At 41.3% G+C, this 72,089-nt stretch overlaps 1 protein-coding gene across 1 annotated transcript; it reads right to left on the bottom strand.

Moving 5' to 3' along the window:
- Nucleotides 1–16,444: 16,444 nt before the first annotated feature.
- On the bottom strand, nt 16,445–61,044 carry LOC126397905 (receptor activity-modifying protein 3-like). Its single transcript, XM_050056978.1, has 4 exons — nt 60,708–61,044; nt 31,729–31,758; nt 31,133–31,292; nt 16,445–18,260 (listed from the first exon to the last, which is right to left on the bottom strand). Exons 1-4 carry the CDS (start codon nt 60,757–60,759, stop codon nt 18,005–18,007), a joined length of 498 nt encoding a protein of 165 aa, XP_049912935.1. The 5' UTR covers nt 60,760–61,044; the 3' UTR covers nt 16,445–18,004.
- Between the last annotated feature and the right edge of the window lie 11,045 nt (nt 61,045–72,089).

Genomic DNA, 72,089 nt, shown 5'->3' with positions numbered 1-72,089 from the left:
AATAACTTTCATGGAGTTTTTAAATGCAAACACTTCCTCACTCACTTACACAACTCTGAGCATTTATTCCTTGAGGTTTCAGTCTGAAAGTAGTCAAACACAGCCTTTGTATATAAATCAATTCATAAAAGGAGGAATCAATTTGACACCGCTTCATAAAAGCTTTTATAGATGTTCTAAAGGGCACGATGTCAGGTTGAGTCTTTTCAGGGAAGGATCATGCCATGAAAAAAGAGATGTATTTTACATTTCCAGCAGCAGTTTGTTGGAATGAATACAAGTCCTTGATAATTTCAGACGCATGAACAGTTTCACCATTACTGCAGAGACAACTCCTACACTATAGCGAATGGAAATTTTATCAAAAAAAATTCCAAGGACGACAAAAAGAAAGACATTTTCTCTACTAATTGTCATGCTGGCAGATTGGCTCTATTCAACACTTTGGTCCAGACTGAAATATCTCAAAAACTATTGGATGGAGTGGCCATGAATTTTTATAGGGGAGAGGCAGGACAAAAGTATCAGGGACAAAGTTTCAACCACCACATTCTCACTCTGACCTCGTTGTCGTTTGGTTATGGACTTTCCATGTCCAGATATGACGTGCAAGGTACCCTGGGTGCGTTGGTTGTTGACGTTCTGGGACACCGTGTGAAGTTCTGCCTGTTACATGCATTGTCTTCTTTCAAAACACACTTCTGTTTTCACAAGAAATCTATCGTTTGCATACAGTCTCACTCAAAATACGTTTGCGTTTTGCTGCCTTAATTTTCGTTATTGTACCGTCTTGTTTCCCCCGGACGCCGCCGGGTGCTGTTGAAAAATAACGGCGACTGGCTGCGTATCATGCCGACGTGAGAGGATGGCTTTTTTTAGTTGAAAATCACTGACCAAGCACTGGATTTCGACGACTTCGGAGTGAGACCAGGTTGTTTGCTTTTGTAACACAAAAGTCAGGCACTTGCTGAGAATTCCATGGGAGGTACACCCCACTATTGAGTACGCAGCCATATCAGCTTGATTCAGTGATTTGAGTGCACATGATGGGTAAGGATTTGTGGCAGTTTAAACATCTTATTCCAACGCAATGTTATTCATAACCGAAAATGGTGTTTATACACAAAGATGAGTTTCATTGGAGCAGTTTCTCTCAGTTGGGACATTAAACATGATAAACTGATTTGATAGTAACATGGTCATTATCTTGGAGGACTAACTGAAGCATATTGACCTTTATATGCCCTAAGTATCTAGTAGCCTCTTACTTGTTTTGTGGTTGATTCCCAACAGAGAGGGGCAAAAGTAGTAATGCACAACATCGGACTCATTTATCTTAAATAATTCCTAAAAACAGTTGGTAGCAGGCGTGTATGTTGTTCACAATAAAATGCATCTCTGTGCAACACTCTATGGTTATACATTAATCTCACCCTCCCCTACCAAAATTTATGGTTGCCAGAGGATCGGGCCTACTGACTTTTTGTGTTTCCCTGCTGACAGTCAGCCTCAGCTCTACTTTATGTTTCATGATAAATTAGCAAAGTTAGCATGCTAAAATGCTAAACTAATATGGTGTTAGCAGTAGCATGTTAACACTGTCATTGTGAAAATGTTAGCCTGCTGACATTTGGCTCAAAGCATCGCTGTGCCTAAATACAACCTCATAGCACTGCTAGCGTCTTTTTTGAAATGAAACAGGAAAACACACTGTAAAGCTGGACATACACTGTATAATTTGAGCCTGTTTCTGACTCTACTTTTGAGCTGCACAAGATATTTAAGAGTGGAATTCAGGCTTCGTTAACTGTGCAGTGTACAGGGGGGAGCTAGAACTGATCATGGACCCAATCAACTGCTCCTGACTGGCTATAAGACGTTCCTCATGGCCAATGCCTTTTCTCTCACTTGGTCAATCGTACAGTGTAGTGTAGCAAGTAATTTGTTTGTGCTGCTAACTTGCAAATGTTTGTCAGTGTGTTTTGTGTGTGCATGTGTATGTGAGCAAGAGGAAGAGAGAGAGAGAGAGAGAGAGAGAGAGAGAGAGAGAGAGAGAGAGAAAACACCCCTAACAATGGATACTGAGCTGAACTTGGCCAATTCCCCCTTCTAATTAAGATACAAAAAAGAGCAATCAAATTCTATAAACACCTAAAAACAAGTGACCCCAACCCCTACCATTACAAGGCTCTTCTTTGCCAAGAGGAAAACACAGAGAGGAGTCCTCTCAGCCAGCTGGTCCTGAGGCTCACACCCTCTAACAGCACAAGGCCTCAGAACAACCCTCACACAATCCAGCCCAACCAAATTATTGCTAAATACAAAGAAAACTACATCAACTATTGGACGTCTACCACAAAAACTCAACACAAACTTCAGTGCTATTTGACCCTAAACAGACAGTACACAATAGCAAACTATCAGTCCACTGTGACAGGTTAAAAACTGAGAAAGACACTAACTATGTATAGACTCAGTGATGAGAGACTGGCAGACACAGGCAGAGCTGGCTGCCGAGAGAAGACACTTTAAGGATCTTTTTGGAACCTCTGTTTCTGCATTATTGTGACCCGTACCTTCGCTAGCAAACAAACTTCTACCTGTCTGCAATTGTCAACAGTCAGAATGGTCTGCAGGGGCTGACAGACTGATGCATTGCCGATTTTACACATACAGTGTGAGCACTTGGGTCATGGGTTAGGGATCAGACCCCACAGTGTGAGCACGGAGCATTGGCTTAACATCGCAAACAATTACTTATACTAAGTAAATAAGATTTCTAAAGCAGACTCTAACTGCACACTCTATACCCAGCTTAACAATGACAGAACAAATGCAAAAAAGATGATGTATAACATTTTAATCTATGTAAGAAACTGACAGCAAGTAAAAGTAGTACACAACAGAATCCCTTTGGAAAGATATTTTTTCTTTCTGTCTTGCGATGCCTTTTTTCTTTCCTCTCCTGCCAAGACAATCTGATGAAACTGTCTTTGTGTTGTAAAAGGAAATGAAAGCATCGACAGAAATGTTAAAAAGGAATCTCGAGGGTTTTTAGTCTCAGCCTGTCTCTGTTTTTATTGTTACCATTTCAACCCAACCCTTCACCGTGACGTTGCATAACAAAGAGCGAAGCCACCTTCTCAAAGCTGACTTTCCTCCTCAAAAAGAAAAGAAAAAAAAACTCCTTACAGCTTCAAGCAACTTCCTTTTGTGGTGTGGTGGGATCATTTTTTTTTGGGTCCAGCGTGACTCATCTAAATCCTTGTCCTCCCTCTGAGACTATTTCTGTCTCCCGCTTCTGATCCAGTCTGTCCCGGAGCCAGACGAGCCTGTGTGTCTGCAGAAAGGTAAGTGTGTGAAGTGAATGAATGGCCCTTTTAGTGGCACGCTGATAAATCAAACCAGCCCTGCATGCCACAGCAAGTTTCATTCTTTGTCTGGATGTAAATAAAAGAGGCTTCATACAACATGGGATGCAAGGGCTGATGATGTCATGGGAAATCCTGTTTAGAGACAGTTCAGCTGGCTTACTGGTGCATTGTGGGAGGTCACACAGTAGACAAAAACATGAGGGCGACCATAATAATAGTTTGCAGCGTGAAATAGTTGCATAAATACAGAGTAATAAATCTGCCCGGGTGTGTTTGTATTAGCATGCGGCTGTTAGCGATATGCATATTGTATGAATGCAAGTCGTCAAGTACAGGTTTCAAACTGATGATTAACATATACGTGTGTATTTGTGCATGTGTGTGTAGGTGAACATTTTTAAGTGTGAGAATGGGTGTAAACAGGAAGACAGATCTGGAGGGAACTCTGCTTTTAGAAAAAGGTTTCTTTGAATCCACTTTTGTACTCACAGCAGCAGGATGCAACACCCAGAATACAACAAGGCACAAACACGTCACCGGAAAAGTGAAACTGACTTCTGAGGTTACAAATACCTCAGAGATGCACTTATGCCTCTCCATAAAAAACATAAAACACTTCCTACTGACAAATTTTATGTCATCCATGAACTTCTGCAGATAGTGCTTGCAGTGATATTGTTTTGGCTTTATAACTAAGAACAAAGAGCATAATCCCTGGAAGATTTAAGGAAGTAGTCAACATTTTGGTAATACTGTATCAACAACCGTAGATCAAAATGCCTCTGGATGCAACTAGATAGATGTTCAACCAATCAGAGCAACAAAATGTGATGTAGCAGTAGTGATGTAGTAGTGACAGAGAGAGTAAACAGACTACAGTGTGCAGAGATGAGCTGTGACAGTGTAGTATCAACATGGCTGTGAATGTGAATTAAAGTAGTACTTTAATAGAGAGTTCCACATCAGCTGCAGCCATTTTTTGGAAAATGCCTCAACGGTGCTCCTCTCTGAGCTTAAATTTATGCTTGCGAAATGTCCCATACATACGAAAGAGGATTAGGGCCAGATGGCATAACCCAGATGTGTTGATCACTGGGACGAGGAACAAAAAACGCCTGGGGTCCAGCTCTTTGTCCCGGCTGCTTTCATGCAGCCTTAGGATGCAAAGCTGAATGGGATACATTGTGGGTGCATTAATATAAACACACTGAACACAATAAAAGGACAGTGCAGCATGACCCATGAAGCGCGATCACCAGCGGCACCCCTCTATAATGTTCTCTGTATATGACACAACAACCCTCAGAGGATATTTTTTCTGGTGGCGCAGTGGCAGAAGTGGAGCAGCATGGATCAGGATGGATGGATGAAAATGATATCACTAAACAGTTTCTGGGTGGTAACGTGTTAAGTGACTTTGTAAATGTGATAATATCACCTGAAATCCTGTTGGTAATGCAATATGATATGTCAGTATTGCTAAACGTATATTACTATCACCCCCAACACTGTTTGCACACACTGTCGCTTTTTATACCATGTTACCCAACTCTCTGTTCTTAATCTGTGACTTTTTTCTCTCAAAATTATGAGTTTAATCTTGTAATATTTCAACTTTATTCTCATAGATTTCCGACTTTATTCTTGAAATCTACTATGTTTTTCCTTTAACATGTTTAGCGTCAAGTGTGAAAGCTCTGCAAGTTATCAGTCATCGCATTAATCATGCCCCATATTAGATAAACAGTTGCAATTAGTCTGAAGCGGGCCAGCTCGGCTGAAACGGACCGAATGTTTTTGCCAGAGAAATTAAGAGTTTGTCAATCTGTCTGGTTGGCAGGCTAGCACATTGTGGTTATCTGCTGAGCTACTTGTTGGCAAAGTGACTTCCTGGAATATTGTCATCACTGTGAGTTTTTGCAGGGATTAAACAAACCAGACATGTTAATGAGTGACCTTTAGAGATGCAGGTAGGTGGATTATGTTACCTTCAGAAAGAGCTAGGCCAGGTTTTTCCTCAATCCCAGTCTTTATGCTAAGTTAAGCTAATCAGCTGCTGGGTGTAGTTTCACATTTAGTGCACAGACATGAGAGTGGTACTGATCATCTCATATAACTCTTGGCAGGAGAGCAATTAATTGTATTTTCATTAAACTATTGCTGTATGTGTTTCATCTGTAACATATAAAATAATGTAACGGAATAAGTCTAATACTGAAAAAAGTTTACTGCCAAGTGACAAATCCCTATTGTCGTCTCTGAAAGCTGGTCTCCCTGCATAAAGACAGAAGGCAGTAAATTTAATAATGAATGGTAACAATGCACACTGGGGCATCTGCTATGTAAATTCACAGTCATGTGATGAGACCCCAGTGCACATTTGCTCTAATTTCCTATCATTCACATGCACTGGGGGATTTGCTCTACTAAAGACATACCCAGCAGGATCTATAAAAGCTTCCACTGAGGAGATATACTGCCAGCAGAATGATTACTGAGTTACATCAACATGGCAAAGAAGTGGCAAGATGCACACTTTTTCACGCTTGTGAAAAATGCAAACATCTGGCAGCCTGTAAATCTGTCAGAAAGAGAACTTAATAAGATTTCTGTCAAACTGACAGGAAGTCAGCATTAGCCCGAATCTTCATCTTCAATGTACTCTCTCTACAGTATACGCACCCCATTCTCTCTGCAGCAATGACCCAGTTTTCAAACGGGAATCATTAAAATTTCATCTTTTATCTCATCTCATCTTGTGGAGTTTTACAGATTTAGATTCAGGAATTTAGCTTCTAAGACTACATGTGGGTTTAGCCAACAGTGATATTGGATTGTTAAAAAAAGAAGAAACTTCTGCACTCAAAAAGAAAACTTTTTATAAGCTATTGCAGAGTAGAGAAGGACGGTACGTGTTACAGTGTCAAACAAATTCCTCCATCAGCATTTTTTCAGTGAGAATAATAGAAAAATAACCTTGCAACAACAGAACAACTGACATTAAAACCTGTCAAACACAGTTTCTGCACAGTAGAAAAATGTTACAGCCTCAAAGGAAAGATGTTGCAAAAATAAATAAAACCTTCAGCAGAGCCAGGAGTCCCGAGACAATGTTACTGAAATGCTGTTATTGGAAAAATGATGCAAGATGTGTCAACAGTTTGAATGACTTCCAAAAGTGTCTGCAGCCAGTGGACACTCACAAACATGCTGTTGCAAACTTGTCTGTGCTTATGACATGCCACACATTAATTTAGTAATACCCTTTGGATTGGGTTATTCTGTTTCAGCCAAATGTGCGTATGTGTGTGTGTGTGTGTGCGTGTGTGTGTGTGTGTGTGTGTGTGTACATGCTACATAGTGAGGACCACAAAATATATTTTAGCAACATAGTGAGGACATTTTTGCAAAGTGAGGACATTTTGTCTGGTCCTCACTTTTTCAAAGGCTTGTTTGAGGGTTAAGACTTGGTTTTAGGGTTCAGGTTAGAATTAGGTTTGTGTTAGGGTTAGGGTTAGGGGCCAGGGAATGCATATATTGATGAGGGTCCTCACAATGACAAAAGTACAAGAATGTGTGTGTGTGAGTGTGTGTGACAGAGTCCAGCTGTGTGGTGATCTTGCCAGAAACAGGGGGAGTCAGACAGAGGAGAGCAAAGGGGTCACTGGGGAAAAGGAGAGGGGAGGAGGAGGAGAAAAATATGAGAAAGGTGAAAGCAGGAAAGAGGATTAGAGAGACACAGAGAAAATGTCAACATCAGGCGATAAGGAACAAGCGCTGGGGATGGTGAAATAATGATGGAGGGAGGAGGATGTAACAGCCTAAAACACTGGAGCACAGGACGCAAACCCTGGCTGCTTCGTACACTCACCCTGACCACCTGTTCATGTCTGTCCTCTCCTATACAGCATAAAGAACGTCACACTTCCTGGATTGAAAAAAGAAAATGTTTCCAGTGAACATTACTCAAGCAGCAGTTGCGTAAAAGCCTATTTGTCATTTCCCCAGGAGACAGTCAGTGAGGTAAACCGAAGGTTGACAGAGAGACGGCACGCTGACATTTCCCTCAAAACTCATTTTCACGAAGCTCGAGGAGATTCAAGACTTCTCAAGAAAACAGGGTTATTTCTGTAATATTTTTCATGGTGGTGTATTGCATCAATCAGTTTCTTTGTTCTCTGCTAGCAAAATCTGTTCTACCAATCGCCAGCCACCACAGCCCCAAAGGACATGAAGAGCAGTGGGAAGGATGTCACAAGGAGGGGGAACTTCTGTATTAGCTAATCCGTGCAGGATAATTGCTGCTGAGGTGATGTTATGAAAGCATGAGTGGGCTCATTCAACATTCACTGTAATAGAAGAAAAACCTTAAAACCGGGAAAGAGTGGTTTATGGGGGTGGAGGGGCAGAGTGGGAACTAAAGAGGGTGAAAGATTGAGAGGATGTCCTGTTTGGGTCATGTGCTTCAGAGAGTTTTACTGTGGGAAAGTGTGTGTTTGTGTGGTCTGGCTTAGCAACTTGTGAGAACTGACTTTTGAGGGCCCACAGGTCTTGTAAGGACAGTTTGGATGGGCGTCATGATTTTAAGTCAATGGTTGAGGCTGTGGGTGGAGTTGGGCATTGTTTATTGTTCATTCAAGGATACCCATTAGAAGCACATGGTTGTGCCTCTCGTCTTCCTGGGATCCTGGACATAGAAATAGAGTACAGACATAAAATGAAAGCACACACAACTTCAACAATCAGCCAGACAAATGAAAGAAATTAAGGCACATATTAACAGATATGAAGTGATACCGAGGAAAGCAGATGGAATAAAAGAAAATCGACATTTGGTCAAGACTTTCCATATCCAGATATAACATGCAAGGTACCCTGGGTGTGTTGGTTGTTGATCTTCTGGGACACTGTGTCAAGTTCTGCCATGCATTGTCTTCTTTCAAAATGTACCTCTGTTTTTACAGGAAGTTTAACATTTACATACAGTCTCTTTCAAAATAAACGCACTACGTCAGTACAACACCCTGAATTGACGGTATTTTTCCTTCAATAACTAACAGGTTGGGTTTAGGCAACAAAAGTATGTGGTTGGCTTAAGGAAAAAGAACAGGGTTTGGCTTTATAATCTTACAGGACGTGTGCACCTCTCTCCCAGGTGAAAGTCGGTGTTTGTCAGACCCATCCACTAACCCTGCCACCCGCCCCACTTGGACTTTCACCACCTTAATTTTTGTTCATGTCCTGCCGCGTTTCCCCCTGACCTTGCAGAGTTCTCCTCTTCTCCATAACAAATGGACCAGGTGATTCAAACTGGTAAAACACTTACTAAATCAGTTTCACGTTGCAAGTCAGTGTTTCTACAAAGCTATTTGGCATGTTGGAGACAGACTGCTAGCCTCGCTCCTGCTAATGTGTGCTCACCTTTTCTCTGTACTCTGTTTTTACCAGGAGCCGAATTATCCGCAGAGGTCCCTTCCTCTCCAAAACAAATGGACTGGGTGATTTAAACCAATGAAACACTGAATAAAGCAGTTCCACATTAAATAATGCGTCTTTTTTTTAATGCTCTCGTCGTGGAGCAGCTGCTAACTACGGTAGCTTCAGCAAAAACTTGAATGACCCGATCTAGAGCCTGTGTTTGGTTTGTCCATTCTGGGCTACTGTAGAAACATTATTAGATGTTATTCCATTTCTGCCAATTTATCCCCCTAAATCCTACACACTGCACCTTTAAGCCCCATCGAATTAATACATGTCAAAACAATGTGCACACAAAGTAGAAGAACATGTATGTATGTGTGTTTTGTGTGTGTGTAAAAGAGTTCCTCTCCCAACTCTTGGGCCCCTACACACACAAACACAAGAATTTTACCATTAATTCTAAAATGAAAACATACCACTTGATCCCTGTAGTAATCAGTCACAGTGTGTACAGTACATTTAAAATAGAACCATCTGAATCATGCCTGTGTGTGTGCACGCTGGGATCAAGACAACAGCACAGAGCTACAGGGAAAAAACAGCAGCAGCCTTTAAAACATATATAAGAGTGCATGTTTTCTCCGTACATTACATCTTACTGAGACAGAACATTGTGTTTAATGTTTCACTTTAATATATTTATGACAAATTATAAGTGACAGGGTCCAGGTGTGATCTGTTATTAGCCTCCATCATGCCAAAACAAACACTGATTTAAAAAAAATACAGTTTATGAATAAAAAGAATATCTATATTGATTCTCTAGAGTCGATTCTATTCTCAAATTCTTTATGTTATTTAACACTGGTCCTTTTCACACCAGACATTTTGACTTGTCACAGCAGTGGAAAAGTTTTTCAAGTGTCCCGTTTAAGCTGCACTCAGATTGGATTTTGTCATTTAAAATTGATTTGCGTGGATTGACAAAAGACGTGCACTTCAGAAGCTTTGGCTGAAAGAGCAGTTTTAAAATTTTAAATTAAACACTTAATTAACCTCATAAGTCACGTCGGTGCAGCCCTTGCTTCTAGAAATTACATTTATAAACCATGACTTCGAAACAGCAAATGCATATTTGAGGGAAACAAAATGCCAAGCTAATTATGTCTACTATTAAAATAACAAGGAAATGTGGCTAATTAACGTAGCTGGCAAGTAGCAAAAAGTTTGCGTCGCTCACTGCAGCTGCTCCTCTGTCCAGCTGGCATGCTGTGGAGAGGGTGGTTGACATTATCCACTATGGCTTGCAGCTTATTCCATGATGTGCGCCCCTCCACCACAGTTCCCAGTGAGTCCAGTCTGCTGCCCAGCACCGAGTTGACCTTTTTAATCAGCCTGTCCAGACGTCTGCTGCTTTTGTTTGTCGTGCTGCTTCCCCAACAGACTGCAGCATAAAAGAGGGCACTCGCCACCACAGTCTGATAAAACATGAACAGCAAATCCCTGCAGACATCAAAAGATCGGAGCCTCCTGAGGAAGAGGAGGCGGCTCTGCCCCTTCTTGTACAGAGCATCCGCAGACCAGTCCAGCTTGCTGTCCAGGAGCACACCCAAGTATTTATAGGTATGCACAACCTCAGTGGCCTCCGCCCTTATGCAGACTGGCTGGCAGGGTGGCTTTAATCGTCTGAAGTCCACCACCATCACCATGTTGTAACACCATTGTTTTTTTTTATTATTACCTTTTTTTACAATTCACATTTAATGAAAAGCACGACCTCTCCCTCACATTAACCAAGGTATTTTTGTTGCCTACACAGACAGTAGTCAGGACACAAACTCTGTGTTTCAATTAATTTAAGAACAAATAGTTTATTTTAGCATTGCATCTGACGGCAGATGTTGATGACAACTTATGCTTTCATCGGGGGCCATTATTTTTTTGTTAGAGGCTAAGGCCCAGGAGTCACACTGCTCTACATCCACACTATGGAGACGCATCAAACAGGTATACAGATGCATTTAAAATGAGACATGCAGGTGCAAGACATGAAATGTTAGCATATCTGTGCGCTGAATTGTGTCAGTGTGCATTCGAAGGTAAAACTGACAATCATTTTGTGATACATAGAGCTGATATTTCACGTTAAATGCTACATGCAGCACTTGAATCAGATTTCATGTAACAGGAATGGGAAACCATTGAAGGTCGACAGTCTGTCAGTTTTTACCAACTGATATCACTGATCTCTTTCAGGTGGAGGGGAGGAAGTCATCAGAATGAATCCCTGCAGACTGTTGGCCCTTTGTGGCACCTAGTTCAATTTTCCTGCTATTTAAACATGTGTGTGTTTGAAAAAACATTAAAGCAGGAATTGAATAGCTTCAGTATTACAACGCTGGCAGAAAACATCTATATTAAAATTCCAGAAATGAATATCAACCGTGAAAAGCCACAGTTGAGCCACAGTGCTCTGTGCCTTGCCAGCAGTTCACCGATCACAACAGTGCAGCCCTGCATGGAGGCATGGCACTCTCGCACTTCCTGCACTGCTTTTGGTCGAAACCGCTGGGTCAACCCACTTCCCTGTATTCTTCTGTCAACTCTGGGAAAAAGCTTTAATATCCTTCCTGCCTCCAAGATGCTGGCCATGGAGGCGGCCATCCTTGAGGGCAGCTACACTACGATGTGTCCCCTCACCGCAGAGTGAACTATTGTCTCCTCTGTTTGTATGTCTAAACCCTGTTGTTTAGCCTCACAGAAGGAACAAAAAACTCTTGTTTCACTTCCTGGACAGTTACAGATAGAATAAATATTGCCTGATATCTTGCCGTTTGTTTGTTTAGCCAGAGTCTGTAATGATACTGTGATTGTTTTGTGGTCATTGAGTTTGCCCTTCCGGCTCTTTACCTCACGGTCCAGACTCGACAGCAATGTCAACATCATTGACCATCACCCACTGTCAGTGATGACTGCATTGTTTGACTCCGGGTTTATTTACATGATGCAATGATAAGATTTGAAACTGCACGGCTGGGTTTTCTTTGTATTGTTTCGGGGGTTTATACAGACACACAGCAAATCAGTCATGGATTCAACTGTCTTGGTTGAGATAATACTGTTGTCTTAGTAAAAGAATAACGTCTCAGTCTGAACGCACGCACACACGCCTGCCCACATAAACTCTCCCAGGGCCTCAGTCTTCTGAGGAGCCGTGACTGAACAAAGTCGATGCATTTTCCAAAATCACCTTTTCTCTGGAGAGTGAGAGAAGTCGTATATTCTGTTTTCCACCGCATCTATGAAAGGCGAAAAGCAAGAGACAGCATTTAGAGTGACAGAAACAGAATCAGTCAGAGTATGAAACAAGTTTAAAGTGATGGATTCTACAAAGGTTACAGACACCAAACAGCATTATCGACGCTGTAAAGGCCCTACATGCCTACATATGGTGTTCACTTGTCACTATTAGGCCTCTTGTTCAGGCTTTGATGGCAGTCAACACAAGACTGTTATATTACAAAGTTGGCAATGTGAGAATTAAAACTAATGTCCTTTAACAAATAACCACACTAGCAGAATTATTTGACGCATGATATCCATGTTTTGTTTGATTCTCAGAGACTTTCTGTATGATCGAACATCATCGATATTTTACATGAGTTAAAAACAATCAGAAAATAGAACACATACAGTAAAATACACACATCATTCACATATTAAAAGCCGTTTTGAAAAGATGAGTTTTGATGAGTGATTTGAACTGGAAGAGGTCGGTGCAGTCTCGAATGTGTTGGGGGAGAGAGTTCCAGGAGGGGAGAATGCACTGTCGCTCCAGGTCCGGCGCTTGGTCCTGAGTGGTGGAGTCAAGAGGCTGGCATCAAACGAGCGGAGACTGTGGGAAGGAGTGTGGCGGTAAAGCAGGTCAGTGAGGTAGGAGGGGGCCCGGTTATGGAGGGCTTTGTGAGTGAGGATAAGAGAGCCAGTGGGGGTTCTGGAGGACAGGGGTGATGTGATTGCTGGAGTAGGAATGGTTGAGCAGACGGGCAGCAGACTTCTGAATAAAAGGGGAGTCTTTTTCTGTTGTACTTGAAGTTTAAATTTTGACTCTATTCTCTATGAACAAGTTGGAAACTTGTGTTGAGTTACACATGCACAGCACCGATCTGGGCATGAGGTAGGGACTGGTATAGCGAGACCACCAATCATATCTTTTAAAAGTCAATGTTTTCCAATGTGACGAGTTCCAGCCATGCTTAGTAGCTTTTCAAAATATCTGGCCAACAGCCTAATATTAAATGATGAAAAAAAAGCTACGTCCTGTGGCTTTTCCTGAACACTTTCCCTTGACCTTGGTGGAAAACGTCATGAAGTGAGGTGTGTGTGTGTGTGTGTGTGTGTAATGGGGGTTGGAGAGGGAAAGAGTGTAAATAGTTGTGTTGAGCTCATTACTCTAAAAGTGTAATATATTACTCATTACTTGTTCCTCTTTTCAATACTAATAACATCACCTATTACTCCCTGTCAATAAAACTCAGATGTGTGCCTCTGTGTGAATGTCAGCGTAATGGCCAGTAAGTGTAGCTAAGGATAGATAGTGTGCAAACAGTTTTTACCTGGGGGTCTTTAGTTGCTTGTGACCAGAATTTTCCAAAGGCTTGAGTCATTCATGGAGCAACATTTCATCCACCACATATCCACTCACAATCTTCATTACCTCTTACAGCTGCCCATGAGTTAAATCCAGTTTAGGTTGTTTAGCCAGTGTAGAGCTACAGCCGACTTCTGCGGCAGAGGAGGGCTCACCTTTGGTGCGGTGTATTTCCTGGAGCTTCACGTTGTTGTGCTGTTGGTTGTAGTAGCCAAGATGTTTCAGACCGGAGGTTTGAGGACGTGTTTTTTGCAGTGGAAAGAGTTTTGGTTTGACTTCCTGCAGCAACAGTGTCCTTGTCATCTTTCCACTTGACAGAATCAAAGTAATTGGAATATTCCAGCTGCTAAGGTAAGTGTACCCATCTTCAGAACTAGCTTGCTGCTTTGTGACGTGCCTGAGCAGTGCAACAAATATGAAAAGAAAGTCATTCCAAGTAAGAAGTGATGTGGCAAAAGTAGCCTTGTAAAGAGTTGTTAAGTTTTGGGGTAACTGTAATATTATTACTGAAATTTTATTTGCAAGTAGTTTCACTACTCGTTGCTGGGAAAAGTAATACTGGTTATTGGTTATTGTTATTGCCACATGTTATGGTTCTGTGTGTTGAGACACTGACAGCTCATTTTTGTTTCTGCATTATGTGATGCACCTGGGTCAGATATGTGACCTTTTTTAAACTTATTTCAAAAGTGAAACGATAAATATTGCTATTTTTTTTATTACATTCAGTTGTATTTGTTTAAAATTTGTCATTACAAAAAGCTAAAAAAAAAATAAAAAAAAAAGGGCTTTGAATAGGCTGCTGAACATGTCTTGCTCATCCACATTTCCAAGTCAAAATCTGGCCCAGTTGAATTTGTGATTGAACAGCCTGATTTAAGACTTTATAAAGTTCAGAAAAAGCTTAATTTCACGCTCCTACGGCACAGTGTAGACTGGATAGATCAGAGATTGGATGTGTCAGCAGTTTTGAATATTCATGCCAGATTTTCTGTCATATAGTCTGTTCTCCAGATCAAAAACTAAACTGGGGCAGCGAGCATACTTCTATCTTGGATTAGAGTGTAATTGTGATCTTAATTGGCATCTACAGTAAATAATTCAACAGGAAGATATTCAAATGATAAAATAAACTGCTGATGCTGATGCAAGCTGGTAATGATTGTACTTCCTTCTGACAGCGATGGATGTCCTAGTCCGACACAAACACACGTTTACACTCAGATGACACATGACATGAACTAAAAAAACAAGAATTAGATAACCAGGCGGGTTTGATTTGTATGCAGGGACTGCACAGGGGGGTGGAGCAGCGGACAAGTCAAGGCGGGTTTTTCATGGAGGAAACACCTGTAGACCTTGTGATGAATCATGACACTCACTGAATGTGAAGCATGTGAGTGTTTGTGTGAGATGACTTTGAGAGGGTTTTGAATCATGCTTGATGCACCCTGTGACCCATGTGCTGAACTGAAACTCTTCTAATAGCAGGTTACACAAAAACAATGCTACTATAAAACTCCCTGGAGAGTCAAGTCTAAAAGGAGTCTTTCGTTGAAAACTAAAGGAAGGCAGTTTGACACCGTCTGACATCGACACACATAAGGACGGAAACAGAGGGCTCGGCGGGGACAGAGCAACTGCTGCAACAAGCGAACACGCCGTCTGTGGTCATTTTGACTCAACCAGCAGACTTCAGACTGTCTAAAACAAGCCGCCAGCGATTTGCCCAGCGAAGTTGAGTTGAGTTCAGACAGCCAGTTCACGCCGCTGCAACTTTTCTCTGCAACATTGTATAATGGTTTTGTCTCATCGTGAATCATTGGTTTGAACTGGGCTTTTCTATTTCATATCCTGAGATCACTACAATAAAATAAGGGTGCTTTCAGACCTAGAATTGTCTTGCTTTGGTCCGAATTCCAAAGTTGTATAATTGCCTAGAGTTGGTTCGTGTTCTCACGGCAGCATTTACAAGCGGACCAGATAAAATGTCACAATGGAGGGACAACTACGCAGGTTGATTTTAGCGCTGCTCATCGTGGACTATATTGCTGTCATTGTTCATTTTAGTCAAACCATACAGTTTGAAAACGAGGCGCGGCTCCAACTAGAAAACAATGTTTTGATGCATTGGATGTGCTGAATGTGCATATTAAGGCAGTACAGGAGGAGGTGCACATTAATAATCCTCCAGGACTGTAACATGCTCATGTTTAACCCAAACAATGTGTCATGTGACTGCAGTTGGTCGAACCGCACCAGAGTTCATTTGTAACCAGAGTGAGACGACCTCTTCAAGAAGGTCCTGGTCCAGTTGTTTTGGTGTGCACCCATGTGTGATTGCTGTGTTCACACCTGCCCAAACGAACCGCACTTAGGGGGCAAACGAACCTGAGTTCGACTGAACCTAATCAAACCAGGCAGGTGTGAAAGCACCCTAAAACTCATCTGGGTATAAAAATGAACAGAAACTCTTCTGTGGGTCCACAAAATCAGGCTACTATCCATTGTCTATGGAGCAGCTCCAGACTTTGTACTTGATGACTCAGTTCTCTTGTCTCTGGCTTTGAGAGAGAGAAGCTCATATTCACAAATATTGATTGAACTTTCCAAGGCCGTTGAAAACAAACATATTGGAACGTTTAATTTAGGTGGTGTTCCCATTTAATTCTTCAGCACTGTGTAATTTTAAAATGATACAGAGAACACCTGAATAAATAATTTCAAGAGGTTTCAAGCTCTCTGACATACTGTCTGTTTTTCACTGGCATCTGAGGGAATAAGTGTTAGGCAAGGCTTTTTTTTCAGTCTAAGAAATACACTTTTTTAGCTGGATCATAAAAATAACGGAGAAGATGCCTCTGGCTATGCAGAAACACTCATAAACATCAATTCACAGATGTAAGCTCCGACGCATTGCGTCACAATAACTGAGTTAGAAAATGTTTGTTTTCTTTGTACTTGCTTTGTTCATCTAAAGAAGGAGGCCACCCAGGTACTTTGAAGAGAGATTTAATCAGTTTCCATAGACAAAAGTGTGCAGGTGAGGGCTGACAAACAGAGATCGATGCCTTATGCTTTGGAAGAAAATTAAAAAAGCAGTGCTTGGTTTAGTTTGCCTCGTAGCTGTTGAGGACTGTGGTTCAAAGAACCAATGAAGTGCGTACGTTAAATCAAGCCTTTCCCCAGAGGAGTTCACTTCAAAGCATCAGTGTGTGTTTCTCACTGGTCTGAGTAAGACTTGAGGGGCAATGCGGATACAGTAGACAGCACGGACACAGAGCATAACTATACAGTACGAGGTCTCAATGTCAGTTCATAGTTCTTTGTCTCCATTGAGGACCTCTCTTTGTGAGTATTAACAGTATTTCATTCAACAGTATTTGATAAGTTACACTGCTATTAAACAGTCCTTTGATGCTCAGGTAGTCACACAAGAAATTTAAGTCCCAAAATATATGAATCATAGTGTTGCCTCATCTTTGGGTAGCGTGCCAGTGTATCCTTTCCAGTGGTGACAGTCCATTCAGTAACTCAACAGTAAGATAAAAACAATTGAGTCAATTGAATCAGTATTGGGTCCAGATTTGGCTTCTTTTTCATCCAAGCCATCATACAGTATCATGTTAAAATATTTAACAAATGGTGTCCTCTGGGAGTCTCATTTCCCACCGATTTAGACTTCTGTTACTGCCTCTGATGCTTGGTGGATACTTTGGCCTTCAGCAACGGTTCAGTGCTCTGACAAGAATCTCCGACGTCAAAGGTCCGGTTCCATGAGCTTTAAAGAATGCGCCAAGATTTGGTCGATTGTCCCACTGGTCAGTTTACCCAACAAGCGATGTCGACGCCAAATGACTAAACTCCTCTGTGTGTTGAAGGAATAGTTTCACATTTAAGGAAATATGCTTATTTGCTCTCTTGTCAACAGTTAAATGAGAAGATTGAAACCACTCTGGTGGTAAACATGATGCTACATTCAGGTGCTGGTTAGCTTAGCTTAAGGCTGGAAACAAGGGGAAAGTGCTCACAAGGCTTCATCCAATGTAACAAAAATCTGAAGCTCACTAATAAACACTTTTTATCTTTGTATTACCCGTAAAATAAAAAAATAATAAATGTAAGAGCAAGTCATGATTTTACAGAGGGATTATGTTCACCATGTTTCTAGTCTTTATGCTAAGCTAAGCTAACAAGCAACTGGCTGCAGCTACTAATTTACAGTGCAAGAAAGCCAATAAGCGTACTTCCCAAAAATTCTAAATTCTGTTCCGCATTAAGACATCTGTTGAGCAATGTCAGAACTGTGAAAAATCACAAATAATGTATCAAACTATTAAAGAAAATACTACTTCATATTACCAGGTGCTTTCTCCCTCATTTCCACAGGAAGTTCAGGTGGTTTGCAGCACCACTTATGGGGTAAATTGACCAACTGAGACAATTTCCCAAAACCTCTGTGCACTCCCTTGTACAGTATTGTTCTAGTGAAGAGGTGGGGACCTTGAACTCCGTCCTTCTCCCGGTTTTCTCCATCCTCTTCCATCCTCCTCTCCTCCTAAGCCAGGATATCACTCCTCTTGCTGCACCAGACCACCAGCGCGATCATGGCCAGCGTGAGGAAAACAGGGATGAGGATGAGGATGGTTAGCGTGTCGTCCGGCGGGTCCACCCATACCACCTGCTCCATGGTGCAGTTGGAGAAAAATAGCTTGTGTATGCGGATGATGTAGCCCTCCACCAGCGGATTGGGCCAGTAGCAGTTGACCATGTGGGACTTTGTCTCCGTGCAGAGGGTGAAGAGGTGGTACTCACTGTGGAGAAAAATGGATGGAAGAGAGGGGAAGGATTAGAAGATAATCACTACTAGCTTCTGGTTTAGCAGAGGTATTCCTGAAGGTCACATGTGTGAATTTATGACTTTACATCTTCTTAGCTTTTTACTTTTAGAATACTTAACACAAATAGGCACAGTTCAAGAGATGAAATTACATGTATATCATATTGGAGGTGGTCAGTTACCCATCTATTAGGCCTTGAAATGATCTCCCTTATTATTTTATTAGTTCTCTGAAGGGCACACAATCATTTAAAACCCTACTGTGGTTTAGCTAGTTTTAATCTAAGCATTGGAAGTTCAGTCAGTAATCCATCATTGTCACTGGGGGGGTATAGGCTACTGCCTTTCACTGTTTTGGTCCACGACTCTCCTCTATTTCAACAGACGTTCAGGGCCATTCAGAGCCTTCACGGAGCTTTCCAGGCTTAGAGCTCTGCTTTGATGAATCCATTCAGCCAGCCCTAATCCCTCTTTCTCCATTCTGATTTCTCAATCCTCCAGGTCCAGATTTGTTTCCCATGACATCCAGGAGCCATTGGTATTCTCGCCAGCAGAACAGTGAATTGAGCAACAGTGATATTGTCTCCATGTACGCCCACACCGGCTCATACACTGGAGATGAAACGTCTTTACATTATTTGGACTCAAAGCTTTAGACTGTGATATTCTGTAAAGGCACAGCTGGTAAAATTATACCACTGCTCTGCTCTACAAAGCTGGGTTAGGACCAGAATCTGACTTTCTGACATGTTTCACCGTATAAGAATTATTCTAGGAAGGAACTGTACTTTATTTATCAGTTTAGGGGGGTTGCTGAGGGGGGTAACTTTTTATCTTGACTCTCCCCGGAGCTACAAATATTTTTCCCTGAGCCTCCCTGAATGCCTGGGGAAAAATGCATGATCCTCCCTCCTACATAAATAACATATTTTTGTATATTCACACCAAATACAGATATCGGAGCAAATGTTAGGAGCAAACAGCACTGAGGGAGGTATTATCAAAACAACTCATTTCTGAAGCAAAATGCAAATCCTCCTGAAAAATTGCATCATCGCACAAACTGTGTGGACTTCATACACCAGGGACGATGAGACAACAAGGGAGGCTGAACTTCCCCTAAAATTTCATAGAAGAAATGGTCAAATATGCACTTTTGAATCTACATTAAAATAAGTCATACATGTCATACATTCTCGTGTCAGCACTGTGGATGTGGAGCCTCCAAGCATTTTTATGAGACAGCGCTGAGCAGGTTTTTTTCATGCAGCAAAGCGAGACGGTCATTGGATAAATGTGACAAAATCGTCACTTCCAGGGAGGCTCAGCTTCCCTGGGACCTAATGGAGCGGTAGGAGGGAGAGGACGCTTGGTGTATGCATGCTGATTGGAGGAATTGTCTAAAAGGCGGAATCCCTTTGTGATTGACAGCGCTTTGGAAATTGAAATTGGCATCGTCACATTTGGAGCTCAGTTTGCGAGTTGAGTATTCTGACAGAGTGCCGTCCGGAGTTCCTTATTTCCATAAGCGATATAGCTCATTTTCATAGTTTGTACAGTACAGTTCAGGTGTTTAAACCCATCTGAAAATCTTTGAGGTTTGTTTTACTGTGGTTCTATGGCATGAGTGTGGTTGAAAAACAGCTTCAATTAAATGTTCCCTTTATAAGACACTGCCTCGCTACGAGCTTCCCCTGTTTGAAAGACCCACAGCCACCACTGTCATACACACATCACAGCATGCACACAGATGGCATTAGCAACATGTGCACATAATGACCGTTTTGCTAAATTAACCATAACATAAACAACAGTGGCAGCAGCGGCCTGAATGCCAATAACTTGGCACGGCAGCCATGATTAGATATTAAAAAAAATACCATTTCATGATTTAAAGTCAAAGGTCAAAATTAAATTCTGAAGGTGCATCACTATTGTATGGATGCAGAAGCGCAGAAGTCAATGTTTTTACAGGATGGGATTAGTGCATAGGTTTACTTTTGGTGACATTTTAAATAAGGCATAGTATAAAGTGATTCTGATGAAATATCACTATTTTGTTGATGGAAGCGTTCGTCACACATGATGTGTCCAAGGACCGTCAGAACTTTTAAATATCCGATCTGTTTTCACAGTTTCTGACTATGATAAAATGTATTATTTGTTGCTGAAGGACTGCACTTGTATACCGCCTTTCTAGTCTTCCGACCACTACATCACATTCACCCATTCACACACATTCACACACTGGTGGCCGAAGCTACCATACAAGGTGCCACCTGCTACACAGTAACTTTTCACATGCTCTCACACACCGATGGAACAGCCATCGGGAGCAATTTGTGGTTCAGTATCTTGTGCAAGGATACTTCGACATGCAGACTGGGGGAGCCACGAATCAAACCACCGATTAGTGGATGACCCGCCCCCAAGTGTATCATTTTGGCAATTTCTGGGGGTATTTCAAATAAATACAAAATACGACCAGTTAAGGTTGAATGTCCCTGCCGTAAGCCAAATCAAAAAACGGGGGGACTTTACAAGACCAGTAAAACAAAGGTAAAAACCAAACTGCAGTGCCAGGCTTTGCACAGCCCCAATAAGCTCCACCATTCAGATGGTTAGGGAAGCCTGCATTTAGTCTGTGAGGCAAAACAAAGGGCAAATAGCACACAAATCACTGTCTGGGGTTAATGCTAAAAAAAAATGCACAGACATAAACATCACTGTTGTAAATCAGTCTCTGACCCGGACAACACAGCATCTAGGACATGATATAAAATGCTACATTTATTCACCACTCGACTAATAGCTGTTATGACATCTAATATATTGCATATATTGACTGTTTCAGGCCGCCGACCTCTTTACAGCACATATAAGTCAGGCGCTGACGTCAAGCTGTAGCCATTGTTTTGGAAGACCTTTGCTCAAGTGCTGCAAATCAAATAAGGCCTGCTGTATGTAGGGGATATACATATTGCGTGTATACTGTGTATAGATATATAGTGCGATGCATACAGGGCAAAGAGGCCCCACATGCACAGTGATAAGAAAAGTGTTTTGCTGAGAAAAGCTTCCTGTCAAATCTGAAAACAGCAACAGTATATTATTGAACCAGCGGGAGCTCATATGTTCATGTGGAAACAGAAAAAAAGGTTTGGTGCTATCTAGATTAATGTTGCAAGACGCAGGGGAAATGTCTTATGGCTGGAAGTTAATGGTGTGTTCTATCACACTAATCGTAAGTTGAATAAAGATTTTTCAGTGTACATGAATGGATTAACTCTTTTCTAAAAGTGTGATTTATGAAACTGCCGAAGACGTGATAAAGTGGCAGCTGAGGGAATGTTTGTGGGCTGAAGAAAATAAAAGGACAGAGAGAGATAAAGCGTGTATATACCAGAGCTTTCAGGGAGAAGACATCAAAATGCAGCATGCAGGACTGTAGGGAATAACAGACTTTCGTACATATTTCCCAGATGTAACACACAGCAGTGTGTCATCCACGCACACAATAAAGATGGTAAAAAAATAGCCTGCCAAAGTTCACTGTTTAGTTACAGACGGTACTACATTAACTGTGAACATGGCCACCAACACATTTTTACAGCAAATGCAGTGGATATTTTAGCAAAGATATAGTATATTCGAGCATAGTGCGCATACACAAACATCAAGGCCTCTGCACTAAAGCTACTGAGAGCTTATTTTTTGTGCCAATGTTTAGTATCTCATTTGAGCATTTTAATGCCAAAAAGTCATGTTTCCCTCGAAATGTCATTCCATAACTCTCCTATGAGACATTAACACTCCCAGTGAAACCCGCACTAATAAACTACTCAGAGGTTTGCAGCTCTGGAAGGCAAGATAACCCACCACATCTGTTTGATGGCAATAAACTCTGCACATCCATAGTTCTTAAAGAAGTGTTTCACAGCTGGGAAGATGGTCTTTTCATTGAAATGGGCTGCCTAAGCAGTAAAGAGATGCACATGCTTTGGAAATTGATGCTACACAACCAAAGAGAACAGAGAAAGAGGGCTGCGGTATTCACTTTTGTTCATAAGGCTGTAACTACCAATGGGTTAGAATGCACTTCACCAGGCAGAATAACACTCCTGCAGGTTTTTGACATGATACGAATTTGCTCAATTTTTTACAGGAAACAATAAGGCAACCGGCTGGTAACAAACGATCTTCTAAAATTTGTTTCTGGAAACATTTTAGGCGATAAATAGGAAATGCAATTACCGAATTTTGGTTAATGTTTAATCAGCACTGTTGTTTGATCTCAGTTTTTTCAGCCTCCATTTTAACAATACAGGAAATACATTCTCTTATTGCAGAGAAGCACTAAAATATGTTTCTGAAGACTTTTTAAAGAGGCAACACAGTAACAGAATCTTGGTTTACATTTGATCAACACTGTCCATGCGTACTTTCATATGCACGAGCATACGAAAATGTGGAAGTACAATCTGTAGTTAAAGCAACAGCCACAGAGCCAGCAAAAACCCGTCATCAAAAAACTCGACCCTCCATTTCTGTGAAGGTTGCCCAGTAGTGCACTACAGACTTGTGGCAACCAAGCACAGCCGAGCAACTAACTTCCAGTTTATCCATCATCCATTTTCATCTGCTTATCCAAAGCTGGGTCATGGGGGCAGCAGGCCGAGCAAAGTATTCCAGACGTCCCTCTCCCCAGCGACGCTTTCCAGCTCCTCCTGAGGGACCCCGAGGCGTTCCCAGACCAAATGAGATATGTAATCCCTCCAGTGTGTTCTGGGTCTGTCCCGGGGCCTCCTACCAGTGGGACGTGCCTCTAAACGGAGGCGCCCAGGAGGCATCCTGATCAAATGCCCGAACCACCTCAACTGACCCCTCTTGACACAAAGGAGCAGTGGCTCTACTCCGAGCTCCCTCCCGCCCAGCCACCCTTCTGAGGAAACTCATTCCGGCCGCTTGTATCCATGGTTTAGCCCAGTTTAGCCCTCTGCTAACTTGAATGGGGATTCAGTGATTTAAAGGAGCAGCTTTTCTAGACTCTCTAAATGTTATCGAACTGAAAGGATCAAATCCTGATCATTTCACAGAGTTTGTAACACTCACAAAAATGTATCCACTGATTTACAGATGTCTCTTTCACAATGTAAGGCTATGGGGAAAAGTCTTTTTGGGCCCCATGGCATCATGTGATGGACCCATATCATAATTCCCCATTAGACCACTCTGTAAAATTGGCTTCAAAGCCTGGCACTGTTCCTGAGGGCTTGTGAGAGATGAGGGAGATCTGAGCACTGAGGGAAGTTTCCCACAGATTATTTACACATACTGCCCACATTGATATGACACAAAGCTTGATGAGAACTGGTACAAGTATTCCTTTAATACTGTTATAAACTGTTTGCCTGTCGATGCGTTCATACACACAAACAGACACACAGTAGTTAATAGATGCAACGCTGTTTCTGTTGATTCACTGTGGTGTTTTTCAGTAGTTTGTTTGTCCTCTGAGACTGATTGCTAATCAGATTGAAACAGAAACCGTCCGGTTGTTAAATTTGTGTGAAAGAGAAACAAGTATTATGTTTATTACTTCTATCTCTGCACAAAGCAGTCCATCATTTTGTGATGGATTCAATCATTGACTGTCCTCTTCCTCCATTGCCGGTTGGCTAATGCTGGTAACAGTCTCCTGCCAGTCGTGAGGGCCACATAACCCACTTATAATGAGGCTTACTCATCTAAATGGTCAATTAGTTGTCATTAGAGGCAGCAGGAAAAAAGCTCTCATGACTTTAGAGCAGCATCTATCAAGAGGTCCAGATAGATGGACATGACTGATGCACTGTTCCTGTGTGACCGACATTAAGGCTGCAAACTGCTCTGGGCAGAAAATCAATATGTTATTAAAGGTAAATGATTGAAGTACATAAATGCATGTACAGACACACACACAGCCTCTTAGCAGTCCGTTTATGCCCTTTATTGTGTGGTCCGACAAGCTCCTATCGACTCATTTCAAACAATAACAGTCATGTTGGCTAAGTGTTTGGCTAGCGGCTATGACTGCTGAGAGGCACCGCTCATTTGTCAAAGAGAGGAAGCTTTGCAGGGGTCGCTGCTTGTTTAAACACGAGGGCCCCTCGCTCTTGCAAGCCCGATCCTCCTCACCACTCTCTGGTTCCTTTTACGCTTTTGCTCTTTCCCTCTTTCTCTCCATTTCCCTGTTGCCTTCTTATCACCTTCTTCCAGGCTGGAAAGAAAACTACTGCTGAGAAAGTCACTGTATCCTCCAGTCATGTAAATGAGGTATCGTACACTAACACACCCCAGTGAATCATTCCTGTCATACAAACGTGGACTCGTGCAGGCAGATTTCCTGGAAAGGCAGCTGTGTTTCCCGTTACATTATGGCTTTGAAACAGCCTTTGTTTATATGTTCTTTTATCTGTCAATCACATTTGATTAGTCAGACATCTCTAACGGATCAGATTTTGATTAAAGGTGGGTCTGCCTCTTTGAAATCAGTCTCCATATCCTTCAGTTTGGAGTGGGTAAGCATTAACACTACAGCAGAGAATGCAGAAAATGTGAAGAACAGAGCCCGGACATTACACCACCCATCCTGCACTTCAGGTAGACCAAAACAGCACTTTAAAAGGATCCAAAAAACACTTAACTTGTTCATAGGTGTGATGGACACTTCTGTGTTAAGGGGTTTATTTTGAAACCAGCAGGGAGGAGAGAAAGACGACCACCTATATTTTTCAAAGTAAAGTCAGACAGTACTGAGCAGCAATAGTACCCCTGTTCAAAAACACAGAAGCAAAATGTCTTTAACTGTCTGAAGCTGTTTCACTCATCTTCAATGTATCTGTCCTTAAAGAGTCACTCCAGGTCATCGTCAACTTGAACCTTATTTTGGCAAGTCTCAATGACTCTTCCTTCATGAATTTTCATTGGGAAATTTAACAGGTCCCATGAGGATATGTCGCGAATTCTGTCATGAATTTAATGACTTCAGACCAGACGTGCTTGTACATGGACTCCATGAGACACCATGTGGAGTTGAGCTCTATTACGTCAAATACTTGATGCTCCTCTATGAGCCCACAGTGGAAAAATCCCAGTTGGACCCGCTCCATATTCTGACCAGAAATTCAGGCCAGTTAAGATGTTACCAGTAGCTCTTGTTTTGTAGTACTTTTAAATGATTTATGGTGTATGTTAGCTGCCTCTACAGTGTAAGAGAGAAGAGAGAGTTGAGATTAAAAGAGAGGAATTTCTTTGTAAACTTGCATTAAACTGATTTTTTGGCCTCTTGGGGTGTGTGGAAACAAGCTTTGAACACAACACTGACAACTCTTACTTTTTAAGCTAACACAGTTTCCTATTTACACATGTAGCAGATAAGGAGAAACAGAAACGTTCATTTAGAGTAGCATCTGTGTCTACCTGACAAATGTAAAATTAATATTCACTCTTTTTTAAGCTTTGTTTTTGGTCTCCGCCAACTCCTGGTGGAAATAGCTGGCTCTTTAGTTGCAGAATGTTCCACAATGGGTGCCATGCAGCCCATATTCCAAAGCCCCATTTGTCTGAAAATGTCCCATTGCTCCAAAGCCCCATTCCTCTGAAAATACAAGTCCCGTGCAGGTAGTGTCAGTTTTCCAGTGTCGATTGAGCCACTAACCCTGGTTGTTTTTTACAGACCTGTCCTTTTTTTTTTTTTTTTTACCAAATTTGGATGTTTTAAGCCAAAACATGATCTTTCCCTAACCACAATCAAGTGTTTTGTGTGCCTAAACCTAACCACACATTCACCAAAGTGTTGTTGACAAATATAACAAAGCCGTGGTTTACAGAGTAGTACAATGCAAACATTTTTTTCTAGCGATTGGGTTTTCTACCTGCTGAGTGTGTATTTTTGGAGAAACAGGACTTCGGAGAAATGGGGATTTTGTCGTTGGGATAATGGGCTGTTAGAGAAATGGACTTTCCGTCTTATGGGCCATTTTTCGGACTAACAGAGCTGTGGAATTTTGGATATTCGGCACAAAGGGCAGTACCCCAAATATGTTCACCACTTAGCTGCTAAATTTGTCTGCTGTTTGGAGCTGGGAGGTTTCATGTACTGTGGAATTTAGAGCTTTTTTGCAGATGCCTGCTGCATCTGGAAATGATGCTCTGAGATCAGTGAGGGTGAACCAAAACAGTAAATGTGCAGGCAAGACAGCCAAAACAATGAGCTGAAGGACACTAAAACGCACCATGAAGCAAAGGGAAACTGCAAAGTTGTATGTTTGTCACTATGAGCGACCCCTTTTACATACAAGTAGGCCTGTGATCCATTGCTAATTTAGGAATATTGACTAGAGCAGCTTTAACTTTGGTAACTTTGGATTGCTTTGACAACTGCTTACATCTAATTTCTCCTACCACTGCACTACAGTTCTGTTATTTGCTATTCAATCTTCTTAAGTACATAAAAGTGCAAATTAAAATAACACAACCCAAGCTTCCAAAGTATTCATGACATACACTGAATTGCTGTTACACTTTGTGTTTACGTGTTCAGTTTCAAGACTTGAACTGTGGTTTGCCAAAACAAAGACTTGGTCCCACTGCTTACAGCCAGACCAGTAAATGGTGGTCAATCATTGTCTAAATGCCAGTGGGTGCGGTTACATGATGGCTTCTCATTCAGAATGAAATAAATCTGAATAAAATCATTCGGAATTAAAGTCTTTCCAGGTAGTTTACATGAGAAATATTCATTCCGAATGAGGGTTTACACGGGAGATCAGTTTAATCACCTTTTAGTCGCCTTTATTTGGGTCTGCGCAAGGTTTGGGGCAGGGAAGGTTTCTGATTGGATAGGGGGCAGGTCGGATGTTATATGTTACGTTTTCCAGAAGAAAACACTGTAGTCCTCACTCCGGATAACAAGATGCTTGACGCCGCCGTTCTTAGTGCCTTTTTCGGGCTTGTTTTGCTTATATTCTTGAAGCAGCAGTACAACAACAACCTTGTTCTGCTAATGCTTCGTCTGATGAGGAGGAGAAGAGAGGTAGAAGGTCGAAGAAGGGAGATAGAAGACCGTGCTTTGGTGAATGGAAACCGGAGAGTGCAACGAATCCGACTGCTCTATCTCAGCCTGTTGCTATGCGCGCTATATATATATGTCATCACGCCAGAAGGGCAAGGAAACGAGCATGCACAGAAAGACCGGAATTAACTTAAAGAGGAATGAGTGTATACAAGTGTGAGAAAATCTTTCATTCAGAATTAGAAACGGAATATTCCAGCCCCTTACATCGGATTGAATTTTCAATCGCATTGGCCATTTTCATTCCGAATTAGGTGTTTACAAGATCACTTTAAATAGGAATGAACACAGTTACTCTTGATGTGGTTGATTTGTTCTCAGAGCTCAACTTCATCCCACATTTCGCTTTTCCTTTAATTCATAATCACTGAAATAAATTTTTGTTTGAGTGTGTGAAGCTGTATTCATATAAAAAAAACAACTGTGTTGCTGGAAAGAGTGTGAAGCTCTGGAGGATTTTCCTGGAAAGAAATGATGGTTAAAAATAAAAACAGAGAGAGTGCATGACTGATGGACAATACTGACAGTTCTTCCCAGAATCTTTTAAATTTTTCCAGCAAATCTGTGACTGATTATTGACGATTATTTTGATGTCGATTTTAAGCTCCCATGTGTATGTAATTGCGCAAGAAACCTCGAGTCTCATGGCGCCATCCCTCCCCTTCTGGCCCTGCAGTTACAGGGAAAAAGTTGAATGTGAGAGGTCAAAGGTGAGTGGAAGGAATGAGGTGAATGGCTGGATAAAGATAGATACAGATGGGTGGTCAGGGCTCAGATGCTTCTTAAAAAACAGCGCTGGTTTTGGGAAGCAAGCCTCCAGCTGTTCTCCCACCCACGGACATCCAACCAGCTGCATGAGGATGAGATTTCAGTCTTTCTTCCAATACAAGTGTTTTTTTGGAAGTGCCACCATGTGGGACTGACGACCCCTTATCTTGAAGTACAAATATAGATCACTCGAGACAGGAAGACAACACTACTTGAGAGAAGAGGAGTGAGAAGATATGAGTTTAGACATATGGGTAACTTTTCAGTGTCCAAATGTCTTTTATCTTTCCAGACTTTCTACTCGTTGCCATACAAAATGACCAATTAGTTCTGTAGTAGCTCGTAAAAAGCCAGGAGACAGTTTAATTTTACTCAGCACTTTGTCACATCCTGCGTGTAGAGGAGATTCTCAACATCAGCTCTTCATGTTTGGCCAAGAGGGGAAATTAATGGGCTCTCTCTTCAGAGGAAAGAATGCCTTTTCTGTTGCAGGCCAGTTTTGGAGTCTAATTAATTAGGAAACCATTTAAATTCAAAGAACTCTGGCACATTTTTTAAGAACAAGCAAACAGGTACAGTTATTTCTACGCCGTTGGGCTGAAATCTCCTTGAGAACATAAAGCAGGAAAAGGAGTGGATGTTGCTGCTGATAATCCATTTTGGGAATATAACAAAATCAGGCAGTGAGAAATACCTCAGAATACAGTTATCACTGAGCTGATTCTGTCTGTGTAGGTGTGTCTAAACCAATTCCTCTGCTACATGCAATGCAGACAAATGTATTGGTACACAAGACAAATATGAAAACATTATTCAGATAAAAACACCCACCATCACCTGCATCCTGCTGATTTGTAATCAAATGACACAAGCATCACCACATCCTCTTAAAGTCATAAGACACAGGCATCATACACACACTGCTAACTCAGCCTTTACAGTGGAGGTTGGTTCTCTGAGGATAAATGTCAGTACATCTTCTTAGAAGTCAGGAAGACGGCAAACTTCAGAGCTTGCCTTATCATCAGATCATGGATGGAATACTGAACGGGCCGACCAGACGCAGGCTGTCAGGGGCCCTCTGGCCTTCACCTGCAAAATGTCACTCACATTAACACGTACGGACCAGGAGGTAGGGCTGCCCCCTAATAGTCAACAGAACGTTAGTCAACCAGAAAAGTCATTAGTGAAACTCTCTTAGGAGCTGTGCCTTGTCAAAAAAATTTAATCCTAAATGATTGGACCATGTGGGAATTTAATTAGAAGGGACAGACCCAGGAAGTGTCCACGCTCAGCAGTCAGATAGGAGTCAGGTTACAAACCAATCGCAGCTGACAGATATCTTTCCTTCTTCTGTAAATATTCAGTCTGATAAATACGGAAAAGTTGATCATGTTAGTGCAAGGCTACAGACGTCCGACCCTCGTGTTTTCCAGGTGGTTAAAGTGATGGTAACGTTTTAGAGTCCTCACAAGACTTGCGGAGATCCGAGGGGGGAGTGGGTAGCAGCACAACTGCACACCTAATGGCTGAAGGCGCCCCAGATTAAAACGTTCAAGAACACATAATTGAAACCACAAGATATCTCCATACTGCTCCTCCGTAGTGATCCAAGTGTCCTGAAGCCCCGACATATAAAGTTGTTTGTAAAAACAAGGGTGAGTAGATTATGGCTGAATTTTCATTTTTGGGTGCACTATCCCTTTAAAGATGTGGCATGTGTATGGCCTCTACTTTCCAGGGCTGGTACCTGCGGTTATTCCACAGGCTAGTTAATAACATGTCGGGCAGGAAATCCAAAGTGTGGGATCATTTTGAGAAGGTGAAGGACGAACCCAAGGTGATATGTAAACTCATCTTCATTGGTCGACTACAAACATGACGTATCATCTGAAACATGGAAGTAGCTACATGCCCATTAGCCCACAGCGTCATTAACAGGCGGCTCGCTCAGTGTGTGACGTGCACTTGTAGATAAAATATAGGCCTATATTAATGAAGGTTCATTAGTACGGTTTTGTATTTCTCTGTAATGTAGCACAGTGTTAACAATGTTACTGATACTATTCTTTCTCACACCTTCAACTCAAACCACCAAAATATATCATTTAATAATTAAATTAATATTGTAAACAAGTGGGCAACTAGTCGACTAATGGCCCTAAATGACGACTCTGGGTGGCCAAGGAAAATTATTAGTCGGAGGCAGCCCTCAGGCTTTACAGTGGAGGTTGGCTCTCTGAGGATAAATGTCCACACATCTTCTTAGAAATCAAAAGGAAGGCAAACTTCAGAGCTTAATCATCAGATCATGGATGGAATACTGAACGGGCTGACCAATCACAGGCTGTCATAAAGTCCATAAAGTCTGTGTGTCTTACTCCTATGCAGGAGAGGTGGTGGGGCTCTTTGCATATCTGTGTCCAGGGGCCCATTGTCTCAAAATTCCCCCATGCATCAAATTCATACTTTTTCTTATCAGTACCTACTGTACACCATGTGGTTGCTATCTACACAGGAAGTGCTCACAGCCAGAGCAGCATGATTTTCCATGATGCAACAGCTCTGAAATGTAAACAAAAACACTGAACTGTTAATAGTTTTAACATCAGTACTCAGAAGGGTTAGCTGCACAACTTTTCACCAGATTTCTTGTGCAGTGCACTATAAAGCTTGACAGGTTGCACAAGGTGCAAGGTGTAAGATTCACCTCATGATATAATAGTGAAGCCTGCAATTTACACAGCTCTACAGAAGACGAGAAGTAAGGGAGCATCTAAACAGTGCCATGAGAGCCTTTCCAATTTGTGCCAACCACTTCCATTTATGTTAATGATGATCCACTTCCTGGATCATTACCATTTACACAGCTCTTCAGTTTGCAGCTTGGGTTGACAGAGAAATCATGCTTCATTATTTAATTACTTAGGTAAGACTGCATCTACGCATACATATGGCCGTACCTGATGAAGTGTGTGAGGTTACACCAGTACTGTTGATCTATGTGACCCATGTCCCGCTTGAAGTCCTCTCCACAGACCTCTACCTCCCAGTGCAGACGAGACTCATTGCAGGCTTTCTTCGGCTGGGGGGGAGTGGGCTCTATGTCGAAACTGTCGGTGGCTGACGGGACAGAAAAAAGAAGAGTGTTTATAGGTCACATACCCCGCTCCATGTGTTACCTCTGATAAATAGTCACGACGACAAGACAAAGATCGATGTTTGTGGTTGTTTGACTTGTATTCTTGTATTATGTATGAGCTGTACACTGCATTTATTTATTTTTTTGACATTTTTCTTTTTCTCATTATGTTCTGTCATAAAGCTGAAACTTTTTCATTCTGTTCATCATGAATTTAATTTTCACCCAATACGCTCCTGGAACAGTGGAAATGTCAGTTTCAGTATTTCTCACTCTCACAGTCTTATTTTTCTTGCTCTATTCTTTTTTCCTGCAGCAATGAGTCAGTTGTCCTCAGAGAATTATGGATGGATGGATGGATGGATGGATGGATGGATGGATGGATGGATGGATGGATGGATGGATGGACATGCTTACCTGATAATCCTTTCATCATCCAGGCATTGACTGCAATGAAACAAAATAAGAAGTCATTTAAAGTGAACTTGTGGCTAGACGACATCTATATGTTAAATAAATCCAATTAGAAAACAATTTTTTCTTATTTTACATTTTCGGACACATAAATGACATTTCTGCTTTTCTCTGCTTTGGTCCTCTCAGTTTACCATTCGCTAAGATGATCGACTGATATCGATCAACTTTCTACAACATTTGTAGGGTTCAAAGAGTCTAAATCTGTTGTCTTAAGTTACTGCTAACTCAAACTTCCCATTGCTCTTGTTTCACATTTTATTGTGAAACAGCAGCAGCTATCACGTTGTGGTAAAAGGTAAAGGTAGTACCAACTGCTATTGTTCGTTATTATGTCATGTAACCAACAAGCCCTTTTTTGCACTTAATTCCCAGTGGATTTTAAACTTAAATAGTGTGCTCAGCAGAGTGCAGGTCTCTGCCTGAGCTGATCATACAGCTCCAGACCAGTGGCTCCCAACTGGTGGGTTGTGGTCCAAAAGAAGGGTTGTGGTACATGATACTCGCAAATGTTTCAAGTTTGTATTTTACAGTACTGTGTGTTTTATTTTGAAATGTGGTTTCCTGCTGCAGAGTGAGTGACTAACGGACAGCTACTTGACAGATGGTGCTTCTCAAAGTTGAGGAAGGATCTTTAATTGTGTTACCCTTCAAAAAAGTTACATCCATGACCCTTCAAGTGGACAAAAATGTCCATTTTCTAGAAACTTTTGTTGGGGAGGGGGGGGGGGTATTTTGGGTTAAATTTGAAAATCCCAACTTTCAGCATGAAAATCCATTATTTGAACCTGTAATGCATTTTTATCCTATCCATGACCCTTCAAGTGAACAAAAATGTTCACCTGTCATTTAGCCATTTGTTATTGTTGCTATACCATCCATTTATCATGGATGGGATAAAATGCATTAATTAATTAATAATGGATTTTCATGCTGAAAGTTGGGATTTTCAAATTTAACCCAAAATTAACGCAAGTATGATGCTGTATGAGCTGATGACTACAGAGAAATCTGGACCTGGAAAATATCCATATGGTGTAATTATGTGGATGAATGTATTTTTAATAACTAAAACATAATTTAATCTATGATACCCTACTTACTCAGAATAGAAGCACAAATATCAAGGAAAGATGAGCTAATCAAGAAGAAGACGAAGTTTGCAAGTCTATTAAAAAAAAAAAAAAAAAAAGGTCACAGCCATAGCAACTGGAATGCGGCACAGCTGCACTGGGTGGAATTGTCCCTCCTGGCTCTCTTGCAGTCAAGATGTCAGCAAAGATAATAAGAACAGTTGAGCTATACATTTCGTATCGTGCCTGACTTCAGTGGATCAGAACATATTGGGTATGGAATTAATCTGCAGATGCTTCAGTTCAAAATGAGACCAAACTTCTCTATGGCTGTCATGACTTGTGGCCCCAACAGGCTGATTAGGAGGAGCGAGGAATCATCAGGCAGTAAGGGTGTAAACATTAAAAAGGTGGTACTGATTGGTCCAGTACTACTGTATGTGAGATTAGCTGCGGACAGACAGATACCCACACACACGCACACACACAACCAAAGGCATCATCCCCTCCAGGCTTATACCTAGCTGAGATAACAATGCAGAGTAATTACACATGAGATAACAGCGACAGTGAGCTGTTAGCTGAGTAGCAGGGTAACAAGGTAACCAATGGCAAGACCAATTAGCATGGCATGCAGCTGGAAAACACACATGGCTTGGAAACGAGCAGGTTTCTCGACCCTGTTATTGATTTGTTGGATTTTCAGCCATGCTCGCAGTAAAACTAATCCGATCGGCCTCAGCTGTACGAGCATAGCTGTAGACTCTTAGTCTTAACGTCTTAACATTTGAAGGTGCATCCTCGGCTGATTCTGGGAGGAGATAAGGGGATTTCACTTTATGCTGTGCTTTAACTGTGCCTCAGTTTCTCACATGTTCATAGTGAAATGTACTGCAGTACATCTTTTGGGTAGAGCTTGTACTTGCACATGAAAGGTGATGATATATTTGGACTACAGGCAGTCAGCAACCAAGAAGAGCATGTTCACACACTACTGTCTGTTGTTGTCATTGTTTGGAGCAGACAGATCACAACTATGATAATCTAAATCATTTGTATATGATTCATTTGTGTGCACGTTGTTGTGAGTGAATGAAACTTAACAAAAATCCATTATGAGTAATATGCACTGGGTTTTCAGTTTCTCGTTTTCTTGCCTTATTTTCAGCCTTTCAGTGAACGCAGCAGAGGTAAAGGCAGGAAAGAGAAACAGACAGAGAGCTTAAGTAAAATAATTACATCTAACGAGAGATATCCCAATCATACTCCTCCATACAAAAGTGCATCCATCGTACAAATTTTATTTCCCCCTTTTCTCCCCTCTCTGTTGTCGTAACCAAACTCTTACTCACAGCAGCTCATTTCTACCGCAGCAGTGTTACGGATGACCAAAGCTAAAAGTGCTGCTGCACAGGAAGATGTATCTCCCTTTGAAGTGCCACACTTACAAAGCAGAGAATCTGTTTGAAAGACGCCCAGCAGGATAAAGACCAAGTTAGCATTCTAAATATAGAGGCCTCCCTGTTTGAGCATGTGAGGATGTTTTGAGGTGGTGTTTGTGATGGGATGAGATTATTTCACCTAGTGTGTTTGTCTCATATATTATAGAAAGAACGAGTATTTGAGACAATTCGGGCCTGGTTTTGTTTTGTCTGTACTTTGATTTGGTTTTTACGTTGTTTCACCCTGACAAGACTGAAAAATGTTAGATTTGCAGATCCTTTGTTTTGTGAAATACACGGCCCATTTGCCAGAAAACATATTTTCCTAACCAAGTGGTTTTTGTGTCTAAACCTAATCACACATTAACCCTTAAAAAACACCTGCTGTTGTTGCTACAAACACAGCTGTACATGTCCCAAACTCTCGTCACAAAGCATCCACTTTTGTTGGTCTTGAACAGTGGTCTGCTGCTTGGCAGTCATCTCGCCTAAGTGTCACACCGTCTACCATCTTCTCATCCTCCTGATGAGGAGCTCAGCTCATATACATGTAATCTGAACTATGTCATATATCCATCTATCCATTTCATCCACTGGGACATCTGGGGCTGGGTCGCGGGGGCAGCAGGCCAAGCAAAGCACCCCAGACGTCCCTCTCTCCAGTGATGCTTTCCAGCTCCTCCTGGGGGATCCTGAGGTGTTCCCAGGCCAGACAAGATATGTAATCCCTTCAGCATGTTCTGGGTCTGCCCCAGGGCCTCCTACCAGTGGGATGTGCCTGGAACACCTCTAACAGGAGGCCCCCAGGAGGCATCCTGATCAGATCCCCGAACCACCTCAAATGACTCCTTTCGACATGATGTCTGAGCTCCTCACCCTATCTCTAAGGCTGAGCCCAGACACCCCACGGAGGAAACTCATTTCGGCTGCTTGTATCCAAGATCTTATTTTGGTCACTACCCAGAGCTCATGACCATAGGTGACAGCTGGGACACAGATACACTAATAAATCGAAAAGATTTGCCTTCTGGCTCAGCTCTCTCGTCACCATAACGGTCCAGCATTAACCAGCTGCGAGTTGTTACTTCGAAATTATTGTACAGACCTGAGAGTGATGTCATCACACACATTTCACAAAACATCAAACTGTTCTGCTTCAAAATTAGCAAACAATATTGGCTAATGTTTTTCCACTTCAATGGTAGGCTACTTATATCGGCATTGAAAACCCCACATCAATGAGATCTTGTACAAATGTGTGGTGCTGGTGGTACAACTGTATCCATTCTTTCATTGTTTTTTTCTTAAGACATTTTCAGAGTGCGGCGCAAATGTGTTGTTTCATGGCAAAGCCCAACCTCTCAGGTTGAAGATGAGCTGCACTGTGATGACCTGAATAAGAAATATTTTGTCTTCCTTTTGGGAACAATTACGCACCCTGCTGTTTAAAATTCAGGTCAAAAGAGATTCAAAGAAGGCAAGAAAAATCATTCTAATTGGGGAAAAAAACTCCAAAAGAATCATTTTACTTTTCAATTATCCAGAGTCTGCAGTATGCCAGAGGCCTAGAATAATGGCCTGAAAAAAATCTGGGTTGTCTTAATACTTTGATGGGAAAATCTTTTGTTAAATATTGTCTCTGCTGTTCATTGTACAGTGCTGTGTTTTACATCTTGGTGTCCTCACTTTCCCTCAGCTCGCCTCTCCTAGCCTACTTTAACTTCACTTAGTGACTTGCGCTTTCCAAAATCCTTGGAAAAGCTTCAGAAAACTGAACTGAGCTTCCTGCATGTGAAGATTGAGCAAAAGCATAATAAGAGCAAGAATACACAATCCCAGAATTCCTGTCAGCACCGGGTTTCAATGAAAAAAGGAAAAGCCAGTAAAAGCTTTTCTATTAAAGACTTTAAAAATGACAGGGACTTCTCTGGAGGTGACAGGCGTGTCACCTTCAGCTTCAATTAGACGGGATTGAGAGACAGCAAAGGGCGCTGTCTACGAATCCCCGAGCTTGTCAGAGGTCAGAAAGTAAAATCCATGCGCTCATCTTCTTCTGTATTGTTATCACAAGACATTTAATCCACTTCTTGCCTTTTCTTCAAGGCACACACAGACAGAAAATCGTTTCTCAAGATCACAAGAAAGTACGCTCTTTGTGTCTCATAATCAATACATCAAATTAAATATTACAGAAAATTACAAAGCACTCTAAAACTGCGCTCTCTGAAAAGCTCTCCCTCTCTGACTTCAAAACTTGGCTTTCAGCCCTCTGGTTCCCACAGGTCTCCTCTTGCATTTCATTTCTCCCGACAATAAGCCCCATGCTGGCGAGTCCAAAAATAACATCTCATATATAACAGCCAACATAAATACATCTTGAGTACATAAGCTCCTGTGTGGCAGGAATCAGCTAAATCAAATATCCCATACGTACTCTTTGATAACAAACCACCTACGACAGCAAAAGCTCTGCAGCAACATTACAAAAGAGATTACGTCTAGACCTTTTACATGTTTGCACATATGGATGCAACACTTGCAAACATGCTACTGGTTTATTTAAGAACTGAACATGCTTAACATTTAAATTTTAAAGTCTTAGGGCTGTTGTGAAATTGTGCCTACTTAGGGCAACAAAAAGTTTATCTTGAGCGCATCAGCAGAGGAGAGACCTGCACACCAATATTACTGGGCTGGACAGCCACAAAAAGGTTCACATGCTGACATCAATGCACAAAATGTCAATTTGTTTAAAACATCCCTGCACAAAAAGAAGGGCGTTCAAAGTGCAAAAAAATAATAAAAAGTGAATAAAAACAGCAGCAAACATTTCAGTTCTTGACTCTCATCAGAGCTACTGACATGAGTGCCTCACAGAACAGATAGACTCCTACCAGGTGTGATGAATCAACCAGCTGGTGCCACTAATTAGATGAGATCAACTCTGAAGAGCAGAGGCCTGACTACCAAATCACAATCACCTGTGCTGTGAGTATTGTACAAATCATCCTCAAACATCAATGTATGACAACTATACACAGAAAAAACAATAATAATATATTAAAAATCCACTCTATGAATAGAACTTCTGTTTGTTGGTTCTGGTTCTGAGTTGCTGGCTGGTTTTACCTACATATTGTAGACCACAAGGACATAAAAGAAGATAAATAATGTTAGTGGAATGACAAGTAATACATTTCTTAGTCTTGTATTGTTTTGTTTTTTTTGTGATTTGACTGACAAAAGTATTTGCTTTCCTGTTGTTTTGGCAGGAAGTGCAATGGCAGCAAGGAAAGAAACCCATCAGGCCGTCCATACCTCCTAACACATAAACCTATAAATGAAAATAATCATCAAAAGGTCACCTAGTTTCCAATTTTTCAGCTAACTTTTTATATAAGGTGAATTTTTTTCCAAATCAGCATCTCTATTGAAACTACCACCACCACCATTAGTACTACTAGTACTACTATTACTACTACTAATAATAATAATCACAGTGATGATAAAGTATATTCAAAATCTCAGTACAGATTAAGATAATCAGCGTAGTGGTAGATTAAGGATGAAAATGATCATAGATTTTAATAATTCAAACATAAAATGTCAGTACGACTGGGTCTGTGTACTTCGCGGCCATTTGTTTTTCGTTTCGAAATAACAAATTGGAACACGGAAAACCAACCATTACCCGTTTTTTATTTGATAATAAAGAAAAGAAAACCCGGAAAACGAATCGTTATGCATTATTCGTTATCCGTTATCCGATTTAATTTGGGAATTTAAAAAAAACCTGTGGGAAACTCCTTTCTCTATTTTTTGTTCGTTTCTTCTCTGTGACCAGTAAGTTGCATTCATGTGCTGTCGGAATAATCGGAAAATTACTTTCCGACTGGGAAAATACACATGAAAGCCCGCTCATGTCGGAAAAACAACTCGGAGATAATTTTGGAACAGGAGACAGAAAACTGGTGGACGAAAATGAACGTTTGGTCCATGGTAATAAAACTTTTTATTAATTCACGTATTGCATATAATTTTTTGCAGACATGTAATGCGTAATGTGGTATGCAGTTAGTTGCTGTCCATGTAGAGTGACCTAGATTAGTTAGAAAAGTTATTTATTAGCATAACATGTCAGATAAAGCAATATTCTAGTAGTTATAGGAAATGTACATGCTCTGTATGTACATTTCATAGACCACATGAATGCAACTTACAGGTCACAGAGAAGAAACAAACAAAAAATAGAGAAAGGAGTTTCCCACAGGGTTTTTTTAAATTCCCAAATTAAATCGGATAATGGATAACAGATAATGGATAACGATTCGTTTTCCGTTTTTCTTTTCTTTATTATCAAATAAAAAATGGGAGATGGATCGTTTTCCTTTTTTGTTTGGTCATTTCAAAACAAAAACGGGTAATGGTTGGTTTTCCGTGTTTCAATTTGTTATTTCGAAACGAAAAACGAATGGCCGCGAAGTACATGGACCATGATTAATTTATGTTTGTACTATAAAGGACATGTCCAGATAACCAAACACTTGTGAAATTCACAAATTAAAATACTTCTTTTTTTCATGGTTTTGGTGTCTGTGTTTGTTACAAGTTCAACCTCACGACACCAATGAATCGTCAGAACTTCTCCATAATATTTTACCCCATTTCCATGACTTTATTTAAGCAGGTAACATTTGGTCTACATAGTGATCACTGGTGCACTAAAGCGGCTCTTATACTAGTGTGCTAAAAAAGCATGGTAGCAAAAATGTAGCATCAAATATGGAATGAAATGCCTTTGTGTCTGCACATACAGTAGCCAGAAAGTGTCAATGTTCGCTGGCCTGGCAGCGTCAGGTGTGAAATATGTGCCGATGTTACCAGTCTGTTGAGCAGCCTTTTGGTTGTCTTGGTGCTTTTCCCCTTTAGCATGGCTGACGAGAGTCGCTTCCTTATTGTTTACTGACGTCAATAGTTTTGGAGCAAAGCGTACATCCAGCTGAGGGGCGGCTGTGGCTCAGAGGCAGAGCGGATCATCCACCAATTGGAAGATCGGTGGCTCAATCCCTGGCTCCTACAGCTCGCATTTGGGCAAGATACTGAAGCCCAAATTGCTCCTGATGGCTGTTCCATTGGTGTGTGAGTGCATGTGAGTGGTTACTGAGTAGCAGGAGCACCATGTATGGTAGCCTTGGCCACCAGTGTGTGAATGGGTGAATGTGACATGTAGTTTAAAAGCACTTTGAGTGGTCAGAAGACTAGAAAGGCGCTACACAAGTGTGTTACATTTACCAGCATGGCTAGGGAATAATTCGAGTTCCTTTGAGTTTGAAAGCCATACATTATTACACACACACACACACACACTTTCCAGGTATTTCCAGATAAACAAACTGCATTTTACGTGGTCATTGGACATTCCTGCCACGAACTAGCTGCAAACATTTCATAGCTTTTCCAGGAAGTACATGACCATGGAAATCCTGTCTCAATTTTGTCTGCAATGCTGTTATATAACAAATATGAAAAGCATGTAATTGATGGCAGCATACAGTGTGGACAACTTCAACTGTGTGTGTCAGATCTTTGCACACATTCATGCTGTGTTTGTTCTTGTTAGAATATAAGTCTCATATGCTGTTGACACGCACACCTGTCAAAGAGGATATTGATATAATTAATTACACACAAGCAGGATGGAGGAACTGATGAAAATAGCCTGTAACTACAATCTCACAGCAGGACTCCCTTCAGCGTGAGCTCAGCACAGCAGCGGGGGGGAGTTGACACTAAATCCACTCTATCAGCTCCATGTGCTGAGGGAACACGGACAGACCTGGCCTCAGCAGCATGTGAGTGTGTATGTGGGAGATTTGTTTGAGTTATGGAGTGATTCATGCCAGAGTAATTATAGCAGCTTGGTGCATCGCTCATCCTGGTGTGTGACAGTTTGCCAAATCAATAGTACTCTTGATTTAGATAGAAGATAAAATGAAAAATTTTTAAATTAAACACAACACCGACATTATCACTAATTGCCCATATACATGCTAAACAGAGACAGAGCCACATTAGTATTCATATGGTCACCTGATATATCTAAAAAACAAAAGACATTTAGGGGAGTAGGCTAATTTCCTCATTCTTTCCATTAGTTGGACGAAAAGATTGATTCCTCTCTCATATTGTTCAGTTACATATGAAGCTATAGCCAGCATCTGATTATCCTAACTTAGCGTACATATAGGAAAGAGGGTGAAACAGCTAACCCATCTCTCTCTGCAGCTACTGAAATCCAACTACCATTGAGTCTGCAGTGGTTATTTGGCAACAACAAGGGCCAAGAAATAGTCCAGCATATAACATGTTGTTTTTACTAACTTACTTCCTTTGGTTATATATTAAACAAACAAAATATAACGTATTAATTTGTGAACTTTAGAAGTGCTATGGATTTTGTCACTTTTGGAGAGATCCAGCTTTTCCCCGTTTTCCAATTTTTGTACTAAGCTAAACTAACCTGCTGCTGGCTGTAGCTTCGTATCTAACGGGCAGATATGAGAGCTGCATCAATCTTCACGTTTAACTTACAGCAAGAAAGCAAATAGGTGTATGTCAGAAAATATCAATGTATTTAAGTCCCGCATTCAGTCTCATTTTGGCTCTGTTTTGGTCTCCACCACATCCTAAGAAAAATATCTGACTCTTCTGCATTTACAGTAAGTGCTCCACTTTAGCGACTACTTGCTAGCTTTGTTTATAGTTTGGTGTCAGTTTTGAAGCAGATGAAGGTAGTGGGAGTGAACCAAAAAGTTTTGTGCCTTATGCTGCAATCTATTGCAAGTCCGAAGACGATAATTATGTGCATGTATTCCCAGCTTCCGATACAAATGCAGCCCTGCCGAAAACCCATCACAGGCAGGACTAACTTTGTTGTCAAGCTATTGTCAAGTGGTGACAGACAATGTTGTTGAGTCTGTTCTACATCAACATGTGATCTCCATATCGCCCAGCATTGTAGTTAATTTTTACTTCACTCTGCTCCACTCTTATCAGGCAACGCATTCTCACTACGATCAACATTTGGTCATGGACTTTCCACATCCAGATACAACGTGCAAGGTACCCTGGGTGCGTTGGTTGTTAACGTTCTGGTACACCGTGTCAAGTTCTGCCTGTTACATGCATTCTCTTTTTGCATAAAACAATTCCGTTTTCACTGAAAATGTACAGTTTACATACAGTCTCTTTCAGAATAAATGCATTACATCGTAGAACACCACGAATTGACAATTTCTTTCTTCCAAAACAAATGCATGTGGTAATGTCATACAGGAAGTGAACACCGGCCTCCCTGGTGAAAGACGGTGGTTACTGGACCCATCCACCACCCTCCCATCCGCCCTACTCAGGACTTTCACCGCCTTAACTTTAGTTCTTGTCCCAAACTATAACAGGAACTGGCATTCACTGCCCAAGCACCAGATTTCAACAACTTCGGAGTGAGACCGGGTTGTATAAGACCATCAAAAATAGTATGTTGGCATGGCTTTGAATCAGTGAATTAAAATGACAGTAGATTCAAGTAGTTACATGGGTCTCCTAGTGATTAGTCAGGGGAAATATAACCCCCCTTGGACGCAAAGTCAAACTGAAGATGGAAAGTCAGACAGTCCTGGCTGCTATCAGGAAAATGCACTGCAACATTTATATTAAAACAATTAGCTAACAGATGCTCTGTAGAGCTGAGGGGAACTGCAGCGTCAGGTTATGATTCTCTCTAAGTTCATTAGTACAAGTGACTCCATTCACAGTTGTTTATAGACAAATACTCATTGGTGCAGATTTAAAGTTTAAGTACAACATGTATATCTGCTTGGTATCTGATTATAGTCTAGGAAAACACAGAGCTCTTTTGCCTTAAGCGTAACAGAACAGTGGGACCTATCACCAACAAATTGCCAGCCTCCCAGCAGCATCTCTACACACCTCTGCAGAGAGGATGAGTAACAGCAGTGCAATTTATCTGTATCGCACACATCTATGGGCTGTGAGTTGTAGATTGAGGCAATGTCTTTTCAATTTAATGTAACCGCAAGTGTCCATTTGCAGCAACTCTGTGAATGCCATTTCAGAATTGCATGAGCTGAGCTGTGAAAGATAACGATGATCGATGTCTGTGTTCTTCGTATGGCAATTTCACCTCTCAGTAAATGTAAATGAAACATTTAAAAAGTAATCAATTTGACATTAATTAATTCACTGCCTCTCATTAATTTAATCTAGGGATACTACAGACAACTGAATCATTAAATCTCTCATCAGTCACATGTAGATGGATGGTTTATGTATTCATTCATCCAGCCGCTCTCACCTATTTTCATACCATTTATCAGGTTCCTCTTTACTGAGGCCCGCACCACTCACAGTTATGCTAATGAAGCCTTTCCTGACCAGAGTGGATGGACTGGTCACGGATCAAGGCCAGCTCTTCATGATAGGCTATAACTACATCCATTATGATTATGCAAAGGGAAACTGCTTGCATGTCAGCATCAAAGTTTTTTAAATATCATAGGATAATTTACATATTAATAGCTTATTTATGAGCTCTTCTTGGAATAAAATTGTGCACGTCTCTTGGCTTGTCAAAGGAAGGCTTTAATTTGAAAATACACTAAAACTCAAGCAATAGAGCTATAACTGACTCTTAAAAAGACACAGTTGTAATAAAACTGCCATTAAAACGGGGATAATTGAATCTTATTTTGTCCCAGTGTACTGTATAAAGGAAGGAATTACCCATACTTCAGGATGTTCATTAGATTCCCTGCATGTGGGGGTATAAAATTAGCAAGATGCTAACAGGCTGCAATCAGTAGCTTCCTTCAAGCCTCCATATCAAATCCACAAAAACAACTTGCACTTGAGCAGGATGCTTGCACCTTTAAGCAATAATCGTTAAATACTTGTTGATAATGGTGAGTTTTCAACCAGCCAGTCTTTTGCCCTCAGTTAGAACTGTTGAGTCAACTGGAAAGCAGCCTTGAGGCTACAGTGAAACAGCATTAAACTTGTGAATTATGCAGGCCAAGCAGAGCTATTTCAAACTAGGTGAAAACTAAATCAAGGTGTTTGAAGGTGTTACACGCTGGTTGACAGCGTGCCAGTAGGGTAAAGGCTCAGTTGGCACCCTGTCATGCTGTCATCCACTGGCCTGTTAGGTTGTCAGGATAAATATAGATGAGAGGAAATAGGAGATGAAGGAAAGCAGATGAATTGCCAGTACTGTCTAAACAGATTTAAAGCACAGACACAAGTGGCAAGGCGTATTTAACAACCTCTACTTTAAATCAAGTCTGCCTTGTCACGATCATGAGGAAGAGAAGGTAACAGTGCAGAGGAGGAGGGATCATAATAACAGTCAGATTTAAGAGGGAAAGTTTTGGCATTCTGCTGAACTTTCTCTGCAAACTAAACTCCTGATTTCTTGACAAAAATATTTTGTTCGTTTAACCACACTCAAGATTGAAAAATCCATCCCAAACAGGAATATGAAGATCTTATCTGACTTTGTATCTATGCCCAACCAATAATGTGTCCTGTGTTTAAAATCTGATCTGATCTCTGAAAAATCACAGAAATTAAATAGGGGGGAAAAAATCAGGTGTTCTTTTTGTCTCTTTCCGCTGCACCATCTGTCTTCTACTCTGTGTTTCTACACAGATAGACTGACCAAATTCACTGAAAATCAGCTGAGGTTTCTACAGGCAGATAAAAAAAATGCATTTAGAAGGTGTGGAGGAGTGGAGGATCTGTGGAGAAAAATATACATCGGCTCCCTGAATATCAGACTACATTGACTGTCCATCAATAATTGATTGATGTGAAGAAGAAACATGATTTTTACTTAAGCCTGGACACAAGATTTTCAATACGTGATTTAAATTTGATGGTGATTTAATGATCAGTTTCATCTCCTTGGGCAGCTGAGAGTTTGGAAAGGTTAGTTGTTAACTTACCATTGAAAAATAGACTTTAGATTCATAAATATTTAAACCAACTGAAGTTTGGTTTAACAAGACTGGGAAATGAATGTCAAAGGCAGACAGCATCACCAGTTTGTACAGCTGATGATAAATAAAAATAGATAACAGTATCATCAGCATAACAAATGTACAATGATATGATAAGTAATCACAAGGATTTGTAATATGGATAATTGTTATGGTCCTCGTATAGAGCCCTGGGGCACACCCTTCACTATAAGGAGGAAAAAAGAATAAGGTCCCAGTCAACAGAAAATGGTTTACAGGTTGCAAAAGGTGACGTAAATTTTACTGCACTGCACTGTTAAAGCCCACCTCTGATTTTTGGATTTTTGCTGCATCTCTCTCTCTTTTTTTTTTTTTTTTTTTTTTTTTTTTTTTACTGTTGCTAGACAACCACCACATCCTCTGTCCTTAGCTAAACCACAATTTTGCTGTGAAGTAAACTCACAGATCTGTAGACTGGCAGAGGGCACCTAGAGACCGTACACAAGGAAACTGTGTTGATACATGAGACCTTCAGGTAGAGGAGAAATCACATTGAGTATCACCAGCTGGTCCAGGAGCTTCCCTGGATAATGGTTGGTTTAAGGCTTATTTTTGGATCATACAAGGACACTTTAACAATCTGCTGTCAATTGTTGGCCCTAGTTGGGACTACATTTTGTTCAGATACGTCTTGCAGCTTTCCCAGGGTGGCGTTAAAAGTGAGCTAAACTTAGCTTAACACAAACCTTGTATTGTGCTCCACTATTTCCTTGTTAACCCTACAAGAAAAGGCTCGCTTCTCAATTTATCTGACGCTAAATGACAACAGGTGCTTTTCCACTCTGAAGTGAAGGTGTTTTCAACTCGAGCGTTCAGGGCGCACTTGCAAAAACACCAGGTGCATAGAGCATAAAACCATCACAAAAAGACACCCCATGCTGCTAGAACAGGACCTAAGACCCAGCAAACTGGACATACTGAGATGCAGGCAAATCAGTTCACACCAGCGGTGAGGACCACTTTGGTGTTTCTGAGCAAACTGTGGACTTATGAATTGAATAAATCACAAACTCTGCATCTCTGAATTAATTTTAGGCTCTTCATCTGCAAACACCACTCAGCATTCATGAATACAACCCTGACGTCCCGCTCTGCTTTGAAGATCACTGAGTTCTTGGCTTTTCAAGCCACGCCGCCCCCCATGATCACCATCTGCACTACAAGAACTGAACCAAAGATCAATGAGAACACAAACCTCCGAGGGAAATGTTTGTTTTGTTTGCACTGCAGATGACATCTAAGAAAGCCAGAAGCAAAACAAAGGAACAGAATGGACACTTTTAAAACACAGTTTAAAACAAAGGTCAAAAATGATGTTTGTGAGACATTGACTGGCAGAAACCATAATCAAAATAGACAAAAATCTGACTTTGATAAAACAACTTAAAGCAGCTGCAGGGACTTAACACAATGCCTTCTGTGTCACACAGCAAAAATATTCAGTATCTGCTTAATACTTCAGAAAGATGATCAAAAATAAAAAATAAAGTCTGTTTTTACAAGGATAACGTTAATCCTTTCTCTTTCATTATTCTTTCCCCACAGGGCTCCTCCAACTATAACTGAGGTCAGTGAAGCAGATTGAAGTAATATTTTCACTCACCTACAGATGAATAGAAAGCCTTTTAACTACGGCAAGCCGAGGCGGAGTAAAGTGAATGTCAGGTGCTGAAGAGTGTGATGTGGGCCCACAGGGAGCAAGCAGATATAGCACAATTTTACATCTGAAAAATGCTTCAAGTAACACGTGTACCCATCACTGCCGCTGTTAAATCAGTTGTGAGACCTTCATATCATACTTTAATCACATTAAGCATCATGAACAAACAAAATCGGATGACTGGTAGCCAACCACACACACATACGTTTTCGCACGAGTGTTCCCACATTCTTCATAGAGGATGTTGCTGCTTATCTCCCCTCCTCCTCCTTGAGGTAGTTTATTTTCTCTTTGGCTAAAAAGGATGCCAATATGCAGGCAGGGATTTTCCATCAGTTTTGTGGTCTGAAGCAGTATCTTACCGCAAAGACTGCCGGTCCTCCCTACTCTTATCTTATTCTTATGCTAATGTATCAGACATGTGGATATTTAATTAAAGGTCCCATATCATGCTCATTTCTAAGGTTCAGACTTGTATTTTGGGTTTCTACTAGAACATGTTTACATATTTTAATGTTCAAAAAACACATTATTCCTCTTAAACTGAATACACCCCTACATCCAACCGGTCTCATTCTGAAGTCATCAAAAATTGGCGCTTGGTCAGTGACTAGCAGCGTCAAACACCAACAAAAAAAGCTGTCCTTTCACGTCAACATGATACATGGCCAGTCACCATTGTTGTTTAACAGTGACCAGCGGCGTCAGGGGGAAAGGCGGCGGGACAACAACAAAAGTAAAGGTGGCACAAGTCCAAGTAGGGCAGGTGGGAGGGGTGGTGGATGGGTCAGTGCTTGCTTCCCGCATTAATGTAAAGCCAAACCCTGTTCTTTTGTCCTAAACCCAACCACGTGCATGTTGGTTAAATGTGACCACATATGTTGAAGGAAAAAAATGCCCATTTGCAGTATGGTACTAACAGTGCATTTATTTTGAAAGAGACTGTATGCAAACTGTATATTTGCTGTGAAAACGGAAGTCTATCTTTAAAGACAGGCTGAAGTTGACACGGCGTCCCAGGCGTCAACAACCAATGCTCCCAGGGTACCTTGCACGTCATATCTGGACGTGGAAAGTCCACTACCAAACGCTGATATATGACAAGGTCGGAGTGAGAATGTGTTGAATGTTTTGGCACCTGTCTCTTAAAGCTCTAAATGTTGAAATCAGACATGTAGCAGCTTCAAACTAAAGATGGACAGGAATTGAACAAGCTGAAGGCAGAAGCATTCATTTCACACACTTCTCAGTGTTTTGACCCGCCAGTATTAATAAGCCTCTGACAGACAGACAGTGACAGACTGTCAGTCACTCCTTATCTGCTGAGCTCTGACAGGAGGATGACTGACCTCTGGAAGACGCATCTATAAAAGGCCATCGTGTTGTCCCCACCTGACAAAACAACAAGAAGAGGATGTTGTTGTGACAGAAGCACTGACCTGTACGGGTCACCTTAGGTTACAGAGCATCACTACAGATGTTGTTAACGTATGAAAGCAGAACTCTGTTGTTCCGAGGTTAGGAAAGAAAAAACAGACTGTTGAGTGGCTTGTGACATTTCAGTGTCTGAACATGTGATGAACAGTAGTTCTCTGTACAACAGCAAATAACACTAAATCTTACACTGACTTGAGCACAAAGTTTAGCTCTGTCTGAGAAATTGGTCAGTGTGTCAGCTAATAATAAGTTATCAGAGTGGACATATTGTATTTATGGTCTCTGCACAAACTCGTTTATACTGAACTCATAAAAAGTACCAAAAGCTTTGGGCTGAAACTGCTGACAGGAGTTGCTCACTGTAGCTTGTATTTTTTTTAACTATTATCCCAAAATTGCTATGTCTCATTGTTATCCCCCACAGTACATTTCTTCTCAGGGTTATAAAGCCTCCGAGGCAGCGTTTAGGCTATTGTGGGTGACAAAAACTCTTCAGTGGCACAGCCTAATAAAGACTTATGAGAGTGAGATTCTTTTTAAAACTGTTGTTCTGTAGCTGTACTCACAAAGGACCCTCCTTTATATAGAGTCCAGTTAGTCTCTCCGAACTCACTGATGTCAGATATTAAAACATAGTTTTCACCATTTTCTACATAGTTTCATATGAAACAGTAGACAGTGAGGATTGTGGAATATTTTGAATAAGTAAGACATTTGTCTGAGTTTGATTTGAAACGCTGCTTTAATTTTTTTTTCTTTTCGGGGTGTAGGGCGCTCATCAACATCAGAATTAGGTTTTTAGGACAATCATGTGACAAGGAACTTGATCTGGTTATTTCATTCATTTCAACACTGGCATAATATCTCATATTATAAAGCTGATATGGTTAACGACATTTGCGTTCATTTGGAGTCATGTTTCTGCCCAGCTGGCAAATTTAGGTTGAATATTCACTCTACTTTTAGCTTTGTTTTTGGTCTCCACCACCTCCTGAGCAAAATATCTTCTGTCTTTTAGCTGCTTAATGCTCCACTATGTTCACCAGCAAGTCATTTATGCTGTCTGTTTGCTGTTTGGTGAAATCTGGTTTATTTTTACTGCTGTAAATAACACTGATCAGAGCAGTGAGAGTGAACGAAAACAGAAAAGTTGCAGGCCGAAAAATCAAAACAATTACCTAAAAATGCTAAAAATGCCCCTTAGAGCTGATGTTAACAGCAAAGTTGTGTAATAATTCTTTGTTACTACAAGCTAGTCATGTGATCAAGTGTTAATATAAAAATATTAAGTACTGCAGCATGTTCTCATAATGAGTCATATGATTTATTGTATTCTTATACTCTCTGGGTCTTCAACAGGGGGTCTGCAACCAACAGAGGGTCCTCAAATTACTGTTTGGTAATTTAGTTACCAGTAAAGTTTTAATTAAACATGCTATTGTAGGCCCACTTTAATATGCAACTCAATTTTATAGACAACATATGTAGTAAGGGGTCCCTGCTCAGTCTCTCTTTTAGCTTAAGGACCCTTGGCCTGAAAAATGTCGAAGACCCCTGCTCTACCCTATGAGCAAAACTGCTACACTGAGGCTTTTCTGGATTTTCTCTATATTATCCAAAGTTGGCATGGAGCCCAAGTGGTTTTATTTTTAGCCAACAGGTGACTGAAAGGTTAGCGGTGCAAACCGGATCAGCTCAGAAACTCAGTAGATGACAGAGTCATCGTTTCCTCTATATCCTGTATGTCTCTGACTCTCTTTATCCCTTTTACTGCTCCTGTAGTTTCTGGGTCAACTTTGTAACAGTGAGGATTCAAATCTTCATCTACTGATTAATTATTAATTTAAAACTTTCTAGTGGGTGGTTGGACGGTCGGCAATAATGTTTTTTAAGCACTACAATAAGAAAAAGCAAGCTGTCTGGTTAGCTCTGCTTTGACAAATTATTCAACACATGTTTGCCAGCTCATAACTAGCAAACACTTCAAGTTTACAGATTAGGAACATCAAAGCTGGATGTGAGGGCTGTCGATGTCTGACAGGACTGCTGCTAAAAGAGGACATTTAAATCTTAATTCTTTCTTCAGTCAGCCATGGCACCCAGATGTCCACTGCTGCTGCGGCTGCTCTGAAGCCTCAGCCTTGAAGAAACGCTTCAGATGTTTGCCACATTTTTGAAAATGCCCACGGCCACAGGAGAGACGGACCTGCCAGACACACAGCCTGATTTTGTTTTTTTTGTAAAATGTCCTCGGCTTAGTTTGGAAGTTATTTCACTCTCAGACAAAAAGCAATCACTTCCTACACATGAGAAAACAGAGAGGAAACTACGTGATCAGGTTCAGTCCTCACACATTGCTCGTAACACGCCTGGCACTGACAGAAACAAATGACACTGATCACCCTCTCAGTCAACACTTCACATTTCCTCCATCAGGAGATACGGACTCTTAAATGGAGAAGAGCTCACATCAGCATGAGTTTTGTCTCTTCTGCAATAGAAGCCCTGAACAATCTGCCTTGTTGTCACAGTTGTGAGCTGTGATGATGAATGCATTCAAGGAGATTTCGTATATACTGTCTATATCTATGTGTTTCTATGTATGTATCTGTTTGTTTCCGTGTGCTGGCTGTGAAAACATCCCTCTGAAAAATATTCCCCTGGGACAATAAATCCAAATTTACAGAGAGCCTGTGGGATTCACAGTGTGAAAAGGCCAAAGTGATTGACTGATGGGTGATTATCATTCAGCTAGCAGCTGAGGCCAGGTAAGGCAAACAAAAATTAATGCAGAAACTGTAAAGGAGACTGAACAAGAGAGACGCTGGGAGAAAAAGTATAAAAGGTAAATCAGCAGGGTGAATATGCATTTGAGGTAACATATTTCATTCTTAAGGTTTAGCGCACGTTGCCACTGATTTCCTCCGAAACCCAAAAACTGGCTTTCCAAGGATGAAATTAAACGACAGTGAAGAAGAGTATCACTTCTTCACTTGCAGTACTTGTACAAGATAAACCCAAGAGGATGATTCTCCTCTCTCAGGCCTGAGTAAAAGCATCCAGGTTGTTTCTGTCAGAGTGGAGTCTTCCATGTCAGGGGTTCTAGGGGTCAAGGAGGAGGGAGAGGAAGAGGAGACTAGAGAATGACACAGATGTGCAAGACAGAGGGGAACTCTGGGTACTTGGCAAACAAAAGCAGGAAGAGGGGGAGGAGAGGAGGTGGAGTACTGGATGACCATGACGGAGACAGACAGAAATAAAATGCCAGTGGCGGAGAAGAGAGAATCCATGATGGGGGACTTTCCTGAGAGAAATACAATTTTTTTTAACCAGTTACACTCTGTATGCATGCAGGGCGTGGATAGTGGAGCAGGTCAGCTTGTGATTGCAGGGTTGGTGGTACGACAGCATTTCATGGGTGAATATGAGGCTACGTGAAGGGCTTTTGGGATAACGGCTCTATATAAATGCAGCCCATTTACCATGTGGAGAGGAAAATTACAGCCAAGCTTCAGTGGAATAGGCCCCCGTGGAGAGAATCCATCTGTCTACAAGCTATCACTTCTTGTTTGTGGGAGTGCTGGAGCTGCTGCGCCGAGCATCTCGTGAACATTTTGTATGTGGTGGAGCGTCTAAACAAAATGGTTTCATTAAAAGTATTTTTTAGCATTTATTTTTGTGAAAGCATGTATTCACATGAGCGTGAACAGTTGTGTGCTCACACAAATGCACAGTGCAGGCTGTCGGTGACAGATAAGGAGCACGGAGGCGATTATAACACTGTGAATTGGCAGAATAAGCGTACATTAATTCCCAATCGTTCCAGCAAATGTAATTAACTGGAAAAATAGCATTAGGGAGGCAACACAACTCAGGCTTTCATCAGTATCCCCCATGAACTTCTCTTCAACCCCAAACAAGTGTATAATTCAGAAACATAAAAGCCAAAAATGGCCAAAAGCCACTCTGTTTCACCCCCTCTTTGAAAACCACAAAAATTAGCTCCACTGGAACGCAGCCTCCAACAAAAAGCAAACATTTGTTGTTTGGAACATTGTGGCAGGCATTAATTATCCACTTTATGTTGGCTTTTAGAGAGACACCAAATGTGTCTGATGGGTCACAGTTGCATGGCTGGTTGCATGACAAAGCTGAACATTTGGAGATTCATCTGAAATGGGTCACTTTTTTTAACCCCTCAGATAAATAAGCTGTTTAAATTCGGACTGGGCTCAATGACAAATGCAGGACTTCTGATTACGTCTCTGCCTCCTTTAGCCAAAATAACACGTGAAATTGATGCTTTCTTCCTTAAAATGTCCAAACTCATTGAAACACGACAGCAGTAAACACTTTACCCCTGTGACTGATGCCGTCCCCCACACAGTCGAACAGTTGTAAATATGTCAGCTTGTTCTGGCCATTAATTACTGTCCCTTTGCACAATCTGTGTGATAAAAGCCAGAGCACAGAGGAGGAATGCATTATCACTCCGACTCTGGACAAAATCTCATCAGAGCTGTGACAGATAGACTGACACATGCAAGTTGAGACCACTGAGTTCTTCATATAGTAAAATCCGTTCACATCTAATTACCCTATAACCATTGTCCTTGAAAAAACAGAAAGCGTAGAAAGGAATTAAACAAAGAAAAGGTCTTATTTCTGGTCAGTTGTTTGACCAGCAGTGCCAAAGACCTCAGCCTTGGAGGCAGTCACAGTGCCAACAAGCTGTTCATCCGCCTGTCTGAGAGACAAAAGGCAGCAGAAGGAGGAGACAGACAGACAGACGGAGACAAAGTTTGGTATGCAGAAACAGAGACACTGTGACAGAGTCATAAATTCAAATTGCAACTCTGGGTCAGAGACTGTGAGGACAGACGGGAGTGTAATAAGGGCATTAATGAATCTAAAACCTTCGCTGACACCTTTGTTCGGGTCCAATACCAGAGAGAACTGCAGCATCACTGGAGGAGCCCTTTTGTTCAAGTGTCTGTGCTCCCTCTGCTCTCCACTATATTAATTAAAAACTAACAAAATATAAACCTGACTGGTCGGACACCTTGAAATAACCAAGTAATGTCTATGCCTGAATAAATCCATAGTCTGACTGCAGACAGCAAGAGTAGTTACATCACACACAGCTTCGTCAAAGAGACCTTTAAAAAACTCCTCCACACACACACACACATCACATCCTCTGGATTTAACATGAACTTTAACGTTAGCTTAATAGTTCCCCAGTGTTAGCTCTCCAGATGTGCCATCGTCACAATGAAGCTGCAGGATATATAAACCCAGTCTTAAAAGAGCACATTCATTGTGCTCAGTAAATTGAACGTATCCATTTGAAACTCTCATGTAGGGTTGCAGTGGTATATAAGTGGTAAGGTATACCTTGGCATGAGAATTGACAGTGCTTGTCCGTGGTGTGAAAGGTTTCAAATTCTAATTATAATAAAATGTTTGTTCAACCCCCCAATACCTTCTGTTTTCATTCTTTTAAAGGTCACTGTAACTGCTGATAATAATTGTGTAATACCAGAAAACAGTGGATTGCCGCCTCTGGGTTGGGAGAGTTACTGCCTCAAGTGAAGGAGTTCAATTATCTCGAGGTCTTGTTCGTGAGTGAGGGTAGAATGGAGCATGAGATGGATCGGGGGTTTGGTGAGTCTGCAGTGATGCAGGCGCTGCGTGGTGAAGGAGCTGAGCAGGAAGGCGAAGCTTTCGATTTACTGGTCCATCTACGTGCCAACCCTCACCTATGGTCATGAGCTCTGGGTAGTGACCGAAAGAATGAGCGGCTGAAATGAGTTTCCTCCGTGGGGTGGCTGGGCTCAGCCTCAGAGATAGGGTGAGGAGCTCGGACATCCGGAGGGACTTTGGGAGCCACTGCTCCTTTGCGTCAAAAGGGGTCAGTTGAGGAGATTATGATGCATCTCCTGATCTTCCATTGGGGGTGTTCCGGGCACGTCCCACTGGTAGGAGGCCCCGGGGCAGACCCAGAACACTCTGAGATAACATAAGAGAGAGATAACATATCTCATCTGGCCTGGGAACGCCTTGGGGGACCCCAGGAGGAGCTGGAAAGTGTTGCTGGAGAGAGGGACATGGGGGCTTTGCCGCAACCCAGCTTCAGATAAGCGGATGAATATGGATGGATGGATGGATGGATGGATAGATGGATAGATGGATGTAATGCCATAAACCGTGATACTGTGAAACTGTGTTATTTTCTGAGACATTAAGTAAAGCTCTTATCATTGCATCCCTCCTCTCATGACAGTTAACAATGTTCCCGCACTGTGTTTTACAGCACCCTGGGGATTGACGACACCCGGCATGCAGGTGTTGTGTAAGAGACTGTTTCCCAGTTGTAGATGTTTCCCAAAATCTGAACCAAACCTTTTTCCTGAAACAAACCTTTTCCTGAAACAAACCTTTTCCTGAACCAAACCTCAGAGGGGGCACTATGCATTTTAAGAAGAGGGAAACACTACAACATGACGTGGCCCTAAACATGAACAAAACCAGCTCATTCCTGAATGTAGGGTTAGCAAGAATTCACAACGTGTGCCAAGCTAGCATGTACAGGACCTGTCTCATGTTTTTTAATCCACACTTTCCTCTTCCGTGTCAACACCTGGCACCTACATTACCAACGATCCAACGCTGCTGCCAAAAGCTCAGTCACAGATTCAGGTGTTTGATGTTAGTAGCAGCTGATGTAGCCTCGAGCAGAGATGAAGAGCGGGCTGTAGAAGTCTGACTCCACACCTCCAGATTTATTCAAATCTTTAAATTTGTAGTCTTCAGCCCAAACTGATACTGATGAGAAACATCACTCAAAAAAAAAAAAAAAAAAATTTTTACATCCCCGTCTCTCCTATTAATTTGTGTACAGTCCCTAAGTAATGAGTCGCTGCCTAGCACTAAACACTGACTGGTCCTTCAGGCTCTGTTCCAAGAAACTGAACGCTCCACTGTTGCACCACCAAGCCTGCCAGTGAGCTTTATGATTAATCCCTGTAATATTTTTACAACTTCTTACAGCTGTTGCGGACTATTTCTGTGGTGAGGAAACGTTAACAAAGAGCCCTCCTCAGTTACAAAAGCACCCTTAACACCTCAACATGAGTCTGGATCTGTTTCTGAACGTAAAAGGCTGCTCGAGTGGTAATTAAAGGTTAATCTCAGCATGCTGTAACGTATCGACTAACAATTGATTCACACAGGGCGCAGTGAATTACTGACTAACAAGCTGGTAAACTGAAAGAGATGTGGAGTATTATCCTCGGTCAATTTGTCTGACAGCTTCATCACATTATATCTGCTGTTGTCACTTTAACTCATTTCACTGGAAAATTACTTTTTGGCCACACAACAAAAAAATGTAAATTAATGACTTCAGATCATTAAGTGTGGCCCTCTCCTGTCACAATTAGCTAATTTCACTCTATCATCTATCATTATTTTCAGTCATCAGTTCCGCATTTAATTCAGTGCTTAGCCTAATAGTGCTCATTACCACCTATTCTATTCTGTGATAGAAAATCTGGCTGGCCTTTGGCATGAAAACCAACTCTCTGTCAGAGATACACTCTGATATGAGGAGACAACTAACTACCATCCTCCAACTCTGTCCTCTCGCTGCTCCTTTGAGGAGCCTGTACCAGTTTATGACGTCTTCCGCAAATGAGTTCAGATAATGAGCGCTTGGTTTGTCCTCTTCATGCTTCCTCTGAGCTGTCATACAAATAAATGTGTGTTATCTGCAGCAGTTTTGAGCACGTATGGAGTCGTTAGAGTGAGAGGCCAGCTGCTTTGCGTATAAATAATATATGCAGTGGCTTTGACTGCGTAGCCTTTTTTTCTTGTGCATTAAGTGGAGTTTCTTACTGAATTAAATGATTGATCGGAGGGCTTATTTAAATATTTGTTTTGTCTGACCAACAGCCAAAACCCCAGAGATATTATTATCTGTCACAGAACACACACAGCCCATACTCATATTGTAGAAGCGGACACCTGTGAATATTTGGCAATTTGCTTAAAAAATGACTTCAGTGAATGATCAATCATCAACATGAGTACAAAGTATGCATGTAACGTAACAACATTACAACATATGTGTGGTGTGCTTCCATCAGATCAGACGAGATTTAATCACTGCAGTTTCTAGTACCTTTTTTACTGAAACTTTTAAACAAGTAGTGGTCAGATGGAATTGTCATAGCAGATAAGCAACGATGCATTTATGAAGTACTAAAAATGCCTCTGCAATCTGCTGACCATATGGTGTTTAGTCAGATGCACACTCTGTGACTCGGAGTCAGCAAGACCTCAGCGTTGGACTCCGATATGAGCAGGATGAGCAAAGAGACAAAGTTCAAGACCCCTCAACTGCATGAATCTTTAACAGGAAACTGAAAGATTAATCATGCTCTTAACATGCTCCCACTGTAGTTGAGCTTCATGGAGGAAACTCAGATGTAAAAATCTGTGTGAATTAGGTGCACATTTTCTTTTGGGTACAGGGATGTGGACATTTGAAAGCTTAACGAGCTTCATATGGCAGGGAAACAAGTACAATCTACTGTCTGCACAAATTCAAAACCATTTTTATAGTATTTAGCTGTTTCTTTGTGTGTGTGTGTAAGAGTTGTGAACACCAGCGACCGTACAAGGTAGTTTTAATCTAAAATTATAACCTGGTGTGATGGCAGGTTTTCTATATTCTGACTGGACATCGCTCCTCAATGCAACTTTTGATGCTTTTTACACATCTGGGAGTTGCTGGAACTGAGTTGTGTAATAAAAATAAGGCTTGCAATATTTTTTATTTCTGATGTAGTCAGTGGATCCTATAAAAAGAACAAACCCAACAATGCATGTCTTGCAAGAAAATAGTTTTAAAGGGACAGTGATAAAATGGCAAGTCAATTTAATGTGTATAGCCCAAAATGCCTTAAGGGGCTTTACAAACTGTGCGGCATATGGCACGTTCTGTCCTTAGACCTTTTATTCAGATAAGAAAAAACTTCAACAGAGTAAAACTGGCGAGACCTCAGGCGGAGAAACAGATGAGGGATCCCTTTTCTAGGACGGACAGACATGCAGTAGAATAGATAGATTGTTAACATGAATCATGCTATGTTGATAAGTGTTACTCAAATAGGAGTAAATTCTGCATTTGTTGTGGACTATTTTCAGAGGCAGATTTATTTCTGGCTGCAGGATGGTGTTTGTTGCATTGAGTCTAAAATAAACGACAGCTCACTGATCTGTCTTTAATAGTTAGAACAACAATGGAGCTCTATGGCACAGATGAATAAGATATATCAGGCTTTGGATTAAACAAGTGCAAATATGACAATGTAACCTTCTCTATCGACCACGTCATTAATCCAAGTTGCACTTTAACAAAGCCAGAATTTGTGTAAAGACACAATCTGCCCTTTCCCTGACGTCTGACTGAAGTAATCATCCCACATTTTTTCATTTAACAAACTATTTGCCTTGATTACTGAACTTGAAAGCGTTTCATCCCCGGAATGTGCAGGTGATAAACACCACCGTGTATAACAACCTCCAGGTGTGAAGGAGCAGCTCAGCATATGGGCATCAGGCAAGTGCACTGAACTGAGCTCAACACATATAATCATCTTACAGGTCTATGAATAGCATTTTACTAAAATAATTCACAAGAATGTTATTTTTCAGATGGCAGTGGAACAGAAGAACCCCAAGGCATTTCCCCTCGCTGTGAGAGTGTATGAATCGCTGTTTATTGGGGTAAGCAGATGCTTCACAGTCAGTGGAGATCGCTCTTTTTTTCTGCTGTGCAGATGGGGACCTTATACTCTAGTTCCTGCTACATCATCCACACTGGCCCTAAGATGAGTTTACACTAAACATTTCCACTCTCTGAAAGTTTTGGGAGATAACAGAGCAAAGCCTCAGATCACAGGCAAATCAGGGCTCACCCCTGTTGACAGTAATACTATGAGTGAATTTTCAAACACGCAATCTGAGAAATGCGCCAATGTGTTGCAGATGCCTGAGAGATATCTAGACGATTAAATATCTGGACCTGTCTGCCAGTCAAAATCTTCTGGTGTGAAATTTGTTTTGACCAGCAATGACAGCAGCGACAACTTAGTGGGAAAGCTGGATATGAGGCATGGGAAATACCATGGGGGGAGAATTTGTTAGTGTCTTGTACAGATCCCTTTTTGTAAGAACTCCTGTCTTGAACGCAGTCTTGCATCTTTTCCCGCATCACTACTCGTGTGTGTTTTGTTGACTTATGCCCCCCTTACACGAAACAACTTTCAAGCAATTTCACAGACAACTTGCCATTGTTGGAATAAAACTCTTAACTTTTAACTTCACAGTTTGGTGAAAGACGGTCATAAAACTCAGGCTTTATCTTGTCTTAACGTTCAAACCAAATCATATATTTATTATTGTTGTAATACTGAGGTTCAATGATGTGAACATTGTCAGTAACCAATAACTCTGCTCTCTCCAGCACCAAACAAGAAGCAGCAAATCGGGTACCTCCATGGAGGGAACTCCATGGAGGTACAAGAGCGTGAACAACTCTTGGTTCTTTAGTACTGTGGAAAAGGAGGAGAAACTGGTGGAGTTGTGGAGTAAACAAGAGTCCATGTTTATCTGGAATGTATCTGATTCACCAGCCAGGACTTCATTCAACGCAGTCTCACTCTGAAGTTGTCAAAATCAGGCACTTGGGCAGTGACTTGCGGCGTCAGACCTTGACGAAAAAAGCCACCCTTTAACATCGGCATGATACGCAGCCGGTTGCTGTTATAGTTTAATGGTGCTCGGCGGCGTCCGAGTAGGGCGAATGGAAGAGGTGGCAGATGGGTCCAACAAACACTTTCACCCGGGATAGCAGTGTTTGTGTCCCATAAGGTTATATAGCCAAACCCTGTTATTTTTTCTTAAACCCAACCACGTGCGTTAGTTGTTGGAGGAAAAAAAAGGTTAATCTGAGTTGTTGTACCGACGTAGTGCTTTTATTTTGAAAGAGACTGGATGTAAATGTTAAATCTCCTGTGAAAATGGAAGTGTATTTTGAAAAAAGACAATGGTAACAGGCAGAACTTGACACGGCGTCCCAGAACATCAACAACCAACACACCCGGGGTACCTTGCACGTCATATCTGGACGTGGAAAGTCCATGACCAAACATCAATACGTGACGAGGTCGGAGTGAGAATGTGTTGCTTTATTTTAATGAAAAATCTTTATTTTTAAAAATGGTTCGCCTCTGATTCCCATGGTCTCCTCCATCTTAACAGCAAAGCAAGTTGAGGCAACAAAAACCAAAATGTAAAGTTTGTATTTACAGATTATATTGATGCTGCATTGACAGGAACACTGACAAGATCCTCAGTCTTTGCAAAATCTGATAGTGTGTGACTACAAACACATTGCCTTTAGATGTGAGAGGCTGTCACACTTTCATCTTTCAAAAGTTTTTAAAGTGTCTTTAAAGTCTTGTAGTGTATGGTGGGCATAAACATAGTCTAAAGATCAGACAGAGTTGTCAGGGACTCCCTATGGTGAAATGTCTCATAATGTGTGACCCCGTCATCGAGCACTCCTGTAATGTGCAAACCACAACTTCAAGACACTTCATTACAAGACAGACAGTTATGTGATCAGGAGGCTACAGCAATCTGACATATTTCAAAGTCACAGGTGCCAAATTGAAAGTGACAAATCTGTATGATCTGGCTCTCTTTGAACGCGTCTGGCGTCCACCTCTCTTCTTCCAATGGGGATTTTGATGGGAAACTCTTTTAGTCTAGACAAGAGCTATCACAGGAAACCACCGCTGCATGTCTCTACATCATGGGAATATAACCTCTTGTTGCTTTGATAGCAGCAGCTGCAGTGTAATGTGTCATTTTTGGACTCTTAAAACATAGATGAGTCAGTTTGATCTTCCCCTGTTTCCCATTACACTGGCATTTTGAGAGCCGGAGCATAACACATGCTCACAAAAGGACAATCTAAGCTAGTTTTTTGCTTGGCCGTGCAGTGCTGTAGGGCCACAGCTGTTACATGGCAGATATCCAGGGGAGTCCAGGCTGAAGGTCTGGGCAGGACATGGACCATAATCCTCCTGTCTTCTATACATATGACTCTTTAGAAAGGCAAAAAGACTTCCCTAAGCTTGTTGCACAGATGCTTTCGTTATTTATCCACCTTTAGATTAGCCGCTCCAGAGGCGCCATAGGCAAACAGCAGCACTCCTCCAGATAACCACGTGAGTTTGAAGTCCTTTTGAACCACAGACCTTGAAATTGAAATCCTGTATGTATGTGTCCACATGAGAGGAACGCAGGTAATTTCAATCAGTGTCAGACCAGGTGGCGCCAACATCAAATATCAGCTTGACAACTGCTCACTAAGAGCACTCAGCCTACTTAACCAGCTCCTGGAGAGAGTCACTGTTCTGCAAATCAGCTCAATATCTGAGTTCCTCTTCCCCACTGAGTTGTAGCGCTGCCTCTACTCTGCCATTACAGAATGTAACAGTGCTCAGAATAACAGCAGCAGATTATCTACATTCATGCTTTGACTCATCTCAATCAATGCCCAGTATCTCTCTAGCGTGACATGAAGCATGACACTACCACAGCATTGATACAAACATCCATATCATGCCAACAGTTCAACTACGTTTCTTCAGTCACACACATGAAACAGAATTTCATACATGATTTCATCCTTGTACCACCAGCTAATGAGCCAGATCCAGAAATTCCCATTGGCCACGATATAGGTCAGGTCTGTCCACTGGGGCATGATGCCGGGGTGCAGTACTCTATATTCCCCATTCACTGCATGTGCTGTGATTGATGTTGCTGATACTTCATAGCAATTATTATTATGTGCACTTTGCAGCCTGACACTCAGGCAGTGCTGAGCGACACATAATGTGACAGGATGATAGAAGTGTGGCACTGCACAGTCACACACTGGAGCACTTATTGCATTAAATGATTAACTGCTGTATTAGATATCTGTGGGAAACTATAAAAACTGCTCACACAGCAGGGGTTTGTGTGATGCTATGGCATTTCTACCAGTAACAACACGCTGATATGCAGGTGTCAGGAGTTCACATGTGAGATGCACATTTAAAAAATGGGAAAAATGAATCATACTCACCCAAAATCCCAACAACAAAAAGTTTCAGTACTGCAAACTCATTTGTATCCATCACGCTGTGAGAATCCAGTCGGACTTTGAATGAAACCTCAGCTGCAGCTCCGTGGAAATGTACATTTGAAGCGAACCATTATGAAAATCATCCCAAATGTGCAAGTCCGAGCTCCGTCATGCTTGTCGTCAGTCGAGGGGAATTAGTGGAGGATTTGCGGGGTGTTGGGGGGGCCAGGGAAAAACAGAGCAAAACAAAAGAAATGTGATCCCAGAGCCGAGAGTGATCTCAGACTGTCCTCCTGATGATCGCGGCCACTTGTCTGTGCAGTCAGGAGTCAGAGCTCAGGACCACTCACACTGCCCTGCATCCTCTGTGGGAGGAGGGGGGAGGCGGAGAGGGGGAGGAGGATGACAGGGTTCCTCCACAGCACTGACACTGGATTATGTTCACTGAGTAACTGCGCACACTGAATCCCTCTCACTGGAGACCTTTAAATGTGAGATGGGAAACTGTGCCTGGTGCATGCAGTAGACCCAACAGGAATCCACCAGCATACAAATAAAGTTTAAATAAATAACATTATTTTCTGTCTTATTTTATTGTTTCTATTATAACACACATGAACACATGCACAACTAAAACTAATGACGTTATCATGTCACTGCTTGCTTCCAACCATTTCATCGTAAATTATAACGCAATCAAACATAATACATGATGATGATGATTATGTTTATGATCCACGATCATCTGGATCAAAATTAATCCATCAGGCTGCACCACTGAACCGCTGCTGGTCGCGGTTTTTTCTGTGAAGCAACACTGACCTCCTCTGGTTTCCTTTTGAACTGCGCCCCAATCAGACAACAGTCAGGCCCAGTCTGCCTGGAGTCAGCACAGGAACTGATGAAAGCCTTCAGGAGGCCCAACATCACTGCCACAGCTCAGATGATCTGAACCAAATTTGAATAAAAACTCTGGGTTTCATCTGAAGCTGCAGACGTCTCGTTATCCACCTTAATTATGGCTGATCAAGTTATCAAGCCAATGTTTTGCCGATGAAAAAAAAGAAAACTTGTAACGATTGCAACACCCTGAAGTCAGCGCCAAGGTCATGTTTCCTTGTTTTCAGTGTTGTTAGTGTTTGCTGTTTTAGTCTGACACTTACCCTCTGGTCTCTGGCTTTAGGCACCTCACTTCCTGCCCCTGTGTGTTTCCCTCCTGTGTGATTACCTGCCCGCCCCGTTGGTCTCACCTGTCCCTCACTACCCCTCCTCCCTTGTGTATTTCGTCCACCTGCTGCCCTTTGTCTGTGCCAGTTCAGCTCTGTAGTTTGGAGCCACTTGTTCCTTGTGAACTTTTTGGGCTGTTTTTCTGTTCACCAACCTTCATTAAATTCCTTGTGTTTTTGAGTCCTGCTACTAAGTCTTCTCTTTTGTTGGTACCAGTCTGATAGCAATGTAAAAATATCTGTATTTGACATGAACAGTTTAATAAACTTAATTATATAGCACCTTTCATACAAGAAATGCAGCACATATAAGGGCATTATAATCACTGAGTGCATCACATAAACTAGACATAAAACATAAAACAGACAAGCTAATTCAGTTAAACAAGGATTAACTGAAAAGCAAAACCATAAATCATAAAATCATTTTTAAAAAAATCATAAGATGAAATAAATTATAAAAAGTCAGAAAACCATACAATTGTAAAACCATCGATCATAAAATCAAGTAAGATACAGCATTTTAAAAGAGTTGCAGCAGCATGAAGCTTAAAAAGAAAGAGGCTCAGACCTGTATAAGAAAGTCAGAGAAATAAATAATTAATAATTTAGCATGTTGGTTATTAATAGCCTCATAGGGTAGGTGTATTTTGATTCCAGGTGAGTCCATTTGTCAAGGGATAGGTTCATTGTTTTACAAGACTGTCTTAAAATCAAATTGAGTTTATGTATATAGAATTTCACAATCCAAGTTGACCAACGTACGTGCTGTGCAAATTGAAGTGGTAAAATGGTATCCAAATAGAAGTTACAATTTAGAAAGTCACAATAACAACAATAAATTGTGGCAATTTGATCATTTTAATTTAATTTAATTTAATTTAATTTTACTTTATTTCCCTCTTGATTTATTTTCTTCTTTAGTTAATCTACTCAGGCCAAATTAATATGGACTGGCTTGCTGCCAGAGGTGGAGGTTGGGGTGATCGTTGTGTATTATTGTGTTTGTTGATTGTTACCCATGTTATAAAACAATAAAAAAGTTGCTACCAAAAAAAAAAAAAGATTTCCCCTCCTAACATGCTTCAAATGGAAGAGACTGCCGGGGAACACAGCCCATGGTCCTTATTCTACACAAAAATATATATTTCAAAGTTTATCAGAGCTTTAGGAGTGTGAGATGGACAAATCAAGTGGATATCTTCCACAGTGACGGTCTTTTCACTACAGAATTCCCCCTTTGTGTTCCTATCCCTCCTCTACAGCTCAACAAGGACACACTGTTCAGGGAAACACAAAGAGGGAATTTTGTACAAAACAGAAACTTTGGAAGATATCCACTGGATTTGATTAAAACTGGTGAAGACTCATGACAGGGTTGGATGGACTTGGAAAAAATGTGAACCTCTTCTATAGTCTCTGAATCTGATGTCACATGTCACAAGTGGATTTTGGATTATTTAGGTTATGATTTCTCCGTTTTATTTATTGTTCCTTTGCACTGTGGCCTTGTTGATTTGTACTGTAAACTATTACACAGCTTACATTTCCATCCAGTGCCACTGAGACTCTTTTTTACTGGATAGTACACAACAGCATTGTACCAACACAGGAAATTGTTTTAAGGCTGGGTCCCACTCCAAAATGTTCCTCCCTCAGCTCTGTTTCCCCTCCATAGCCCTGTTAAGTAACTTAATGTCCAAAACCTATGTGACCTCAAAACCTATGTGATTATGTGATATTTTCACCTTGATTTTTTTAGCACCAACAAAGCGTCCTTGCAGAAAAGTTGAAGAGGGAAAGTGTTTCTAGAAAGTAACAGTCTGTCAGAACAGGAAGAGGGCACTGTTCTTCCTGCAAACACTGAGCCAAAGCTGTCGAGTTTCTGGCAGGCGATGGAGGGTGTGGATGTCTGAGTGACATAAAACATCCTCCAGCATGTTTTGTAAAGCAAAGATAAAACTATAGTCACGTAATCTCAACTCAAAGGAGCACAAACAGAGCTCCCTGGAACTACGCACCACTTGTCAACAATCAAATAAAAGCAATAACAAATACAGGGAAACCTCTCTCAACACTTGTAAATAATCAGGTTAGCTGAAAACATATTCCTATATAGGTGTACTCCCTCTTTGGATGGCACACAGGACAAAAACAATGAAAAACATTTTATGCACCACTGATTATAAGGGTTGAGGTCCGAGGGATTGCTGGAATCAGTTGTTTGAAAGTATCTGAGAGCACCTGAGGCCATATTTGATTTTATTTGTTTTGAGATTAGGATGAGTGTGTGATGCCAAGTGTAGCTGATGACTGAGTATTAGGGAGGTCATGACCAGGGGTGCACCATCCCAGCCAACATCTGTATGTGGGGCCCATGTGGGTGGTAGATGGGTTAAAAAAAATGGGTCCTATATGGGATTGTCCATGGGTTCCATAATGGCTCCATGCCACTTGCCCACATGGTTTGGTTTAATCAAGGTGCCCACATCGGTTGTGGTAGGGCTACCTGGGTACGAAGTGGACATGGGCCCAAAATGGGCACCTTATCTGGAAACCCACCCATGTGGGCAATTGGCATAGGGTCAGTGGTGAACCTGATGACAATCCACTACAGGGCCCATTTTTCCATCTATATACAACCCACATGGGCCTCAAATACAAATGTTGGCTGGACATCACTGGACACCTTGAGTTAGGACAGTCCGCTAGCTACCTGTAATTGTCATACACTAGGTGTAACACTGTGTTCAAACCAAAGGTGATGCAAGTTTTTACGTTGCATTACTCACACGAGTTTGAGCGCTAGAATTTTTTGGTTGACTTGCTTCATACGTGAGAATATCTCACATCATATAAACATGAAATCGCTAAATCGCTGAATGAACATCTGCTGGTACATCCTCAGTGTCATATGTCCCCGGAGGAACTCAGTGCTGATTGGCTATCATGGTGCGAATTGGTCGCTGAAGTTCAGAGTGAATAAGCATATGATGCAAAATTACTCTATTTGCTTCATTCATGCCATGCATCGCATCCATCACACAGCCCAGTGGGAATTCTCATGTAATCGCGTCTTTACATTGACTTTCCATGTAATTCACTCATGAATTGTGTCATTCGCACCACAACATAACTGTCAGCACAATGAAGCAACGTTACCAAAACAAGTATTCATTCTTTCATAACCACTTATGCTCTTAGGGGTAGCGGGTGTGCTGGAGCCTATCCCAGCTGACACTGGGTGAGAGGCAGGGTACACCCTGGACAGGTCACCAGACTATCACAGGGCTGACATATAGAGACAGACAACCATTCACACTCACATTCACACCTACAGGCATTAAAGTCACCAATTAACCTGCATGTCTTTGGACTGTGGGAGGAAGCTGGAGTACCTGGAGAAAACCCACGCTGACATGGGGAGAACATGCAAACTCCACACAGAAGGGCTCCCCCACCCTGGGTTCAAACCAAGAACAGTGTTGCTGTGAGACAACAACGCTAACCACTGCACCACCGTGCCCCTTAAACTCAAAATAAATAAATAGATAAATAAAATAAATAAATATAAGAGGATGCTGGGGGGCCTCGTTAGGCTTCTTTGCCTGAGGAACGCCAGAGTCTAGAATCGCCACTGGCCATGACATCATGACCTCAGACATGTGTTTTTCTTATCAGACCTATTAGAGAATGTTTTGCACAAACAAATCAGCAAACACAGGTACATACATGTCTGTTTATAATATGGAGGGAAATAGCTATTTTAAGCAGATTACAAGCTTTGAGAGTTTGTCTTTAAAAAAGGAGAGAGAGAGATGATCACCACAACACATTTGTTCTGGCCAATGCAGAATCACACTAAGGTTGTAGCAGCTGAAGTGTCCTGAGAAGGGAATGACCGAGGGGGGAACATTTGTGAAAAGGGACGCAGCCTGTGGTTACTGTATTGTCGCGCTTGTCACGCTCACGCTCACCTGTCAGACAGGAGGTGTTGAACTTTCACCTCCACGGTGACATTCATGGTAACTGCCTGTTCTCAGGTCAGCAGCCGTGAATTCCACCTGACATTTTTAAGATGCACTGTCTTGTCAGCATGAATAATGAAGGCTTACTGAACCGGTTAAAATAGGATGTCAACAAGTGACGCAGGAGAGTTGGAGCTCATAGTTGTAGGAGGAGAGACAGCTACGATTCTGTGCAGGACTGCACGAGCTACACGGACTACAACCGCAAGGTAGGTGAAAACCTCTTTAAAGGACATTTTAACAACGAGTTAGTTATAATACTGAATTTATTATGCTTGTTATAAACCCTTAAAATGTTGCTGCGCACTTTTTGTATCTCCGATTGCTCGCTGGACACTTTTCAGCTGCCGTGCGAGCTTTTCTCTTGAAGGGAGAGAAACCCACGCCGAACTGCGTTTATAAATCTGTATATTTAATGTTTAAACGCGTGTCTGGGAATATATACGTCTCTTACAGTCAAACCAAAACGTGACACGATTCGTGACTTTATTATAGTCAATTCGGCTTTAAGCTTTTCCATTAATTTAACGTTATACACGTGAGTCACCGCTCGACACTGCCCACCATACTGAATTTGACAGCAGGAGGAGGCGGGAATGACGCGTGGAGAAAGTCGAATTTTGACTAAAATATGTTTTATATGTTGTTTTGAGTTAATATAGGTATCCCGTAGAAAAGTGGCTGCTTAGGATTTGTTGTAAATTTGAGTTTCTTTGGTCTTGATTTACGCAAGTTGAGAGATTTTTGAACAAGGTTTGGTGTGAGATGGTCTTTTTTTTAATTCCTGCAACGTGACGCATCTGGAAACAAGTTAACTTCCAGAGGTTCAATATAAGAAATATCCAATTAGATTCTGGACTGAGTGCTGTAGCTATTTTGTATCATGCATGTATTCATTATGGCTATCTAACATGCATATCTGATCCTGCACTTGTGTTAGTGCATGTCATACACTAACCTAACACTAATCCTTACACTGTAAACCAGCATATTCTGGTTGATATGAGCTATTTTAGGTCAGTTTCCGTAGCTTAGGCGAGCTCACACATGCACATTCAGGCCTGCAGTTTAATGGAGTTACTACCATGGATACACAATGCTGCTGTCTGTGCATGTCCAGAACCCTGCCTCTGTTGACTCTCTGCACATCCTCCTGCTAATACCCATCCTTACACCCTGATACCCCATCTATAGGCTCAAAGATAAACAGCTCTCCTGGATGTCTGACAGCCACCGCAGGTGTGGCAGCAAACAGAACAAGTCTCATTTTGTCCTGGCCCTTTGTTGCCACTCATGTAGTCATTGCTAAGTCATTAAGATGTCTTTGGATGAGCCTTAAAAAGAAGTTTAGGGTGTAAATCATTTGCGGTAGTTGGAACATTACATGCGATTATCAGTGTTGAGTACACACCCACACTTTGGTTGAGGCTGGATCCATGTGGTTATGTAAGTGTTAGCTGGCAGATATGGGCACTCACCCACAGCAAGGTTGACCTCCAGTGAAGAATACACCAACATACTTGTTTGAGACACAGCAGGTATAATGGTGCAGCCCGGAGAGCCTCACAAAGATAGCAATTAGTCATCCTACCAAACCATCAAAACAAACTGACACAGGTCAAACAGTCCATGTGACATGCACGTTACATGGCTGCAGCCTGACTGGAGGATGCAGGCTGAGTATATTTGTCAACACAGGATTAAAGGTCACTAATAGTAGCGTTTGGAAAAACTAGTCCTTTAAAGTAGGGCAGTGGGACTGCAACCAATGTTTATTTACCTACTTTTCTTTCCCAAATAATTCATGATGTTAAAAAAAATGCTGGAAAAATGGCCAACAAACTTTCCCACAACCCAAAATCTTTTGCTTGACAGTCTCACAATCTGAAACTCAAAGACAGTCAATTTACAAAGTTATGAAACAACAGAGAATTCTCTCGTATCCGTAGCAGGAAACACAGAATGACTAAAAATCATTAATGGATTATCAGAGTTGTTGTTGTTGATTGATTTTCTAACCATCAGCTCATGCGGTGATTCCTAACTGGCAATACTTGTACTGCAGGAGTTTCTTTGGCAGTTAATAGGAGGAGCAGTTACCTGGAGAGCTTGATGAGCAGCTGAATGATCATTCAAGCAATAATGGCAGAATTCACTAGTTCTCAAATGTAAAAATATTTGCTGTTTGCTTCGTAAATATTCTCATATTTATGTTGTGGAGGAAAATCACTCAAATAAAATTGCAGCTACAGAGAACATGCATCAGTTTCCAACCAACCTTAGTCATTTATAACAAGCGTTGATTGATCTGATTTTATTTGATAGATTAAAAAACAGTACACAAATATGTATACAGTTACTAAAACTTTCAGCATATTGCAATAAAGTCACATGGCTTATTTCCATTGTGGTCCTGAAGTGGATTTTAGGAAGAAGGCTGGAAAAGGGGATGAAACATATATGCTACTAACGTTTCATTTTGCACTAAAACACCTAATAAAAAACATAAAAACATCAATATTATACAGTCATAAAAATGAATTACAAAAACACTCAAATTTAGAAACCAGTCCAAAACAGTCCTAGAAAGGAAGTTTTTAACTAGACTAATTTAGCAACCATTCTGTCAAGTGTTTTCTAAAACTATTCAGAGAATGAGCAGATTTGATTTCTTTTGTGATTTTTATTACAGTTTTTTAGCTGTAATTGTGGAGAAATTGTCCATATTTTCAGTTAGTCTGCTTATTATTTTTCTGATTGTTGGATTTATCTTTTGGTTTATTCAATGTCAGGGAATAATGAACATATACATTGCTTGTTTTGGGTCAGTGTGTCTTGTATGTGTTAACAGCTGCAACTACAGATCCACCACCTGCTTTGTCTGCATTTAAATGCCATCATTATCATCATCAATTTTGATGAAGGATTTATCGTTTAAATGATTTTATTTTTATTCGTATTTTTAGAAAAAAGAAAAATGGCTGCTTTTCTCAGTTTTCTACTGTAACTAATGGAAAATCTTTCGGTTTTATACTGTTGGTTGGGATAAACAAGCAAATTAAAGACGTCAACTTGGGCTGTAGAGAATTGTGATGCTCATTTTTCACTATTTCCTGACTAGACTGAGCCATTTACCTCAAAAATGATTAGCAGATTAATCCACAGATTCAGCAACACTGAAAATAATCATTTAGTCGCAGCTGTACTGTCAAACAGTCCCATTAAAGCCATCCCATCTATCACAGACATCAGATACTCAGGTGGACAAAACAAGAGGTGAACACATGACCTCAGAGTTTGAGTTGTACTGATGAAAGCTTTTGAAATAAAAGCCTGTTTGCGATCATTGTAGCGTAAACTATGCGTTTTCAGTTTGGACAGTTGGGAATGCTATCTAAACAACAGCTCCTAAAGCTCCATCATCACACGCACTTCCTGCTTCAACTATCCAAACATAGTCACCCACATATGTTGGTGTGATAGGATATGATTTCTTCTGTTGCCTCGGGGAGAGGTAGGATTAAACACTCACAGTTCCATCCACTAAGAAGGCGTGTTGACCTTGGCATTGAAGATCTCCCTCCCTCTTTCTTGATATCTCTCCCCACTTCTCTCTCATGTCATGTCATGTCAGGTTTTTATAATAGCCGAGCACAGATTAAGCTCTAATGAGGCCAATGAGTCACCCCTGAAGGCAAGGTGGATAGGGAGAGGTACTGTAGAGATGGTCCTTGCTATTAAGATTAAGAAAGTAAAATCAAAAGGCTCAATTTAATGATCAGTCGAAGCACCTCGGGTTATATAAAGACCTGGTGCCCTTACTGCTGAATCAGATTAAACAGAGAGATATGGATCCTGGATTGCCCTGTGACAGACTAGTGCTGTGATTACATTTTATTTTTAAGCGAACAAAGGTTGCAGTGACACATATATTCATATTTAGATAACCACATCATCTTTGTTCTGGTGTCATCATCGTGCTTAGTGGTTGGCACAGTAGCGTGGGTTCAGCGTTGGGTTGCAGCAGTAAATGTGCATGACGTGCATGATTTAGTGACTGTGTGAGTGGGCGTGCTAGCTCTGGTTGTAAGAGAAAGTGTGGAGTGAGCAGAGAGGGATTGTTATATAACCAGTGCTTATCTGTCCAGCACTGTGGAACTGATGAGATGAAGGAAGCAGAGCTTTTAAAGTTTCCCTGCGATGAACCTTTAGCACTAATTTAAATGTTCTGCCACCCTGGGCTCTAGCAATCTGTTTTTCACTATTGTATGTATTTTATAGACTGTGTATTTTTTGAGTGTGCGGCTGCTGTTTAGTTGTTTTCTATGTATTTTATAGACAAAATGATTAAAGTTTAAGAATATTCAGCATAATAAAAATAATAGTTGCAGAACCAATTGGGACTGGAAGGCCACAAATTTGATGCTGGGCAAGAAATCGTAAGCTTAAGGTTTGGGTTTGATTGCTCTGTGCATTTAAGGGTGATGATGTGTCGATGGAGCATATGCACAAAGCTGCTGAAAATACAAAATGAACTCCTTGTGTTGACCATGAATCCAGCTAGATCTCACCCCTTCAGTCAGGCACTTACTGCCCCAGCTGCTCCATTGTAGTGCTTGCACTGTGGCCAACGGTGTAAGGTCTGGAACTAGCAAATCTCTTTGCATCTTTGCAGGAGTCTTAATTGATTAATAGATCATTACAATAAATATAAATTAATTCATTTAATATCTCTGGTGTTTTTAGAGACCAACAGGATGAAACATTCAGTGAAAGGTTCAAGCAGGAGAAACATCAAGATGATGACACCCCAACTGGACAGCAGTGTCACCCATTGGCCATCAGACGGGAAGAAACGCACAAAGGTAACGAGGATGTCTGTAACCTTCATCTATTCAGCCTTTGAATTTACTGCAGTGAGAACATAACCCCCCCATTCTGACCCTTACAGCTCTAATATTAAGAGCAGAGAGACTAACAAAGGAAGCTGCTGCTCACTGTGGTGAATCAAAGGTCCAGACCCAGAAGCCCACTGGACCCAGATTCACCTCCTCCCTCCTCTTAAGACTCTCCAGAAATCCAGAGCGAAGCCTCAAGAAGAGTTCAGACCCCTGTCTGCACAGGTAAGCAAGGAAAGGACTAGATTTACCCAAGACAAATGAAAGTGTGTACCCACTTGTAATGTACATGGTGTGTTAATTAGCTGCTTGTCATCTCGCCCTTCCCTGAACTTTCCCAACAATAGGGCGTTGGTCTGGAATAGGCATGTCTGGCGTTAATAGTTGTGCTCAGAGTCACTGAAATCACAAGTCCTCTCTAACATTTAGTCAAACAGTAACTGAACCACTGAACCCTGTCTGCATACCTAAGATTGTGACACGCTATCTGCAACGGTCAGCTCCTTGAATAAACAAGGAAGTGCACCTAGTTATGTGACCCCTAAGAGCAGGGCGGACATGATTGTGTTTACGTGTGTCTGTCCGTGAGACGGTATGTAAGTAGTTGTTTGCATTGTATCTTCACACTACATGCCCTGATATCCTGTATCAGATTGATAAGACACTCTTACTGGCCGATTAGGAAGCCTGACTTAACCGTCCTTATTTACCTTATCCCATATCAGCTACCTGTGGGCTGATTGTTTGGCGTGACAGTACTTCCTTAAGTCAGGAGTGGAGTTCATTTTAGGTTAAACCCAAGGTAGATTAGACATTTTTTCTTGAGATGTAATTTGTTATGACATGTTAATTGCTTTTGGCATTAGTGTGGAAGGTTTGTATGTGCATGTGCTGTACATTTTCCCCTGAGCATATTTGCACACCTATGTGTGACGCAGTGTGTGCCAGAGATTACAGGAGCCTTATCAATGGCGGTCATTGATCCAACTGGCTTTATTGGTTCAAGAGAGAAGCGCGCCACCTTAAGCGTCTGCTCGTCGCCTGCAGTCTTTTCATACCATCCAACATGACCTTGTATAGACATGTTGCACTGAGTGTGCACACTACGCCCGTGTGTGATCCGTTTGCTTTCATGTCCAACATTGAAATGTCTTGTAAATGCTTTGATGAATGCTTATGGGGTGTGACTTTGGTGCACAGTGGGAAACAGAGAGAGAAAGAGAGAGGGAA

The sequence above is a fragment of the Epinephelus moara genome, chromosome 11, assembly GCF_006386435.1.
Source record: "Epinephelus moara isolate mb chromosome 11, YSFRI_EMoa_1.0, whole genome shotgun sequence".
Classification (NCBI taxonomy): domain Eukaryota; kingdom Metazoa; phylum Chordata; class Actinopteri; order Perciformes; family Serranidae; genus Epinephelus; species Epinephelus moara.
The sequence above is the reverse complement of the archived record's forward strand: the minus strand, read 5'-3'. Positions and strand labels throughout refer to the sequence as shown.

Coding starts and splice junctions, on each gene's coding strand:
- LOC126397905 (XM_050056978.1), bottom strand. CDS start 60,759: ATGGATACAAATGAGTTTGCAGTACTGAAACTTTTTGTTGTTGGGATT. Junction 31,759..60,707: donor TTTTGTTGTTGGGATTTTGG/GTGAGTATGATT, acceptor GTTTCATTGCAG/TCAATGCCTGGATGATGAAA. Junction 18,261..31,132: donor AACCTCACACACTTCATCAG/GTACGGCCATAT, acceptor TTTTCTCCACAG/TGAGTACCACCTCTTCACCC.